The 67,715-nt window shown below is 45.0% G+C and overlaps 1 protein-coding gene across 1 annotated transcript; it reads left to right on the forward strand.

Annotated features, from left to right (window-relative positions):
- Positions 1 to 14,472: 14,472 nt before the first annotated feature.
- Positions 14,473 to 54,023, forward strand: MFSD13A (major facilitator superfamily domain containing 13A). Its single transcript, XM_033943809.1, has 8 exons — positions 14,473 to 14,847; positions 29,100 to 29,179; positions 30,847 to 31,293; positions 42,677 to 42,794; positions 45,997 to 46,093; positions 49,187 to 49,358; positions 50,417 to 50,610; positions 52,564 to 54,023. Exons 1-8 carry the CDS (start codon positions 14,683 to 14,685, stop codon positions 52,818 to 52,820), a joined length of 1,530 nt encoding a protein of 509 aa, XP_033799700.1. The 5' UTR covers positions 14,473 to 14,682; the 3' UTR covers positions 52,821 to 54,023.
- Positions 54,024 to 67,715: the final 13,692 nt, after the last annotated feature.

Genomic DNA, 67,715 nt, shown 5'->3' on the forward strand with positions numbered 1-67,715 from the left:
AGGTTGGCAAAGGGGCAGTAAAGTCTATGATGGCCCCAGATTAACCACTGCAGCATGTTATCATTGCACTAATGGTTACACGGACTGAGCACTTTACTAATTTATAAGTACTATAATAACTGTATTGTTTTTAACAAAGAAAACCCAATAAAGCTGAGATTTTAGATAATATAAGTATATATTATCCAGCAGTATAAGCGATAACTCCAAATTTTGTGATATACAGTATTTGGTATTTTTTCTGTTCACTTGAAGTATTTCTGTGTAGATGGGAAGAAACGGCTCCTGTGATGTAGATGGGTTAAAATAGCAGCAATCTCTCTACATGCTTCAGAGTTCAGACCTTCAGTTTGAATGGGAGCAAGGACGAGTGGCAAGATTTCACAAATGTTTCTCCGGGACTGTTTTCTTTCAAGGATGGAAGACTTTTATTGATATTTTTAATCAGATACAAATTGAAACTTAGGGCTCTTTTTACTAAGCCGCGTTAAGGCTTTAACGCTCGGAACAGCGTGCGTTAAATTGCCGCCCTTGCTAGACCTTAACGCCAGCATTGAGCTGGCGTTAGTTCTAGCCGCGTAGCGCGGGTTTAGTTGCGTGCGCTAAAACCGCTAACGCAGGCTCAGTAAAAGGAGCCCTGAGACTTAACTTAAGCCGGGAATATTCACGCTCATTCCTCAAACATTTTGTACAAGGTCCATTTAACTTTGCTCTTCACCTTCTCAAAATATTAATCGAGTGGCGTGATGACAGAGGCTGGCGGCACCTTGTAGACTAATTTATCGAGGCTCGAGTTTTCGAGGGCCAGAATCCACTTCATCGGATGCATGAAGTGTAATTCAGGAGACGGGTAAATATGCAAGGATATGCACGGAGTGGATATGGGAGGAGGGGAAAGGTAGAGAGAACAGAGAAGGCATTGAGAAGGGCAGAGCAGGGTGTGGAATGGGAGATTATACAAAATACAGCTATAAAATTAATAACTAAGTCTAAAAAATTTGATCATGTAACACCTCTCCTCAAAAAGGCGCATTGGCTCCCTGTTATTTATAGAATCACTTATAAGTTATGCATAATTATTTTTAAAACTCTAAACAATAAGACCCCTGCATTTTTATTTAGGTTACTTATTCCATATTCTACAAAGAGAATTTTAAGATCTAGTGAACAAAATCTGCTATTATTAATACGAGGAGACAATTTATTTTTTCATGTACAGCACCACAGACTTGGAACGCCCTCCCTATTTTTTTACGGGAGGAGAAAGAGTTTGGGAAATTTAAAACCGAAATAAAAACCTTCCTTTTTAAAGATGCATTTTCAACATAATTTTATTATTGGAGTATTATATTTTACTTTTGTTACACCTGTGTTACCTATTTCCCTTTTGTATTTTCCCTCAATGTTTCTTCTTTACTTTATGAATTGTATTTCATCCCTCCTTTCCTTAGGTTTAGTAATGTTAAAATTAAGAGCAACTTACCGCTATTTAAGTATTTGTATGTATTGTATTGTTTTCTAATAATTGTAAATTTTATAGTGTACATCGCTTAGAATGTTTGATTAAGCGATTAATCAAGTCACCTAATAAACTTGAAACTTAAACTTGAAACTTGAGTGATGAACTGCAGCATAATTCAACTCACTGACAGCTGTGGGGAGTGAGAGAAACCGAAGACAAGATGATAGCAATAATTTTTGACTGCCCTATCTATGAAAGGTCGGCGCCCTAGGTAAGGTAATTTTATAACAGGATGCTTTGGTTGCAGCTATCAGTTCTGTTTGCCGAAATGGGATATTTGAAACTTGCCCAGGCAGGTACTATTATCTATGAGGAGCCGCTGAAAAATTCTCAGCCCAACCAAAAAATGTCAAGAAAAGTGTGGAATAACTTGTAAGTTTCATGGCTCCACATCATTCTCTTCTTGACTGGGCTGAGAACATTTCAGTACTTAGTAACTTCATTGTATATATCCTAATTCTTGTAATTTTGGAAAAAGTAAACAAGCGTTTCACATCTGCCCATTCCATTCAGAGGACAGCGGGCCTACCGGACAGACAGAGTGAGGGCCCGTCTGCCCATCCAGCAATTAAGGTTAGAGGGGGGAGGGCACGGTTGTGGGGAGGTTGTTGGCAGGAGGGTTTGGACTCCCTCCTGCCGGTTCAGGGGAGGTTGTCGGTAGGAGGGCTAGGGCTCCTTCCTTCCAGTTTGGGGGGTTCGGTGAGGTTGTCAGCAGGAGGGCATGGGCTCCCTCCTGCCATTGATTGATGCTGGGGATGGCTGCTTCTTTCCAGCAGGAGGGCTTGGGCTCCCTCCTGCTGGTAATCACAGGTTCAGGGTCCAGGGAGGGTTTTCTGTCCGGCAGGATGGCTTGGGCTCCCTCCTGCCAATGAGTGTGCAGGTGTTGGGGGGTGTTCTTCAGCAGGAGAGATTAGGCATGTCTCCTGCCACGAACGTTGCCGGGGGGGGGGGGAGGGGGAGAAGAACCAGTTCCAGGATTCTATAACCGGCGTTGTTTTTGACAGACGCCAGTTACAGAATCCTGATTGTAGGTGGACTGGCCCTTCCTTTGCCTAAGAGGTCTTGTTTTGGGCGTTTGGAACTTGGGCGATTTTTTGGTTGGGAATGTGTTTTAAGGATAGACATAATTGTGGTTTGGGCGATTAAACTGGTGAAAGTAGAGGTCATTTTGGATGGGGTTTTTTTTGAGAATGGACATTTCCCTGCTGCCTGCTTTCTGAGTCTAGGGACTTAGGCCAAAAGGGGACTTAGACATTTTTTTTTAATTATGCAAATCCAGAGAGAGAAAACAGAACAGCAAAAACAAAAGAGAGAGAAAAATAGCAAGTTTATTAAAAATTTGATTAATCGCTTATTCAAAATTCTAAGCGATGTACAAAAAGATCTCTCTAATACTCTTTTATCTATCAAACGTTATCTAAAACCCATAATTTCACCCTATTCTTATCTCCTAAAGACCTCCACTTCCCTTTGGTAATTCTTTATCCAATGTTTATTACCTTAAAAAATTCTATGTCATCGCTTATTCTATTCCTTTTAATTTGAATGTAATTCTTGTTTTTAGTTTGAATGTAATCCGCCTTGAACCGCAAGGTAATGGCGGAATAGAAATCACTAATGTAATGTAATAAAAACTACAGATATGAGATAAGCAATAGGAGGACAGTTAAAAAAAATAAAAATACAAACAAATCCCTCAAAGTCAAATAAAAAAGACAATACCTGCTTGAAAAGCTAAGTATTAAGAGCATTTTTAAATGTGGGATGTGAAGAAATTGCCCACAAGTCTGGAGGAAGATGATTGCAGAGGTGACATGAAAGGTCTGCCATCCTTGTACCTGACAGGGAAGTTGCTAAGCAACCATCATGTTCACCAGCTACCAGTGTTGTTTACACTATTTATTTAATTTTCCATACTGTTCTCCCAGGGGAGCTCAGAATGGTTTACATTAATTTATTCAGGTACTCAAGTACTTTTCCCTATCTGTCCCAGCAGGCTCACAATCTATCTAATGTACCTGGGGCAGTAGGGGGAATAGGTGACTTGCCCAGGGTCACAAGGAGCAGCAGTGTGGGTTTAACCACTGCGCCACACACTCCCCACTAGGTCAAAGCCCTTAAGTACAAGTCCTTTAAAAAATCTTTAAAGACATGGGGCTAGACTCACTAAGCAAACCGATCGTGTACCGATCGGTTTGCGAGCCCTTTGCGACCCGATTTCCCTCCGATCCAATTCACTAACCTCTGTCCCGATCATCCTCCGATCCGCGCATGCAAAGAGGGGGGAACGGCATTCAAATGTGGGCAGGAAGCGATTCACTAAAATAAAAAAGCAACACTGACTGGGCTGGCCGATCCAAAATAAGTGACTGCTGAGGACCAGTCGCTGAGGTCCTTTCCGACTGGCATGCCTTCTGCCGCCCTGCTTCTCTGCCCCGATCTGCTCTCTGCTCTGATCTCCTGCCCTGTCTCAGGCCCAATATCCTGCCTGCCCCGATCTCATGCTTTCGCCCTGAATCTCTCCTGCCGCCCCGACTCTCCTGCCCTTCCTTGCAGTGCAAACCCGTGGTTTTAACCTGCGGGCTTAAAGTGGGTTAAAACCACGGGCTCACAAAAAAGTTAAAACCAGTTAAAAAAAAAAAAGAAAAATTAGCTCTGCCGGGCTCAGAAGGCCATGCTTTGGGATTGCTATAGAGCGATCCAGGCAGGTGGTTGGGGACGTGATTCTGATCGCCATCATTTGCATGAGGGCAATTCATGAATCAGCCCCCTGGACATGGATTGGATCTGATTCATGCCCTTAATGAATCTAGACCAGTGGTCTCAAACTCGTGGTCCAGGGGGGCCACATGCGGCCTGCCAGGTGCTATTTTGCGGCCCACGGTTTGTACTAGTGCTGCCCATTCTTTGTAGCATCCTCCAGCTTCCCCCCTGGCCTCCCGCTCTTACCTTCAGGTAATTACCGCTACCTGCAGAGAAGATTGCCGGGGCTGTAGCGATCCTTTCAGGCAGCCGTTATCCTCAGCAGTACGTTTCCTCTGCTGCGATCCTGCCCCTGATGTCAGAGGAGGGGCGGGACCACGGCAGAAGGAACGTGTTGTGGAGGCCGCCTGCAAGGAACGCTATAGCACTGGTGATCCTCTCTGTAGGCTGTGGTAATTAGCTGAAACTAAGACTGGGAGGTCAGGGGGGAAGCTGGAGGACGCTGCAAAGAAGGGGGAACATGCAGGATTTCGGGGGGAGGGGGGGTAAAGATTTATAAACTATAAAAGAGTTTTACCTTATGCAAAATTGTCATTTCTTTAATAAGACATTAACTATTTTTTTCTGCGGCCCTCCAAGTACCTACAAAGCCAAAATGTGGCCCTGCAAAGGGTTTGAGTTTGAGACCACTGATCTAGACCATGGTTATTTGTAAGAGCATAGGGCAACAAAACAAAGGAGAAAGTCCAACTTTGTCTGCAGAAAAAACCAAGCAGGAGAAACAAACAAGGTTGGCCTCTTTTTACTGCTTCCTTAAGACGCTTTACTTTTTGCAGCGTTCCTCGGTGAACACAATATACATGCACTTTGTTACTTATCTTCAATTTTTTATGGTATGTCCCAACCTTTTTCACCATGGACCCCTGACGAAGGTTTGTCCGAAACACGGACCGTGTCGGGTCCCTTGATTGGTAAAAGGGTTTTATTTTACTTATTTTCATTTTAATTTTGGTACAATAAATTTTTGCCTGCATCTTGTACACAGTCTGCAGTTTTGTTTATTTGTAAGAGCATACCAGAACTGAGTGTTAGAATATATAATTTCTTTTCTATGAAGACAATGTAAGATGATGGTACTTTGATGTAACCTGTTTTTTTTAAATTATTTTATGAACTTGTTGAGTTTGTTATTACTTTTATGTATGTGACAATTGTAACCCGCTTAGGATATAAGTGGGATATAATTTTTTTTAAATAAATAAATAAAATAAATGCATATTTTGATACTTAAGTAAAAGTATGAGTATAATCCATGAGCAGCTGGGTATGCAGAAGCTGTCAGCCAAGTGGGTGTCCAAATGTTTGAATGCTGATGAGAAATGACGTCAAGTGGATACTTTCAAGTTGATTTTGCAGTATTTTCGGTGAGATGGTACCAATTTTTTGGAATGACAAGTTACTGTTGATGAAACATGGTTATACCACTATGATCCTGAGCCAAAACAATAGTCCATGCAATGGAACTCAGTTTCTCCAAGGCTAAGGAAATTCAAGACCCAAAGGTCAGCAGGAACGGCCTTGGCCACAGTGTTTTGGGATCAGGAAGGTGTTATAATGACTATCTTCCAAGGGGATAAACAGTTAATGCAGAATACTACTGTAACTTGCTGTGCCAATTAAAGGAGGCATTGAAAGAAAAAAGAAGAGGGAAGCTGTGAAAAGGAATTCTCTTTTTGCAAGACAATGCACCTGTCCACAAGGCTGGCAAAACGATGGCTGTTTTGATGCAGTTGAGGTTTCACTGCATAGACTATCCCCCCTACTCACCAGATCTTGGCTCCATCTGACTATTTTCTGTTTCCAAACCTTAAAAAGAGTTTGAAAGGGCAACAATTTTCGAATGATTTGGAGATGATTGCAGCACTAGGCCTACCAGCCTGCCACTAGGCATGCCTGCCCTGTATCCTGTTCCGGCCTGCCACTAGACCTGCCCTGTGCCCTGGCCTACCAATAGACCACCAGAGGGGGGATAGGGTAAAAGGGCAGGGCAGTGGGACAGGGTACACCATTTGGTTTAGAATTTTTTTTCTTGGTTTTTCCTCCTCTATATGTAGGTGCGTCTTATGATCAGGTGTATCTTATAGAGCGAAAAATTTGGTACTTGGATTTCAGCAAAGCCTTTGACACGGTTCCTCAAAGGAGGCTCTTGAACAAACTTGATGGGCTGAAGTTAGGACCTAAAGTGGTGAACTGGATTAGAAACTGATTGATGGACAGATGCCAGAGGGTGAAGGTTAATGGAATTCGCTCAGAGGAAGAAAAGGTGAATAGTGGAGTCAAGGATCGGTGCTGTGGCCAATCCTGTTCAATATGCTTGTAAGCAATATTGCTGAAGGATTAGAAGGAAAGGTTTGCCTTTTTACAGATGACACCAAGATTTGTAACAGAGTAGACACCAAGGATGGAGTGGAAAACATGGAAAGGGATCTGCAAAAGTTGTTTTCTAAACCTTTTGAGACGTACATAGATGGATCAGAAACTGGTTGGCGGATAGGAAACAGAGGGTAGGAGTGAAGGGCCACTACTTGGACTGGAGGAGGGTCACGAGTGGGGTCCCGCAGGGCTCGGTGCTCGGGCCGCTGCTATTTAATATATTCATAAATGATCTAGAAACAGGGACAAAGTGTGAGATAATAAAATTTGTGGACGACACCAAACTATTTAGTGGAGCTTGGACTAAAGAGGACTGCGAAGAATTGCAAAGGGACTTGAACAAACTAGGGGAATGGGCGACGAGATGGCAGATGAAGTTCAACGTTGAGAAATGTAAAGTATTACATATGGGAAGAAGAAACCCGAGGCACAACTACATGATGGGAGGGATCTTATTGAATGAGAGTACCCAAGAAAGGGACTTGGGGGGTAATGGTGGACATGACAACGAAACCGACGGCACAGTGCGCAGCGGCCGCTAAGAGATCGAATAAAATGCTAAGTATAATCAAGAAGTGTATTACAACCAGAACGAAAGAAGTTATCCTGCCGTTGTATTGGGCGATGGTGCGCCCGCATCTGGAGTACTGCGTCCAATATTGGTCGCCGTACCTTAAGAAGGATATGGCGCTACTTGAGAGGGTTCAGAGGAGAGCGACATGTCTGATAAAAGGGATGGAAAACCTTTCATATGCTGAGAGATTGGAGAAACTGGGTCTCTTTTCCCTGGAGAAGAGGAGACTTAGAGGGGATATGATAGAGACTTACAAGATCATGAAGGGCATAGAGAGAGTAGAGAGGGATAGATTCTTCAAACTTTCAAAAAATAAAAGAACAAGAGGGCATTCGGAAAAGTTGAAAGGGGACAGTTTTAAAACGAATGCTAGGAAGTTCTTTACCCAACGTGTGGTGGACACCTGGAATGCGCTTCCAGAGGACATAATAGGGCAGAGTACAATACTGGGGTTTAAGAAAGGATTGGACAATTTCCTGCTGGAAAAGGGGATAGAGGGATATAGATAGAAGATTACTGCACAGGTCCTGAACCTGTTGGGCTGCTGCGTGAGCGGACTGCTGGGCACGATGGACCTCAGGTCTGACCCAGTGGAGGCATTGCTTATGTTCTTATGGTTAACCTGAAAAAAAACAACTAAGATGTGATTTGTGAGCTCAGTCAGTCTCAAAGGGCCCTGGGCTACAGGTAACTAAGGCACTGCTTCAAGACTTGTGTACATTTCTCTTCATGGTTGGCAGCTTCTTCAAACTGTTATGAGAGTTGACTAATAAATCAATTTACTTTGCTTTTAACACATCCGGTAACATTTCTGTTTTGGAATGCGTTAATAAGTTTGTAGTGTTTGTTTAGATCATCAAAGCTTTCCTGAGCAGTATAAAACGTAATTCTTGTAAACACACAGGGGTAAATATTTAGTTGGTGGTGGTCAGTGTTTTTTGGCCACTGCTGGCCAAATATTCAATGCCAGATCACGTCTGGGCACTGACACTGAATAGCTAGGCATACATGGATGGCTAATAATCAATTAAGTGCAATATTACAATACAACTTCTTATATCCTACAATTTTCAACAAGGAATCATTGCGGCTTACTGCAAGGTGAGTTACATTTGTGGTATAGTGCTGTTCATAAGTGAGTTTAATTGCTAGATTAGTTTAAGGATGGCAGTCAGTGGGATGAAGAAGGCTGGGAAGAGTTTCACTATTGTATTTTCCCTTTATTGTATATCTGTTCTATATCTAACCTTGCTTCGTTTTCTCTGTTGATCAGCCTGTAATTGCCCCCAATAATTTTGGATTTTTTATATTTTATGTAAGCAGCTTTGACTTTGATAAAGTGGGATATCAAATTTTTAATAAACTTGGAGTCCACTGGGGGAAGAGATATGTCTTTAATTTTTTTCCTGAACAGATAGGCAGGAAGATTATTCCAGACACATGGTCCCAGGAACTCGAAGGTGAAGTTAAACATCCTCGTCTGACGTATTCCTTGAGAAGATGGGAACGGTATCTTAAATCGCTGCATGGTCCTTGAGTTAAGGAAGTTGTGTGAGACTGAAATGCTGGTCACTAGTCCGCTGGAGTTTTCTCTGAAGATGGACTTGTGAATCATACAGGCTTATAGTTAATTATTTTTTTCACAGGTAGCCAGTGTAGTTCGAGTAGCAATGAGCTAACCATCTCAAAGGGATGGGATTGGAAGATTTGTACATTTCAAATTTCTGTTGACCTTCTTCCAATCTGCCCTTTCGCTTGCAAAACAAGACTACTACATTACAGTTGGGCAGACTGGATGGACCATTTGGGTCTTTATCTGCTGTCATTTACTATGTTACTATGGTTATCCATGGAAACTCAGCAGCTCCACTTATCCAACTCTTCTCAACAGCATGGTCAACCTCTCTCAGAACCCTCAACAGGAAACAACTAAATCTCCAGAGTACAAAAAATCTCCAGTACAAGCGAATCTTCCTAGGAATGAAAACTTGGATGACCTCGCAGAAACAACCAGAATGGAGCTAAACCACACCATATTCCGGAAGAAACTGAAAACCCTTCTATCTGATACCTGAACTTTACATGAAGCTCTCACCTCTCCTCTCCGGCTACTTTATCTCCTTCCCTATCCCTTCTGGATCTCCCCTACCTCTTTGAATCCTACTCCTATCCTCCTCTTCTTTCTGTAAGTTGCCTTAAGCATGCATAGGTATGCGCGACGCACAAATAGAAGATTAAATTATCAGATAGAAAACAGAGGATAGGATTAAATAATAATAATAATAATAATAACTTTATTTTTGTATACTGCAAAACCACAAAACAGTTCAGAGCGGTTTACAAGAGAAGAGACTGTACATTTACAGCGAAGATGCAGAGTCTGATTAACCAGGGTAAAGTAACCAGTAACAGTAACAATTAAAATTAAAAAGTAAGATAGGTACTTAGAAATTCCCTTACTGTCCCGAAGGCTCACAATTTAATTAAAGTACCTGGAGAATAACAAAGAAGTGAAAAATAGAGATAGAGGAAAAATAAGAAATAAATAAATGGTCATTTTCCTCAATGGAGGAGAGTAAACAGTGGAGTGCCACAGGGATCTGTACTAGAACTGGTGCTATTTAACTTATTTATAAATGATCTGGAAATTGGAACAATGAGTGAGGTGATTAAATTTGCAGATGACCCTACACTGTTCAAAGTTGTTAAAATGTGTGAAATACTGCAGGCAGACCTTAGGAAACTGGAAGACTGGACATCCAAGTGAAAGATTAAATTTAATGTGGACAAATGCAAAGTGTTGCATATTGGGAAGAATAACCCACATCACAGTTACCAGATGCTAGTTTCCACCTTGGGGGTTAGCGCCCATGAAAAAGATCAATATGATGAAACCTTCTGCCCAATGTGCGGCGGCAGCCATAAAATCAAAGAAGATGCTAGGAATTATTTAAAAAGGGATGGTTAACAAGATTAAGAATGTTACAATGCCTGGATAGGATGGGATATGGGCCTAAATATAAAAAGAAAAAAGAATGTTATAATGCCTCTGTATCGCTCCAAGGTGCAACCTTACCTAGAGTATTGCTTTCAGTTCTGGTCTCCTTATCTCAAGAAAGATATAGATGCACTAGAAAAGGTTCAAAGAAGAGCAACCAAGATGATAAAGGGGATGGAACTCCTCTCATATGAGGAAAGACTAAGAAGGTTAGGGCTCTTCACTTGGAAAAGAGACGGCTGAGGGGAGATATGATTGAAGTCTACAAAATCCTGAATGGAGTAGAATGGGTACAAGTGGATTGATTTTTTACTCTGTCAAAAATGACAAAGACTAGGGGACACTCGATGAAGTTACAGGGAAATATTCACTCAGAGAATAGTTAAGCTCTGGAATGCATTACCAGAGGTTGTGGTAAGAGTGGATAGCAAAGCTGGTTTTAAGAATGGTTTGGACAATTTCCTGGAGGAAAGGCCTATAGTCTGCTATTGAGAAAGACAGGGGGGAAGCCACTACTTGTCCTAGATTAGTAACATGGAATGTTGCTACTCTTTGGGATTTTGCCAGGTACTAGTGATTTGGATTGGCCACGTGAGGACGGGCTATTGGGCTAGATAGACCATTAGTCTGACCCATTAAGTCTATTTTTATGTTCTTATTGCACTGGAAAGACTATTAGATGTTTTAGGTGAACCATCAGCTATACACCACCCAACTCCAAGTCTAGCATTGGCTCCGGCTGAAAATGACACAGGGATGGATACCAGCGGATAACTGCAGGGCGGGCACAGAGCCTGCAGGGACAAGGTGGACACCAGGATAGAGCCCATAGGGACAGGGAAAAACTGTGTCCACGTGTCATTCTCTAGACATGGAATAGCATGTATAAAATGCTAGTATTGATGTGTGAAAAACATAACACATCTTAGACAATGACTTAAAAAACAAACAAACTGCAGAAGCTGCTTTTGGATTTAACTCCCTTTTTACAAACCGCGCTAGCGGCTACTGCTGCGGTAACAGCCTCAAAGCCCATAGAAATGTAAAGGGCTTTGGGGATTTTGCTGCACAACCTTGTAAAGAGGTGTGTGTGTGTGTGTGTGTAAATGAACCACTATTAAATGACATAATTTGTGTGTTGTCTGTTTTTGATGTGGCAACAAGAGTCCTGTCTGCTGATCAGACTCCTACCACCTGCAACATTCTTCCATCATGTGCCCAGTTGCTCAAGCATTTTACTGTTACTGCAAAAGATTCATCCATTGTTTCTGGCATCATTGAGCATTTCATAACATAACATAGTACTTCTTAACCATGTTACCATAAGTTCTACACGGTTTGCAAAAGATTATAAACTAAAAGCAATTTAAGAATGACAGAAAGAAATTATTTGACCAAGTATTTTGAAAAGAGATACGTTTTCAGTTGAGTTCTGAAATGTTTATAATAACAATCGAAATTCTCTGTCATGTGAAGCCGCTTGGAATGCTAAAGTATGGTCCAGAAATTTCTTGCTTTTACAGCCCTGTACTAATGGAAAGGTGAACGGGGCACGAGACTTTCTACTATTTTTATACGATGCTAAAGAGAATCTATTAACCATATAAAACGGAGCGGTACCATACATAACTTTATAGCAAAAGCAACCCAACTTAAACAAAACATGAGCCTCCATTGGCAGCCAATGCAACTCACAATAGAACGGAGTCACATGATCATATTTTTTAAGACCATAGATTATTCTAACCGCTGTATTCTGAATCAGTATGAATCTAACCATGTCTTTCTTGGGAATTGTTAAATACACATTATTACAATAATCCAAAAGACTCAGTAATAAAGATTGTACCAGAAGTTTAAAAGCAGAAAACTCAAAAAAGAGTTTAATGGTAAGCAGTTTCCATAGCGTGTAATAACCCTTATATACCACAGCATCTATTTGATTTTTCAGTCAGATGCTGATCCAAAATAACTCCAAATATTTTAATTGTTGGTTGAATTATATACAAGGTAGAATTTATACTAATTGATGGCTCGTGAATAATCTTATGTGGCGACACAACAAAAAACTTTGTCTTATAAGGGTTAAGCTTGAGTTTGAAATTCTGCATCCAACAATTTCAACACAGGCTCAATTTTATGAGAGATATGAGATAGAACTGTAGCACAAGGTATGACAATTGTGATATCGTCAGCATAGCTAAACAGTTCTATACCTAGGTTACTCAAACTGTAACCCAAAGAGGAGAGATATACATTAAATAATGTGGGTGAAAGTGGGGAACCCTGGGGTATACCACTCAGATTTTTCCAGTAAAAGGAAAACTGATTATTAAACTTAACCTGATATTGTCTTGATTCCAAAAACCCTTTAAACCACAGGAGAACATTACCCTGTAGGCCAAAAGCATCCAAACAAGCCAATAATTTGGTGTGATCTACCAAATCAAAGGCACTACTTAGGTCGAACTGAAGCACCAGTGCACTGTTACCCTTGTTCAGTAGGCTATTTAAATGGTCTAATAATGTAGCCAACACTGTCTCAGTGCTAAAATAGGTTCTGAAACCTGATTGAGAATCATGTAGTAAGGAATGTTGCTCAAGATATTTTGTTAGCTGAATTTGAACAAGACCCTCCATGATTTTTACAAAAAAGGGAATGGATGCAATAGGTCTGTAGTTAGATGGTAATGAAATTGATTCTTTAATGTTTTTAATTATTGGCGTAATAATTATATTATCTTCCTCATGTAGAAATATTCTTGCTTCTAAAGAGTCAGATAGCCATTCAAATAATTTCAATTTAAAGCTTAAAAGGGCAGCTGCCATAAGGTTAGGAGTGCAGGGATTGAACAGACAATATGATTTAGCACAGGGGTAGGGAACTCCGGTCCTCGAGAGCCGTATTCCAGTCAGGTTTTCAGGATTTCCCCAATGAATATGCATTGAAAGCAGTGCATGCAAATAGATATCATGCATATTCATTGGGGAAAACCTGACTGGAATATGGCTCTCAAGGACCGGAGTTCCCTACCCCTGAGTTAGCATATTTACAAAATAATTTGGAAAAATCATCCCATTCTGGGTAGTCAAATGTAGACCAATGTAGATCTGCATGAACTTCTTCTTCTATCATACTAAGATGATAGCCAAAAATTTTTGAGCAAGGCAAACAAGAAGATATTAAACTAGAAACCTTGGAACAAACGAAATTCCAACATTTAATACACTTATTTTTTTTTCTGTTCACTACAGTGTTGGTTCTCTTCTACACCCATGTCTGAAAGAATCCAATTCTTTTCCTAGATGATGTAGAAACATAAGCAACCAAATCTTTGGGAAGGCAGTACCAAAACCATTTTGAAATGGAAGGCTCTATTTGTGATTTACAGACAACAGTTGTACAGAATATTGTTCAAGGTTTATGCAGATAAGGACAGAGTCCACGGGGATGGGTACAAACTTTATCCCTGTGTCATTCTCAATCCAGTCTCCAGCATCTCCCATTCCCTACTTCCCCAACACCCTGTAGTCAATGCGTCCCTTTCCCTCCTCCTCCTCCTCCTGTGTCCAGCATCTCCCCTCTACTTCCCTTCCCCCCAAGATGTCCAACATCTTCCCCCTAACTGCTGCTGCCAACCCCACCACTAAAGAAAACCAAAGAAAATATAGGCTTTGGAAGTGGTTCTTTTAGCATTCCAGCACACAAACTCAAGGTCTGTTCCCTTCAGTGTGCTGTTGGAGTGGGCAGGATAAAGCAAGGCTTTGAGCACACATAGCTGGGATGCTGAAAGGGGCTTCCTTACCGCTTATCTTTGCTGGTTATCCTGGCACTTTACTTCCGTTCCTCAAAGCCTGCTTCCCTAGATCAGTGGTTCCCTGAAGGACCTGAAGGTCCTGAAGGACCACCAGCCAGCGGGAAGGGGTAAAACGCGGACCTCACGGACCTGGCGGAGGTTTTCGGGATAGCCCTTCACTGCATGCCTGAAACCTCCATTAGATGCAAATCTCTCCCATACATATTCATTGGGACTATCCCGAAAACGGCACTGGCTGGTGGTCCTCCAGGACAGAGTTGAAAATCACTGCCCTGTTTAGAATAGATCACATGAATGGAGACTTCTCCACCAAATATGACAGTGGGAGCCCTGATCTTTGTCCATCTCTAGCCAACGTCGGCGCCTGCGCACAGTCCGCTCCGCCTCCCCTGAAATCCCGTGCGGAACTCTCTCCAGCGCCTCCCCCGTCACCGGAAGTGACGCACCAGGAAGCGAGTGTTTCATTTTCTGTTTCTGCCGTGGGAGGAGTGAAGGGCTCGGAGGTGGACTCTTGATGTCTGTCGCCTCCCCCGGAGGAGACCTTCCGAGCCGGGTGCAGAATGGCTTCGGTGCCCGGGCGAGAGCCCCTTCCTGGCCGGAGGTGATAGGGACGAGGCCCGGCTGGTGAAGCGTTATGGGGTGCAGGCCGCTGGGCTGCCTGGTCGCCCTCCCTACGGCGGTGCTGTACGGCTCCCTCTCGCTGTTCGTCTCTATTTTGCACAATGTCTTCCTCCTCTATTACGTGGACACTTTCGTCTCTGTTTACAGGATCGATAAGTTGTCCTTCTGGATCGGGGAGGTAGGTATATGTATTTTGAGTCGCTTGTTAGTCATGTTATAGAAAAGCTAATTCTGTACTGTTTGTTGGTGCAAAATGCTGCAGTTCGCCTGATTTTTAATCTTAAAAAGTATGATAATGTTAGTCCTTTTTATACCAAGTTGCATTGGTTGCCTTTTGGGGCCAGAGTGCTTTTTGGATTATCTCCCTTGTATTTGTCCCCCTATCTGAAACTTTCTTACTCCACAAAAGGAACTAGAAATTCTGGAAAGTTCATCTTCCCCACTCCAAAGGCCGTTTTAAGACCTTTTTAGACAGGACTTTGGAGTATCAAGCTGGGAAGATGAACTCCTGGCTAAATCTGATGATTGTTCAATCTAATTCTTACTTCATATTTAGGAAATCATTAAAGACCTATTTATTTGACAAATAAGAATATTAATTTTTGATATATTTAAATGAGGTCATTTGTTTCTATTCTTATTGTCATAATATGTTTTAATTTTTTAATAATTTTTAATATTGTACTTGAATGTTTTTAACAATTGTATTACTTTTATTATATAATTTTAGATTGTACGTAGATAGTGTGTTCTATGAAACTGTACCATGTGCTGAAATGTCTTGGTATTCTCCTGTTGTGAACCACTCAGAACTACTGGTTGGGTGGTATACAAGAAAATAAATTATTATTATTATCATTATTGTGTATGTTGTGATAGTTGACTAGACACTGACAGATCTAGGAGTGTGGAGTGCTAATTTATGAATCATTTGCGGGAACTCGCCTGATGCATCGTGTTCAGATAGGAAGGCTGCATCGCGAAAATAATGTAGAAAGGAAGAAAAGGTTGTTGGTTTAAAAAAAAACAAACCCCCATAGAATTTGGCTGTCTATTGTCCCACCTTCTGCAAGTTCTTCAGAATTCATTCAGAGACCACAGATGCATAATTTTGGTCTCTTTCATTACAGACAATTTAGATTTTCAGATATGTATTGGTGTAAGAGCTTTCATTTATATATATATATTTTGATGACTTTTTGTGCTTTTCGAGAAGTGTCCAGTGGAATGTTTCCATAATGGTAAAATAATAAAAACAGTAATATAAGAGCCGAATTCTGTATAGGATGTTTAGTCTCAGAAGCCGCCTAAACGACTTTTGAGAATCACACATGGGCATCCTATGAGAATCACGTTTGTCCTCATGGACAGATGCCTAAGACCGCCTAATAACCCAACTCTAACCGACGTCCATGTCACAGGCACCGGTTAGAGAATTGGGGTGCCATTGAGCTTATTGTGGCAAGGGCTCTCCGGCAGGAGTGATGCCCAGTCCCTCCTGCCAGAACCCCCCCACCCCTCCAGACATCACTGGCAACTTGTAGACCGTTCTGAGCTACTGGGAGGACGGGATATAAATCTAAATAAATAAAATAAATAAATACCCCCAACCGGACCTCCCTAACCCACACCAGATCCCTTAGGCTACTTCCTTTCATGTAAATATTTATGCATTTTATAGGTCTGTTTGGTATGTGAAGCAGCATGTTACTGAGTCTCAATATATGTTGTCATATTAGGCAATTAGAGGTTCTCTTCTTGTGTATTATGTTGATATTGTAAAAAGCATTGTATGTTGTAATGTTGTTTGAATATTTTACTATTATATTACTATTTTTCCTATACTATTATTTTATTATTATTCCCAACACACCTTTAGTGTATGTGTTGGTGGGTTCTCTTCTGCTGCTACCCCGCTAGTGGTTGGTGTACCCCAGGGTTCTGTCTTGGTACCTCTTCTCTCTCTATACCTCTTCCCTCGGTGCCCTGATCTCCTTCCATGGCTTCCAGTATCACCTATATCCTGATGACTCCCAGATCTACCTCTCTACACCTGAAATTTCACTTAAAGTTCAAGAAAAAGTTTCTGCTTCTTTGGCTGATATTGCTGCCTGGATGTCCTGCTGTCATCTGAAACTAAATATGTCCAAGACTGAGATGCTCCTCTTTCCTCCTAAACCCTCTGCTCCTCCTTCTTTCTCCATCTCAGTAAATAATACTGTCATTGTTCCAGTCTCCTCTGCTCGCAACCTTGGAGTGGTCTTTGATTCCAATCTCTAATTTTCTACGCATATCCAACAAGCTGCTAAGACCTGTCATTTCTATCTCTTCAATATCACCAAAATTTGGCCCTTCCTTTCTGAGCACACTACCAGGACCCTTGTCCAAGCTTTCGTAACTGATATCCCGCAGTGTCGCCTCACCCCCTTGCAATCTGTGCAAAACTCTGCTGCGCGACTCATCTTCTACCATCATGTCACCCTTCTCCTTAAATTACTTCACTGGCTCCCTATCTGCCATCGCATACAGTTCAAGGGATCTTATTGCTGACCTACAAGTGTGTTCATTTTGCTGCCCCTCAATATCTCTACTCGCTTCTCTCTCCTTATACAGCTCTCGGAGAACTCCGTTCCTCAGATAAGTCATACTGCCAATTCCACTGGATTCCAGAAACTGAATTGTCCTTGCTTTCAACTGTGATTCTATAAATTTACTCACCGAGACCAGACTAAATTGTCCTAAAGTTCCCAGCTTTTTCTTTCCTTCAACTTTCATGGAAAACAAAATCACATCTGCCCATTTCCAGTCTTTAGATGACTCCTAACTTGAAAGAAGCAAGAGCAGAGCCATTAAAAAATTCTTCAAATTTCTTGAATAATTTTACCCTATGCAGCTCTACTGCCTTGTTTAATTTTAGTCTGGGCAGCTCCTTACAGCCTTCTGAAAACTGGTTGAGGATAACTCACTTTCATTCCTATTGTTCATAGTTTTCTGTGGTTCTGATCCCCAAACCCCTTGCTAGATAAAGACCAAACAAAAATCTCTTATGAAATTCTGCTTTTTTTCTTCTCAGCTCCTTTCCCAATGAATGTTCCTTTCATCTAGCTGCCCCCTATGCCTGGAATAAATTACCTGAGTTTGTCCGTCAAGTCCCTTCCCTTATTTAAAAGCAGACTGAAAACCCACCTTTTTGATATAGCCTTCAATCCTTAACCCTACTCCCCTGCCCTCCAACCCAGCCAGCTGATTAACCGTTCCCCTTAACTGTATCCATGGCATCCTGGTTGTCTGTTTAGATTGTAAGCTCTTTTGAGCAGGGACTGTCTTCTTTGTGACTCTGTACAGCGCTGTGTATGTCTGGAAGAGCTATAGAAATAATTCATAGTAGTGTAAAGCATTTCAGTCTTTGGGAAGCAGAGCTGAGATTGTGATGTCATAATGCCTCACTCCACCAATAAGAGCCAACCTCATCACTGATGTCACAATGGCTTGATTGTCCTATACTCCTCTCTGCCCTCCAACCTAGCCAGCTGATTAACCATTCACCTTAACTGTATCCATGATATCCTGTTTGTCTTGGGGAAGCAGAGCCGAGATTGTGATGTCATAATGCCTCATTCCACCAATAAGAGCCAATCTCATCAGTGATGTCACAATGGCTTGATTGTCCTGTACTCCTCTCTGTCCTCCAACCCAGCCAGCTGATTAAGCGTTCCCCTCAACTGCATCCATGACATCCTGTTTATCTGTCTTGGCTGTTTAGATTGTAAGCTCTTTTGAGCAGGGATTGTTGTCTTATACTTATTGTCTTTGTCTGGATTATATTTGTGGTATACTGCCTTGTGTGAATTTCTTCAGAAGGAGGTAAATTAAATTAAATTTGCACCCCTCAACATACTTCATAATGCAGCTTAATGCCTTACAGTGTCCTTGCCAGACTAGCCCAGGCAAATGTGTTATGACCTTTTGGCCAGCAGATGGAGACATGCTAAACTGTTTGGCTTCTGTATATAGCCTGATGCAGAAAGGAAGAAGCTCTCCTGTGGTCTGTCAGGTCTATCTCCATAATAGAGCCTAGAGTCGGGGTGAAGAAAAGTCAAAATTCAGGTGTGGCTGAGCTCCTTCCCCACAACCTTCCAAAACTTGTGCTATCTTCTTTAACACTAAGATCCCCTCTACCTTAGAGAAGAGTTGATACTAGGACCAATGGCAAGAAAAAGTGCAACCAATGGCATAGCGAGGGTAGGGGCCCCCGGGACAGAGGCACACTTCTGCCCCCGCCTTCCAATTCCCCTCCCACAAAATCCTGGTGGTCTAGTGGGCTGGGAGGTGGTTTGGATCAATCCCCAGCTCAAGAATCCTCCAGACCCGACACTGCGCCCACTGTACCTTTCATTGAAAATTGGGCAGAAGGGCTGCCCACTCCTCCTGCCTTGAAGGGCCACCCCTTCATAATGGTTTATGGTTTGTTTATTTATAATCCATCTTTTACAAGGCAAAGTACAACACACACATAATAGTAAACAAACATTATCCCAGGACAAGCAGGCATGATATTCTCACATGTGGGTGACGTCATCTACGGAGCCCCGATGCGGACAGCATTTCAAGCAAACTTGATTAAAGATTCAAGTTTGCAGTGCTGTACCACGCATGTGTGCCTCCTGCTCCACTAGAGGGCGCATCCCCTCCTCGTGGTCTCCAGTTCAATTTTTTCCACCGAGCTAAGAAGACCATTTTTTTTCCTAGCTCTGTCCCAAAGTGCTCCCTGCACCGCGATTTTTTATTTTTTCGTAGTTTATCAAAGTCGCTGTGCTAAATTTCTTAATTCTAGCTTGATTCCTGCTCCTCGCGCTCAACGCGCTTTCGTTGCGGCCCGGCGGCTCCCGGGTCGTCGTGGCCGGGTAGGCCGCGGCTACATGATCTATGTCACGGCCGATTAGCGGCTTTAAAAAGTGCACCCGGTGCGAGCGTCTATTATCCATTACAGACCCGCATCGTTGGTGCATCCTTTGCTTGGGTGCTGATCACCCCACCGAAACTTGCCCCCGGTGTGCAACCTTCCAACACCGGGCGCTCCGCCGACGACGGGCCCGCATGGCGGACCTGTTTGCCGCCGACCAACCCTTGACTTCGGCCTCGAGGTCGGCCCCGGCTTCGGCCCCGGCCTTGACCTCGGTCCTGGGTACCTCGGCCCCGCCTCGGGACTCGAGCTCGAAGACCCAGAGTTCCCAGAAGTCTACGGCTCCGGGTAAGTCCCCTCTTTCCTCGACAGGTTCCATGCCTTCAAAGAAGCCAACCTCGGGGACGATGGCCGGACAAGGGGGAAATACCCTTCCCATGGCCCCGACGAAGCCCTCGAAGACCTCTGGACGTGCCTCCACCACTCGGGAATGCTCTAAATCGAGATCGCCCTCGGTGGAGTGCACCACGGCCTCGGACATGCCATCGATGCTGTCTGTGCCGGTATTCCAAGATCTGTTCCGGGCAATGATCTCGACGGAGCTAACGGCTGCCTTGGCTTACCTCCACCCGGCCCCGACTTCGACCTCGCGTGCGCCGGACCAGCCTGAGCCTCGCGTCGAAGCCCCTCGGGGCAAGATGCGCCGTTTTCGCCGCCTCTCTTCGTCCTCAGATTCTTCCCCGAGGCACTCGAGGCGCTCCACCCCGACGGAGACCAGCGGGGCAAAACGCAGATCGAAAGTCCGAAACTCCTCGGGACACCGACTCTCAAAGAAGGCAAAGAGTTCACCTCCGAACCGAGGCCGCTCACCCTCGACACGATCGGGGGAACCGCTATGGGTGACCGAGCTATCCCTCACTAACCCCAAGCTGATTCTGACTCCCCCTTGGGCCGGGGCTCCGGCCCGAGGCTCCAGGCTTCCGCCGAGGGAATCCGGGGAGAAGTCTCCGACTCGACATCGGTCGGTACCCCTTACCCTGACGTCGTCCCCGAGGGGCTCCTCGAGACGACGCATGTCCTCGACCCTGGAACGCTTCCATAGCGCGTCCCCGGCATCGGATCGAGGCTCTGAACGCGAACCTCGCTATTCCAGGGAGGCTTCCCCATCATTTTCAGCGAAACGGAGGTCACGTTCACCGTCCCCGCATGGGGCCACGGGCTCGCCTCGGCCCTCCTTCACGAGGTTCGTCCAGGACATCGGAAGAGCCCTTGACCTGGACTTACAGTCTGATTCGAGATACTCCAAAGAATACCTGGCGGAGCTGGATATGCCTTCTCCGCCCCGAGAATCTCTCCGGCTGCCGTTGAACCCGGTGCTCCGGCAGACCCTCATCAGGAACCTCGAGACTCCCTACATGGTGACGGCTGTCCCATCTAAGATGGAGTCTAAATACCGTACGGTGCCCTGCCCGGGGTTCGAGCAACCACAGTTGTCCCACCAATCCCTATTGGTGGAGTCTTCCCTAAAAAAGGCTCACCCCTCTAGGGTATCCGCGGCCGTTCCTCCGGGACGCGAAGGCAGGACCTTAGATAAATTTGGCCGTCGCTTATATCAGAACTCAATGATGGCCTCTCGAGTTCTAAACTACACATTTACTTTTTCTTCATATCTGAAGCACCTCATTGGGCTCCTGGGCGCCTTCTCAGTAGACCTACCGACCTCCCGCCAGGCAAGCGTTTGGACTCCTCCTCGAGGATTTCTCAAACCTCCGATTACATTTATTCCACGCCGCTTACGACGGCTTCGAACGTTCATCCCGAGTAGCTGCCTTCGCTGTGGCCATGCGCCGGCTGGCGTGGCTGCGGTTGGTCGACATGGATCCTAACCTCCAGGACCGCTTAGCCAACCTTCCTTGCGTTGGCAAGGAACTGTTTGACGACACCATCGAGGCAGCCACAAAGAAGCTCTCAGAGCACGAACGTTCCTTTGCCTCGCTCGTCCGCCTGAAGCCAAAACCACCGACCTCCAGGCCTTTCAGGGGATTGCCCCAGCGCTACCTCCAAAAGTCCACACCGGCCTTTTCAAGACCACCACCTTGGCGTCCCCAGACTCACTCTAGGGCACTGCCAAAATCACAGCCCTCCGCGCCTACAAAGCCGTCTCCGTCCTTTTGACAGGATGCGCGGACTGGGGCTGGCCCCTTCCGCACCAAAGCCCGGCCTCCTTCCCATCGGGGGATGCCTACGAGCCTATTACCCTCACTGGGAAGCCATAACGTCGGACTCATGGGTCCTTGGCATGATCTCATCAGGATACTCACTCAACTTTCGAGAGGTCCCTCCCGAGAGCCCACCGAGTGCGTGTCCCCCCAATCGAACGCAGTTGTCCCTCCTTCTATCCGAGGCCCGAGATCTCCTTCAACTGCGGGCGGTGGAACTGGTTCCGCAGGAACAGATAGGCCAAGGTTTTTACTCCCGCTACTTCCTGATACCAAAAAAGACGGGAGACCTGCGCCCGATTCTGGACTTAAGACGCCTGAACAAATTTCTGGTGCGGGAAAAGTTCCGAATGCTTTCCCTTCTGACTCTCTACCCCTTAATCGACGAGGGCGATTGGCTCTGCTCCCTCGATCTGAAGGAGGCCTACACCCATGTTCCGGTGCACCCCGCTTGTTGCAGATACCTGCGGTTCCAAGTCGGGGACCTCCATCTACAATATCGGGTCCTCCCCTTCGGCCTGACCTCGTCCCCCCGGGTCTTCACGAAGTGTCTCATAGTGGTCGCGGCCACCCTACGCTCCCGGGGTCTGCAAGTATTCCCATACCTGGACGACTGGCTGATCAAAGCCCCGACCAGGGAGGGGGTTATCTCAGCGACCCGACAGACTATTATTTTCCTTCAGAGTCTGGGGTTCGAGATAAACTTTCCAAAATCCCAGCTGCGCCCCTCTCAGTCCTTACCATTCATCGGGGCCGTGCTGGACACGGTCCGTCTTCGTGCCTTTCTCCCCCCTCAACGTCGGGAGACACTGGTAAATCTGAGCCGCCGGACCTTGAGCCTGACCTCCGTCTCGGCGCAACAAATGATGACGCTCCTGGGCCATATGGCCTCTACCGTCCATGTCACTCCGTTCGCACGTCTTCATCTGCGATTACCACAGTGGACGTTGGCCTCACAATGGCGTCAAGATCGGGACCCGATCACCCACCCTGTGACAGTGACTCCTTCCTTGCGAAGATCGCTCCATTGGTGGGCCGACTCTTCGAATCTTTCCAAAGGTTTACTATTTCTCGCCCCTACGCATCACAAGGTCCTAACCACGGACTCGTCGGAGTACGCTTGGGGGGCTCATCTAGATGGTCTCCGCACTCAAGGTCTGTGGTCAGCAGAGGATCGTTGCTGCCACATCAGCGTGCTGGAACTTCGGGCCATTTACCTCGCCGCGGTGGCCTTTCAACACCTGCTTCACGACCGGGTGGTTCTCGTCCGCACGGACAACCAGGTGGCGATGTACTACGTAAACAAGCAAGGAGGGACAGGGGTCCTGGTCCCTCTGTCAGGAAGCTCTGCGTCTCTGGAAGTGGGCAATCTCCCAAAACATCTTCCTGCGAGCGGTTTACATACAAGGAGAACAAAACTGTCTGGCGGACCGGCTCAGCCGCCTCCTCCAGTCACACGAGTGGTCCCTGCATGCTCAGGTCCTACGCCAGATATTCGACAGGTGGGGGACCCCCCAGATATATCTTTTCGCCTCCCCGACAACCAAAAACTGCCTCTTTTCTGTTCAAGGATTTACTCCCCGGAATGTCTCGAGGCCGATGCCTTCCTCCTCGATTGGGAGGGAAGATTCCTCTATGCGTTCCCACCCTTCCCTCTGATCCTGAGGACACTGGTTCATCTGAAATCGGTGCGGGCCACTCTGATCTTGATCGCTCCTCGGTGGCCCCGCCAGCCTTGGTTTTCCCTACTACTTCAACTCAGTGTCAGGGAACCCCTACTTCTGCCTGTATTTCCCTCTCTGCTATCTCAGAGTCGAGGCTCACTGTTACATCCCAATCTTCAGTCTCTTCATCTGACTGCTTGGTTCCTTTCCCCCTGACCTCTCCCCCACTATCACAGTCGGTCAGGGAGGTATTGGAGGCTTCTAGGAAACTATCGACTAGACTCTGTTATTCCCAGAAATGGACTAGATTCTCGTCCTGGTGCTCCTCCCACCGCCAGGACCCAATGACAGTCCCCGTGCCTTTGGTTCTGGAGTATTTGCTTCAATTGTCCCACTCAGGCCTGAAGACAACTTCCATTCGCGTGCATCTTAGTGCAATCGTGGCCTTTCATCAGCCCCTGGAAAGGAAGGCTCTTTCGCTTCATCCCTTGGTCTCTCGTTTCATGAAAGGTCTTTTGAATGTTCACCCTCCCATCAAACCTCCCCCTGTGGTTTGGGATCTAAACGTCGTCCTGGCTCAACTGATGAAACCCCCCTTTGAGCCTATGGATAAGTGTCATCTGAAGTTTCTCACTTGGAAAGTGATCTTCTTGCTGGCCCTCACATCTGCTCGGAGGGTTAGTGAACTACAGGCTCTGGTGGCGGATCCGCCCTTCACGGTTTTTCACCATGACAAGGTAGTCCTCCGCACTCACCCTAAATTCTTGCCTAAGGTAGTATCTGATTTTCATCTCAACCAGTCCATTGTTCTGCCTGTATTTTTTCCCAAGCCCCACTCTCATCCTGGAGAGGTGGCGCTTCACACCCTTGACTGTAAGAGAGCGCTGGCCTTCTACCTCCAACGCACTCAAGCTCACCGGAAAGTTCCTCAATTGTTTTTATCGTTTGACCCCAATCGATTGGGGCACCCAGTTTCCAAGCGCACCTTGTCAAACTGGTTGGCTGCTTGTATTTCTTTTTGCTACGCTCAGGCTGGCCTCGCGCTACACGGTCGAGTCACAGGGCATAAAGTCCGAGCGATGGCAGCTTCGGTAGCTTTCCTCAGGTCTACGCCTATTGAGGATATCTGCAAGGCTGCCACCTGGTCTTCGGTTCATACCTTCACCTCCCACTACTGCCTGGATACATTGTCCAGGAACGATGGCCGGTTCGGCCAATCGGTATTACGTAATCTGTTTTCTTAAATTGCCAACTTCCCTCCACCCCTTCGTTATTAGCTTGGAGGTCACCCACATGTGAGAATATCATGCCTGCTTGTCCTGGGATAAAGCACAGTTACTTACCGTAACAGGTGTTATCCAGGGACAGCAGGCATATATTCTCACTACCCGCCCACCTCCCCGGGGTTGGCTACTTTGCTGGATATGTGAACTGGAGACCACGAGGAGGGGATGCGCCCTCTAGTGGAGCAGGAGGCACACATGCGTGGTGCAGCACTGCAAACTTGAATCTTCAATCAAGTTTGCTTGAAATGCTGTCCGCATCGGGGCTCCGTAGATGACGTCACCCACATGTGAGAATATATGCCTGCTGTCCCTGGATAACACCTGTTACGGTAAGTAACTGTGCTGTTCAGACATCTTATAAAAAAAATAGAAATAATAATAATAACTTTATTTTTCTATACTGCCATAGTCAGATGACTTCTAGGCGGTTCACATCGAAAGAAGGCTGGGCATTGAGCGAATTACAAATGCATGAGGGGAATGTTACAGAAGAAAAGGGTTGTAGGGGAGGGAATGTAAGAGGGGTTGAAAGGGGGAGGGAAAGTAAGAGGGGTAGGAATTGCCTGAAGATTGCTTCGGGTTTGTAGGGGGAAAAAGCGTAGTGAGCGCGGATTGGTCTGTTTAGGTGATGAATTTGTCAAACATTTGTCAAATATGTATCAAATATATATAATATTCAGCATAATATACATAATTAATTAATTAATATATTCAATTTTCTATACCGTTCTCATATTCAGCATAAAATCATAATGGCAGCCCTTCCCCCTCCTGGTGCATCCTGGACGCACTGGAAGGGACTTAAGGTCCTGATTGGCTCAAGCGCCTAAGATCCCTCCTCTAGGGGAGGGGTTTTAGGTGCCTGAGCCAATCGGGGCCTTAGGCTCCTCCTAGTACATCACCAGCACCTGAGCCAATCAGGACCTAAGATCCCTTCCAGTGCATTCAGGATGCACTGGGAGGGGGAAGGACCGCCATTTTGAAGAGGTGGCCCTTCAAAGCAGGAGGGAGTGGGCATCTCTCCTTCCTGATTTTCAATGAAAGGTATGGGGGGGAGTGTCATGGTGGTGGGTTCTTGAGCTGGGGGGGTCTGATCTGAACCTCCACTAGACCACCAGGATTTTGTGGGAGGGGTTGGGGAGATCAGAAGGTGAGGGGGCATTGGGTGTCTGGGGTATTGGAGGGAAGGAAAGGTATATGGCAAGGGGTAAGAGAGGAAGGGAAGTGCCAGCACCCCCCACCAAGATGGCACCCGGAGTGGAGCGTCTCCACCCCCCCCCCCCCCAAACTACGCCACTGAGTGCAGCAGCAGAATGCTAGAAGTGACCGATCTTGGCCAGGTCCTAGAATCCAGCCAAAGATATGACAGGTGTGGTAGGAGCATGTCATGGGGCCAGCAAGAGGCAGTGCTGCTGCTCCTGCTGAAGGCATGGAGAGGAGGGTTGCTCAATGAGTTGGCGAGGCTGATTTTATTTATTTATTTATTTTAAACGGACTGATTCGAATCGGAAATCAGGCAGCACTAGTTCATATAGGGCACTAATGTGAAACATTGTGCCAGTTGAAACACTGTTATACATGCAGAATACCGGATACTGAAAGAGAAGAAATTCAGCTTCAACTATTTAGATTTTAAGGGCTAGATTCACTAAGCAAACCAATCGTGTACCGATCGGTTTGCGACCCGATTTTCCTCCAACCTGATTCACTAACCTCTGTGCCGATCCGATTCTGATCCATGCATGCAAAGTGGGAAGGACACGATTCACTAACAAAATTCAGGCACACCAACTGGGCTGGCCGATCCAAAAACAAGCTTATGCAAAAACCCTGCTCTCAGCCCCGATTCTCTTGCCTTTTTGCTGCCCTGCTCAACCCCTATACTCTCCTGCTCTGCCTCCTTTCCCTGCAGCGTGAGCCCGTGATTTTAACCTGGGTTAAAACCATGGGCTCATGAGTAAAAGCAAAGTAAAAAAAAAGTAAAAAATCACAGACAGCAAACGCATGCGCAGGCCATCTACAGACAAAGATGGTCTGCGCATGCGTCGGGATCGCTCAGTAGCTATTCGTGCGGTCAGTGGTGGGCATTCCTCCAGTCACAAAACTCCACCTCACAGTATTCAAGAAAGAGATATATGGCTGAATCCATCAACTTAGAACAGCCACCTCCAATATATTGCACATTCAGGGTTCAGATAAACAGTCTTCTTCAAATCATATCAGAAGTAAGACACCAAAAATATGGAATAATCCAATCATTTATTTTCTTCCATACAGCAGAGATACTAGCATGTCCCCGACGGGACCCGTTTCGCCCAAGAGGGCTTTTTCAAGGGTTCACAGTGGGCATTCTGCATAATACAAAAAAGATTTCATGTACAACATATCTTAAATTTTACAAGTTTATGAAAAAACAATATACCTCACTATCATCTTCTTATACCTTTTGAGCATTCCTCCAGTCGCCACAATTTGAATATTGTCCCGTCGTGAATTGGTCAGCCTGCCATGGATTGGACACGGATTGATCACGATTGGGCAGGTTAGTGAATCGGGCCCTAAGTGTCTGGCTTGCAGGCAATTATTGGATAAATTAACTGAACCTTCTATACCTTACCACCCCTACAAAGTTGCGCTAGTGGCTGGTCCTGCAGTAAGTGCCCCAAAGCCCATAAGGATTTAAAGGATTTGGGGGCTTTTGCTGTGTAATTTTTAGGCTCTCGTCTGTAAAATTTTCTTCTCTTGCTCAAGTTTCTTCTGCTTAATTCTGTAAATATATATCTGTATGTATGATCACGGACAACTTTAATGGCTTAGGGGTTCTTTTACTAAGTTACAGTACGCACTAACGCCTCCTTAAAGCAGCAAAATATGCCTTATTGTCAGGCATGCTCAGACGTCCTGCAACAATCTTTGCTTGTGCATGTGCTATGCACGTACTAAAAACTAAAATTTTGTTTTTAGCGCTGGGGGTAGAGAGTGTGCTTGTTCTGCGCGAATCGGTTAGCACAGCTATATTGCTGGATGCTTAGTGTGTGAGCCCTTACCACCTACTTAATGGGTGATGGCAATTAAAGGGGAAAACAGAAAACTCTGCCATTTTACCCCAGTGGAAAAAATGGCCTTTGCGGGTGGGAATAATAATAATAATTTATTTCTTATATACCGCCAAAGCCGTAGTAGTTCGAGGCGGTTTACAATAAAAAAGGACTGGACAATTGGCGAATATAGGTACAGTCAGAGAAAATAGGTACAACAAAGAAGGGCAGGACAATCTGCGTAAAGGTTCAATCCATGAATGTAGGTATAATAAAGGGGTACAATCGGTGAAAATAGGTATAACAGAGAGGGGGTTGGAAAGTCAGCGAAAATAAGTACAATCAGCAAATGAAGATACAGTTTAAATGGGTAAGCAGGATACAGGTGCGATAAAATGGGGCCATAGGTTGGGCACAGAGGTCTTAGGTTATAAATCGGTTAAATAGATTAGCTTTTAGTAGTTTCCTGAAGTTTAGGTAGGATGAAGCGCGTGAGATAATGTCGGCCAGCCAGTTATTAAGGTGACCTGCTTGGAAGGTGGGAGTTCTGTTCAGGTATCTTTTGTAATGGCAGGCCTTTAGAGTTGGATGGCTAAACAGAGGGGTTCTGCGTGTGGGTCTGGATGGGCGGTCTAAGATAAAATGGGGTACCAAGTATAAGGGGGGCCGAACCAAGGATGGATTTGAAACAGAAACAGGCGAACTTGAATTGCACTCTTTCTTCCAAGGGTAGCCAGTGGAGTTTTTGGTGTTAAGTGTTCCCATATTTTTAGTCCAAAGATCAGTCGGATTGCCGAGTTTTGGATGATTCGTAGTCTTTGAATGGTTTTTTTTGAAAGATCCCAAGTAATCTGCGTAAGAACTTGCCAAGGCCACTTTTTTTTTTTTTACTGCAGTTTGGTAAGAGGCCCGTTTATAATTTCATGTGCTGCCAAAGTAAACGATTTTACAGTAGATGGCAGACACCTGAATTATGAAACAACTCAAAACATAAAATTGCAGACCTATAAGTTAATCTATAATTTTTTAATCTAAAATAGGCTTTGGTGCCTGGAAGATTGGCATTGCATTGGCCTCTATCCAGTCTTTAGGATGGTCTGAGAACCTGTTGACGCTGCCACATAAAATAGTTGAAACCGTTCTGAAAACCAAAATAATTGGCCATATGGCTAGACATGGCCTTTTAGTGAAAGGACATCTTGCCTTTCCTGTCTTAGTAATAAAAGCTTGGGCCCCTTTGCACTTGATTGGGTGGGTGGGCAGGTCTGCTAAACGCACAGATATTTTACCTGGTGTATATCTTTTTTTTTCCTCCGTCAGACTGTATTTCTTATTTGGAATAGTCTAAACGACCCTCTCTTTGGTTGGCTGAGTGACCGTGTCTTTCTTAGTCCACAACAGTAAGTCTGGGTTTTTTTTCCTTCTGATTTTGCTCTATAGTTTCTTGATACACTGAGGGCTCCTTTTACGAAGGCGTGTTAGGGCCTTAACGTGTGGAATAGCGCACGCTAAAATGCCGCACGCGCTAGCCGCTACCACCTCCTCTTGAGCAGGCGGTAGTTTTTCGGCTATAGCGCACGTTAATCTGCTGCGTGCGCTAAAAACGCTAGCGTACATTCATAAAAGGAGCCCTGAATGTGAGCATATTCCTGTGAAAGGAGAGATGCAGGCAATGTGTTTGGCCTTGAAAGCTTTTGTAACTGGATAGTTCTGAGTAGTGCTGATTTGTTTGGCCTAATGGATCAATTTTTCGATTTACAATCATGCGTTCTTTCTTTTTTTTTGGGGGGGAGGGGGGGTCCAAACGTCCTGCTGGGTTTATTTTGTAGCCTCTTCACCCACCCCACCCTTTTTGTCCTCTCCAATCCCACGCTTGCGCTGTGGTTTAAACAAAACGAAAAAAAATGTTGCCTCTTTCTGTTAGGTCCTAGTTCATGCTTGCTGTCTAACACCAGCTCTGGCAGGACACACATTTCAAATTTAACATATTGTTATCACAAAATAGAAAATAACTTTTTTTTTTTTTTTTTTTTTAGTACCTTCCACTGCCATATCCAACATTTCTGTTTCTTTCCCACTGTGTACCATCTCTCTCTCCCCGCCTTGCACTCTGGGTCAAGCCTCTTTATTCCCCTCCATTCAGCACCTCTCCCTTCTTCCCCTCCTTTATTATATGCAAAATTTCTTTCTCTCTCCCTGCCCTCCACCCTATGTCCAACATTTCTCCCTCTCTCTTCTCCATGCATGTCTTCCTCCCCTCCACCAGATGCAGGATTTTTCCCTCTTACCCCTTTCTACATGTTTGTTGCATCTCTCCCTTCCTTTCCTCCACCCCATGTCCAACAATTCTTTATCTATCCCCCCCTCCAGTGTAGCAGCTTTCCATCCCTCCCTCCTTCCAATTCCCCTTTTTCAGCAGCTCCCCACTGACCACCCCCCTGTCCATGAGATTTGATATACTTTCGGGCCTCCCAAAGCAGCGAGGTGGTAGTGGTGGCTAGTTGGCAGAGGCAGCACTGTGAACAGACAGCTTGCAGTCTGCCCTGCTAGGATTTCCCTCTGCTGTGTCATCAGTGATGCAGCAGAGGGAAGGCCCCAGTGGGGCAGGCCACAAGCTGCTGCTTTAGGAGGCCTGGAAGTATGTCAGGTTTCGCAGGGGATTGGGGGGGTGTTGATCATTGAATCAGCAAGTCTGATTTTTTTTTCTGTTCGTCAAACGAATCGATTAGAATTAATTCACCAAAATAATGAATCAATTCAAATTGATGAACTGAGCAGCACTAGTTCTGAGTTTGATGGAAATATCATAACCATGGTGGCTAGTGTAAAGTTTTATAAAAGTAAATTTGTAAGAAAATATGAATTGGGTGACTTCAATTTAAACTCAAAGAATTACATACAGCTATATTTGGAAGTCAAAATGTATGGTTGGAGAATATGATGCTGCTGATAGGACAAATACATGCATTTGATCTGGAGCTTACTGGAGTGGAAATTGTGGCTTTTGCTACCAACATTTTATGATTAGATTCTTAAAGATTTGTTCCCTTTATTTTTCCCCCTGCAGGTCGGGCGTAGAGATCTCCTCTCCAGAAGTGGTTTTGAAGAGACTAAAGGCATTAAGTCAAAGTGGACCTTTCTTTGCCATTTCCTTCTTGGCCTTCTGGGTTTCTTGGGCCCACCCTGGTTTGCAGTTCCTCATCTGCCTCTGCCTCTATGACAGCTTTCTCACTCTCGTGGATCTCAACCACAATGCTCTGCTTGCCGACCTTGCTGTGTCTGCAAAAGAGAGGACTAGCCTCAATTTCTACTGCTCACTGTTTAATGCTGTGGGTTCCCTCTCAGTTTTTATGTCCTATGCTTTCTGGAACAAAGATGACTTTTTTTCATTTCGGATATTTTGTGTGCTGCTAGCTAGCTGTGCTGTGATTGGGTTTACTGTAGCAACATGGCTTCTGAGACAGCGATTTGAGATTGAAGCGAGAGTGAAATATGATGATTCTACTTTAAAGGAGTAAGTGGAACCCCAGGGCTTGGTACTGTTTTAGCAATCATATCATTGCCAGTGTGAAATGAAATACAGGGTGCCCTCAAAAACACTCCTTGATTTTAAATGGTTACTGACCAAAATGTATTGGAATATTCTTTCACCTTTGAGGCTACAGTTTCATCGACTCATAAAGTTTCATTTGGTATTACATACACTCGATGTGCGCCCCACTTGTTTCTCGGCAAACATCGATGCAATAATCAAGCTCGGACCAGACTCACCGAAGCATATCCGGCTTGATCGTATTTATAGTTTCAGCGATGCGTTCCTGCAGATCATCCATAGTTGTGGGTAGTGGAGGTATGTACACTCTGTCTTTCACGTAACCCCAAAGGAAAAAGTCACAAACAGTAATGTCCGGTGATCTCGGGGGCCACTTGAGAAACACTTGATCATTTTGTCGCGTTGTATTGTCTGGAGTTTCCCTTCATTCAAAAAAGACTCACCTCCTGTACATTATCGCCATGGAGATATTTAAACGTCTCTATCGTACCCCCTCTCTCCTGTTTTTCCTCCAGAAAAGAAATAAAGACTCTACTTTTCAAGAAATTCCTGCAAATGACTTAATACCGCTAGCTCCTTCCCACTTCCCAATACCTTCCCGATTCCCCAAAGCAACCTCATCTACTCCTCATCTCCTGTAGAAATTACCAGATATCTTCTTCATGTAATACGTTCTTTGTAATTCTTTTGTAATCCGCCTTGAACCGCAAGAAATCTCTAATGTAATGTAAGTACAGTGGTACATCGGTTTACGAGTGCACCGGTTTGCGAGTGTTTTGCAAGATGAGCAAAACATTCGCAAAATCGGCGCCTCGGAAACCGAGCATGGCTTGATTTACAAGCGCCCCCCCCACGATCCAGCACCCTCCCCCCCCCCCCCGCGATTCGGCACCCCCCCTGCCGCGATTGTGCACCCCCCACCGCTGCTTACTGTCATCTGGACAACGGCACCGGCGTGTCCTGTGCATTGGTGCCGGTGCCCGAAGATCGGTCGCCTCTTCTTGCTGGGCCTTGAGCATCTGCGCATGCTCAAGGCCTGCGAGTTCACGGAGAGAACGTGAACTCGCAGGCCTTGAGCATGTGCAGATGCTCAAGGCCCAGGAAAAAGAAGAGGCTGATCTTCCGGCACCAGCACCAACACACAGGACATGCCGGGTGCCGGTGCCCAGATGACAGTAAGCAGTGGTGGGGGGTGCACAATCGCGGCAGGGGGGGGTGCCGAATCGTTTGCAGTTTGGTAAGAGGCCCGTTTATAATTTCATGTGCTGCCAAAGTAAACGATTTTACAGTAGATGGCAGACACCGTGATGTCATCCGACAGCCCCGATGCGGACGTCTCACAAGCATACTTGCTTGAAGAAACTTCAGAAGTTTCGAGATGCCCGCACCGCGCATGCGCGAGTGCCTTCCCGCCCGATGCACCGGGCGTGTCTCCTCAGTTCTTTTCTTTCTGCGGAGCTGAGAAGTTTTGCTTCAACTCTCTGCGCTGAGTGAACCCTTGTTCTTGCCTTCTAGTGCTCGCGGTTTTGAGTTTATTTTCTCTTAATCGTGTGTTTTATTCTGTCGTTTTCTTATTTAAAAAAAAAAAAAATTTTTTTTCCCATGGATTCGACCGGGTCGGCCGCGTGGCTGGGGCCCCGCTGCTTCGATCTAGTGGTGGAGCTTTTTCGGCCTAAGTCCCGGCCTATTACCGGTTTTAAAAAGTGTATCAAGTGCCAGCGCGCGATTTCGTTGACGGACCCGCTTCGACGCTGTTTGCAGTGTCTCGGGCCTGATCATCTTCCGAAATCGTGCCAGCCTTGTTCCACTCTAACAGCACGTGCTTTCAAGCATCGCTGTTTCCTGTGGGAGTTGATGTTCGCTATGGAAGCTTCCAAGGAACCTTCGGCTTCGACCAGCGCTTCGCCTTCACCTGCGAAGTCGTCATCTACTCCTGCTGCATCGGGTCTTCTGAAAGCGGCCTCCTTCGTTCCGGTTTCGACCCCGCCTCCTGCTCCGGTGCCTTCTTCGGTCTCCTCAGATCAGGTACCTCCTCAGACCATTCCCCCGGTGGTTCTTAAGGTGCCTAAGGCTTCTAAGGCTAAGCACTCGACCACACGGGACCTCGAAGACCGTACAGGGGGTCCCACTTCGGGTGCGGCTCCCTCCTTGTCGGCTTCGCTGCGGTCGGCCCTGGAGGCCCGATTCATCGAGATCATGACTACCATGGGGCCCAAGTGGCTTGCCACAATCCAGCATGGGCATACGGAACCTCCTCGTGGGGGCGAGCCGCCCCCTCATCCTCCGCCTCGCCGTTCGCTCTCACTGTTAGGCGAAGAAGCTCGGCGTTTGGCTGAAAGTTCATCGAGGAGTGCTTCGCTTAGTGAAATGCCGCCTCTGGAACCCATCCCCATCTCGGAACGGGGCAATTGGGATCTGCCTCTGAGGAGTCGAAGCCCTGGGCGTCGTCCGGAGGATTTCTTCAGGAGCCCCTTGCCTGCCAAGCCGTCTCTCGACCCATGGCAGGCTGCTCGAGAGGCGTCGGCCCACCCTCCTCTTCGTTCTACGGCCTCCAGCCCTATATACTCGATGGAGGCCTCTGGGGAGCCCTCTGCGCGTCGTCGTTCCAGGTCCCCTTCGAGGAGGAGTGGGGGACACCGCTCTAGGCATTCTTCGAGGCATTCGTCCAGACATTCTACAGTCTCGCCTTAGCAGAAGCTTCCTCGTATGGTGTATTCAGCTTCGGATGTCTCGCCTCCTCCGGGCCCGGAGTTCGAGGATACCTTCAGATCATTCTCTCCTTGTAGATCCCAGGTCTCCTTGGATCAGGAGGCCTCTACTTCTTTGAGTCCTACTGTCTCAGCGTCCTGTGTTGGCGGACCAGCTGTCTTTTTCATCTTTTCTACGGCAGATGGCAAATGATCTCGACATCACCTTGGACTCGGGTTCCCGCTACTCCAAGGAGTACCTGGATACTATGCATCTGCCTCATCCTCCTGCTGAGTCTCTTCGCCTGCCTCTCCACAAGCTACTCGACCAGACCTTCATGCGCTGTTTTGAGACTCCGTACTCCATTCCTGCCGTTCCTGGCAAACTGGATGCCAGGTATCGCACGGTGCACCATAAAGGGTTTGAGGGCTCCCAACTCTCCCATCAATCCCTGCTGGTCGAGTCCTCCCTCAAGCGATCTCATCCGTCCCAGGTGTATGCTTCGGTACCCCCGGGCCGAGAGGGGAGGACCATGGATAAGTTCGGGAAGCGCATCTACCAGAACTCGATGATGGCTTCCCGAGTTCTCAATTACACCTTCCATTTTGCCACCTACTTGGAATTCTTCCTTCTGGTGCTTCGGAAGCTCATGCCTTACATCGACTCTCAAGCTCGTTTTGAGTACAAGGAGGTCGTCGCCTCGCTGTCCCAGCTGCGTCTTCAATTGATGCAATCCTCATATGATGCATTTGAGCTTTCGGCACGGGCTGCTGCCTGTTCCATGGCCATGCGTCGCTTGGCATGGCTTCGGACCATTGGCATGGACCCGAACCTCCAGGACAGGCTTGCCAACGTCCCGTGTGCAGGTGCGGATCTGTTTGATGAGTCCATTGAGACGGTGACGAAGAAGCTGTCGGACCATGAGAAGTCATTCCAGTTCATCCTTCGTCCGAAGCCTAAACCTGCTCAGTCTCGACCTTCTCGACCGCCCTTGATATACTAACGGCGTTACACTCCCAGGCAGGCTCCTGCTGTGAGGCAACCGGCGAAGAGACAGCCTCCGCAGAAGTCTCAACAAAAACCTCAGCCTTCTGCTGTTCCCAAGGCTCCTCAGCCTTTTTGACTCTCTGGTAGGGAGCATAACCAACACCGTTTGGCTATCCCCTGTCTTTCCAATTGGGGGTCGCCTCCATCATTTTTACCATAGATGGATGGCTATAACCACCGACCTTTGGGTCCTTACCATCATCAGGGAAGGATATTCTCTTCAGTTCCATCGGGTCCCCCGGACCATCCTCCAAGAGAGTATCCTTCCAACTTGACCCAGACCGCCCTTCTTCTTCAGGAAGCTCAGCCTTTGCTCCGGCTCCGGACCGTCGAGCCGGTCCCTGTGGACCAACACAACCGGGGGTTTTACTCCCGGTACTTCCTTGTTCCAAAGAAGACGGGCGACCTGCGTCCTATTCTGGACCTCAGGGTGCTCAACAAGTTCCTGGTCAAGGAGAGATTTCGCATGCTGACCCTAGCTTCTCTCTACCTCTCCTCGAGCAGAACGACTGGTTATGCTCTCTGGATCTAAAGGAGGCCTACACTCACATTCCCATTCATCCGGCCTCTCGCAAATTCCTCAAATTTCGGGTGGGACATCTGCATCTGCAGTATCAAGTGCTTCCTTTCGGCCTGTCCTCGTCTCCCAGAGTTTTCACCAAGTGTCTGGTGGTGGTGGCCGCTGCACTCCAGAACCATGGTCTTCAGGTGTTTCCCTACCTCGACGACTGGCTCATCAAAGCTGCCTCGGCTCCAGGGGTCATCTCGGCGACCCAAAAGACTATTTGGTTCCTGCAGAGTCTGGGGTTCGAGATCAACTTCCCAAAATCTCATCTGCAACCGACCCAGTCTCTTCCCTTCATCGGGGCGGTTCTTGATACTATCCAACTCCGAGCATTCCTTCCTCCACAGCGCCTGGATGCTCTGCTTCATCTCTGTCAGTCAGTGTCTTCTCGCCAGTCCATCTCAGCGAGACACATAATGGTTCTCCTGGGCCACATGGCTTCTACGGTTCATGTGACTCCTTTTGCCAGACTTCACCTCAGAATTCCTCAGTGGACCCTGGCTTCTCAATGGACACAGGTGTCAGATCCTTTGACTCGTCACATCCTGGTCACTCTTGCTCTTCAGCAGTCTCTACGTTGGTGGATGATCTCTTCAAATCTATCCAGAGGTTTGCTGTTTCACACTCCTCCCCACCAGAAGGTTCTCACGACCGATTCCTCGACCTATGCATGGGGGGCTCATCTGGACGGTCTTCGCACTCAAGGCTTCTGGACCAGTGTGGACCGGCTGTGCCATATCAATCTTCTGGAAATCAGGGCAATTTTCAATGCTCTTCAAGCTTTTCAACATCTGCTTCACGACCTGGTGGTCCTCATTCGCACGGACAACCAGGTCGCCATGTATGTCAACAAGCAGGGGGTCACGGGATCGGCCTCCCTCTGCCAGGAAGCTCTCAGAGTCTGGGATTGGGCGATTCGCCACAACACCTTCCTCAAAGCTGTCTACATAGTAACATAGTAACATAGTAGATGACGGCAGATAAAGACCCGAATGGTCCATCCAGTCTGCCCAACCTGATTCAATTTAAATTTTTTTTTTTTTTTCTTCTTAGCTATTTCTGGGCAAGAATCCAAAGCTTTACCCGGTACTGTGCTTGGGTTCCAACTGCCGAAATCTCTGTTAAGACTTACTCCAGCCCATCTACACCCTCCTAGCCATTGAAGCCCTCCCCTGCCCATCCTCCTCCAAACGGCCATACACAGACACAGACCGTACAAGCCTGCCCAGTAACTGGCCTAGTTCAATCTTTAATATTATTTTCTGATTCTAAATCTTCTGTGTTCATCCCACGCTTCTTTGAACTCAGTCACAGTTTTACTCTCCACCACCTCTCTCGGGAGCGCATTCCAGGCATCCACCACCCTCTCCGTAAAGTAGAATTTCCTAACATTGCCCCTGAATCTACCACCCCTCAACCTCAAATTATGTCCTCTGGTTTTACCATTTTCCTTTCTCTGGAAAAGATTTTGTTCTACGTTAATACCCTTTAAGTATTTGAACGTCTGAATCATATCTCCCCTGTCTCTCCTTTCCTCTAGGGTATACATATTCAGGGCTTCCAGTCTCTCCTCATACGTCTTCTGGCGCAAGCCTCCTATCATTTTCGTCGCCCTCCTCTGGACCGCCTCAAGTCTTCTTACGTCTTTCGCCAGATACGGTCTCCAAAACTGAACACAATACTCCAAGTGGGGCCTCACCAATGACCTGTACAGGGGCATCAACACCTTCTTCCTTCTACTGACTACGCCTCTCTTTATACAGCCCAGAATCCTTCTGGCAGCAGCCACTGCCTTGTCACACTGTTTTTTCGCCTTTAGATCTTCGGACACTATCACCCCAAGGTCCCTCTCCCCGTCCGTGCATATCAGCTTCTCTCCTCCCAGCATATACGGTTCCTTCCTATTATTAATCCCCAAATGCATTACTCTGCATTTCTTTGCATTGAATTTTAGTTGCCAGGCATTAGACCATTCCTCTAACTTTTGCAGATCCTTTTTCATATTTTCCACTCCCTCTTCGGTGTCTACTCTGTTACAAATCTTGGTATCATCTGCAAAAAGGCACACTTTTCCTTCTAACCCTTCAGCAATGTCACTTACATACATATTGAACAGGATTGGCCCCAGCACCGAACCCTGAGGGACTCCACTAGTCACCTTTCCTTCCTTCGAGCGACTTCCATTAACCACCACCCTCTGGCGTCTGTCCGACAGCCAGTTTCTGACCCAGTTCACCACTTTGGGTCCTAACTTCAGCCCTTCAAGTTTGTTCAACAGCCTCCTGTGAGGAACTGTATCAAAGGCTTTGCTGAAATCCAAGTAAATTACATCTAGCATATGTCCTCGATCCAGCTCTCTGGTCACCCAATCAAAAAATTCAATCAGGTTCGTTTGGCACGATTTACCTTTTGTAAAGCCATGTTGCCTCGGATCCTGTAACCCATTAGATTCAAGGAAATACACTATCCTTTCTTTCAGCAACACTTCCATTATTTTTCCAACAACTGAAGTGAGGCTCACTGGCCTGTAGTTTCCTGCTTCATCCCTGTGACCACTTTTATGAATAGGGACCACATCTGCTCTCCTCCAATCCCCAGGAATCACTCCCGTCTCCAGAGATTTGTTGAACAAGTCTTTAATAGGACTCGCCAGAACCTCTCTGAGCTCCCTTAGTATCCTGGGATGGATCCCGTCTGGTCCCATCGCTTTGTCCACCTTCAGTTTTTCAAGTTGCTCATAAACACCCTCCTCCGTGAACTGCGCAGAATCTACTCCATTTTCTCGTGTAACTTTGCCAGACAATCTCGGTCCTTCTCCAGGATTTTCTTCTGTGAACACAGAACAGAAGTTTTTGTTTAGCACATTTGCTTTCTCGTCATCACTCTCCACATATTTGTTCCCAGCATCTTTTAGCCTAGCAATTCCATTTTTTATCTTCCTCCTTTCACTAATATATCTGAAAAATTTTTTATCTCCCTTTTTTACATTTTTAGCCATTTGTTCTTCCGCCTGTGCCTTCGCCAAACGTATCTCTCTCTTGGCTTCTTTCAGTTTCACCCTGTAGTCCTTTCTGCTCTCCTCTTCTTGGGTTTTTTTATATTTCATGAACGCCAACTCTTTCGCCTTTATTTTCTCAGCCACTAGGTTGGAGAACCATATCGGCTTCCTTTTTCTCTTGTTTTTATTGATTTTCTTCACATAAAGGTCCGTAGCCATTTTTATCGCTCCTTTCAGCTTAGACCACTGTCTTTCCACTTCTCTTATGTCCTCCCATCATAACAGCTCTTTTTTCAGGTACTTTCCCATTGCATTAAAGTCCGTACGTTTGAAATCTAGGACTTTAAGTATCGTGCGGCCGCTCTCCACTTTAGCCGTTATATCAAACCAAACCGTTTGATGATCGCTACTACCCAGGTGAGCACCCACTCGAACATTAGAGATACTCTCTCCATTTGTGAGGACCAGATCCAATATCGCTTTTTCCCTTGTGGGTTCCGTCACCATTTGTCTGAGCGGAGCCTCTTGAAAGGCATCCACAATCTCCCTACTTCTTTCCGATTCCGCAGACGGAACATTCCAGTCCACATCCGGCAGGTTGAAATCTCCCAACAGCAGAACCTCCTCTTTCCTTCCAAACTTTTGGATATCCACAATCAGATCCTTATCAATTTGCTTCGATTGAGTCGGAGGTCTGTAGACTACACCCATGTAGATAGAAGTTCCATCTTCTCTTTTCAGAGCAATCCATATCGCTTCTTCCTCTCCCCAGGTCCCTTGCATTTCGGTCGCTTGGATATTGATCTTTACATAGAGAGCTACTCCTCCACCTTTATGACCATCTCTGTCCTTCCTAAAAAGATTATATCCCGGTATGTTTGCATCCCATCCATGTGATTCACTGAACCATGTCTCTGTGATAGCAACAATATCTAGATCTGCCTCTAATATCAGGGCTTGCAGATCATGAACTTTGTTGCTTAGACTGCGAGCATTTGTGGTCATCGCTTTCCAGCTATTTTTCAGCAATAATCTCCTTTTTCGTATGGATTTTTGTGTCGTTTCACTTTCTGTTGCAATACTAAGAAATGAGTTGCTGATATTGCTTATGTTGCAGCCTTTACTACTATCACATCTTTTCTTTTGCCAGGGGTGGTCTCTATAATTGTCCTTCGTACATACATCACCCCCACCTTCTAGTTTAAATGCCTAGAAAAATATTGTCTACATTCAGGGGGCGGACAATGCCTTGGCGGACAACTTAAGTCGTCTCCTCCAGCTTCACGAATGGACCCTCCATTCCAAGCCCCTTCATCAAATCTTCTCTCAGTGGGGGATGCCTCAGATAGACCTCTTTGCGGCTCCCCACAACTTCAAACTGCCTCAATTTTGCTCCAGGATCTACACTCCTCATCGCCTCGAGGCAGATGCCTTTCTTCTGGACTGGAGGAATCTCTTTCTATATGCGTTTCCTCCATTTCCACTCATTCAAAAAACTCTGGTCAAGCTGAAGTCTGACCATGCCACCATGATTCTGATAGCTCCTCTGTGGCCCAGACAGCCTTGGTACTTCCTTCTATTTCAACTCAGCAGCAGGGAGCCATTCCTTCTTCCAGTGTTTTCTTCACTGCTTACTCAGCATCAAGGATCTCTACTCCATCCCAACCTGCAGTCTCTCCACCTGACAGCTTGGTTCCTCTCAACGTAACTCCTCTCCAGTTTTCCAAGGCGGTGAGGGATGTGTTGGAGGCTTCCCGGAAGCCTGCTACTAGACAATGCTATTCCCAAAAATGGACTAGATTTTCTACCTGGTGTGTTTCTCATCGTAAGGAGCCTCAACGAGCCTCCCTATCTTCTGTGTTGGACTATCTTCTGCATCTATCACATTCTGGCCTCAAGTCTACATCGATACGAGTCCATCTGAGTGCAATTGCGGCTTTCCATCAGCCTCTGCAAGGGAAACCTCTCTCTGCTCATCCTGTGGTTTCCAGATTTATGAAAGGACTCTTCCATGTCAATCCTCCTCTCAAACCTCCTCCAGTGGTTTGGGACCTCAATGTTGTCCTTTCTCAACTTATGAAACCTCCTTTTGAGCCTCTCAACAAGGCTCCGCTGAAGTTTCTCACTTGGAAAGTGGTTTTTCTTGTTGCCCTCACTTCTGCCCGCCGAGTCAGTGAGCTTCAGGCCTTGGTGGCGGATCCACCTTTCACAGTATTCCATCATGACAAGGTGGTCCTCCGCACACATCCAAAATTCCTGCCTAAGGTGGTCTCTGAATTTCATCTCAACCAATCCATAGTTCTTCCTGTGTTTTTTCCAAAGCCTCATTCTCACCCTGGAGAATCAGCTCTTCACACTCTGGACTGTAAACGTGCTTTGGCTTTCTACCTAGATCGCACCAAACCACACAGAACTGCTCCTCAACTTTTCGTCTCCTTTGATCCGAACAAGTTGGGACGCCCTGTCTCGAAGCATACCATCTCCAACTGGATGGCGGCTTGCATCTCTTTCTGCTATGCCCAGGCTGGATTACCCCTTCCCTGTAAAGTCACAGCCCATAAGGTCAGAGCAATGGCGGCCTCTGTAGCCTTCCTCAGATCGACACCGATTGAGGAGATTTGTAAGGCTGCTACTTGGTCCTCGGTTCATACCTTCACCTCACACTATTGTCTGGATACTTTCTCCAGACGGGATGGACAGTTTGGCCAAACAATATTACAAAATTTATTCTCCTTAGTTGCCAACTCTCCCACTATCCCATTGAGGTTAGCTTGGAGGTCACCCACTAGTGAGAATACCTGCCTGCTTGTCCTGGGATAAAGCAATGTTACTTACCGTAACAGTTGTTATCCAGGGACAGCAGGCAGCTATTCTCACGTCCCACCCACCTCCCCTGGGTTGGCTTCTCTGCTAGCTATCTGAACTGAGGAGACACGCCCAATGCATCGGGCGGGAAGGCACTCGCGCATGCGCGGTGCGGGCATCTCGAAACTTCTGAAGTTTCTTCAAGCAAGTATGCTTGTGAGACGTCCGCATCAGGGCTCTGTCGGATGACATCACCCACTAGTGAGAATAGCTGCCTGCTGTCCCTGGATAACAACTGTTACGGTAAGTAACATTGCTATTTCTGTCCACTTCTTTCGTCTGTGAAGGAGGCCTGTATATCACACCAGCGTAAATATATTTACTATTCCCTCTTTCTAAATTGATCCACAGTGCCTCTTCCTTGCCTTGCAGATCCTGCAATTGTGTGGCTTTAATATGATCTTTAACATATAATGTTACTCCTCCTCCTTTTCTTCCTACCTTGTCATTCCTGAACAGATTATAGCCCGGTATAACTACCTCGCAGTCATGGTTCTCCGTGAACCATGTCTCCGTGATCGCCACTATATCCAACCCCTCTTCTTCCATCACAGCTTCTAGATCCGGAATCTTGTTTCCCAGACATTGTCCCCTTTTGCCATCCATGTAGAGGTGCTTATCTGATTTCTGCCTTTAGTTCTCCTCAGTAGTTTAGAAAGCACTAGCCAAATACATACATTAGGCTTCTATCTATCAATTTACACTACATTGTATAAGATCATTTATGTGGTTACAAGACTTGCTCAGGATTATACAAGGAGTGGAGGGTAGGCAATTGCAATATGGGCTCTTGTTTTGCATGCCATATATGGCTTGGAAATTATTATTAAGCAGCTAATATATTTAGCAGATCTATAGTGCAAGAGAAAAGGCTTTATGTTCTCAGCAGTTATGTGCATAGTGCATTCAGGAGATCAATGTGCTTAACCAAAGAAACCGATATCCTCATTTTAAGGTGCAAACATGGCTCTCTATATGTCCATTTCCCACACTGAATGCAGAGCTGAAGAAAATAGATTATAAGATACTCTTGTTTATGTTTAACAGGGAAATTATTATGACGTCTTGGGCCTGTTAATTAATACCAGTGCACCTGTATTGGAAGAAACAAAGATAAGAGAAGCTCATGGTTATAATTGTAAGAGCAATTAAAACTAATGTTCTTGTGCATGTTCTTTCAGGCTGTACATTGATCAGGGATCTAATCCTGAGGATAAAAGGATAACCCTAGCGGAGTACCTCAAGCAGTTGTCCAGACACCGTAACTTCCTCTGGTTTGTCTGCATGAATCTAGTACAGGTACATTACAGGTTAATAAATTAAGTGATTTGAGTAATTTGATAGGGGTGATGGGAGCAGTGCATGAGGTACATTGAGGTAGAAAGTGGGGAGCAGGCTGAAACTACACTTCTCCCTCCGTATTTGCGGTTTCAGCATTCGCGGTTTCGATTATTCACGGTTTTTAGCTTGCTGGCTCCTCCCCCCCAATTACATCAGCTTGCATAGAGAAATTGCTGATTCCAAGCGCCTACAGAGAAAATCGCTGATTGCCAGCACTTTCTTCACCGTGTTTTGCCTCTCCTTCAGGAACAGGCCAGGTCTCCCACCATGTTATTCGCGGTTTCACCATATTCACAATGATTTTTAATAGAAAACAGCGAATAACATATGAAAAAGTTATTCACGGTTTTTCTGTATTTGCAGTTTTGTTAATCCCCCTATCACAGCGAATACGGAGGGAGAAGTGTAGTCAAGAGGGGGATGAGGAAGTTTGTTTCAGCCAAAAATGTACTGCCATTTTCGGCCAAAACCGAAACATGATCAAATCCAGATTTCGGTTTTGGAACCAAAACTGAAATTCAGTCGGCCTCTAGAAGAAAGGGTGGGATAGCTGTGATAAATATATTGCAATACTATTAGGCTTGTTAATTACAATTTATAGTTGAATGGAAGACTAGGGAAAGTACAAGTTATGGGTGCATATAGAGCAAACCCTTAGTTGGTGTTCCATGTGCAAGTGGGCCTTCTAGTTTTAAAGGGTTGGCAGACCATGTTTTGATACATATCCTATGTATTTGATGCTGCATTCCAAAATGCAGAAAGAGATCTGCTAGATCTGTGGTGAGAGGGCTATAATTCTAGGGCCAACCGTTTAGAGCAGTGTGTCGCATACATTTTAAGCTGCAGCACACTAATCTCGTGGCCACAGCTGGAGGGCACCCGGAAATGCCCAGACATTGACACGATGATGTCACACACATGTCGACATCCATGCGTGCGCCAGATCAAATAGAATAGAAATATTTGGTAGAGACCTAGTTATAACTTTTAAAATCTCTTGCTGCTTCTTCAGCTGTTTGGGATATTTGTGACCTTGATAGATATATAAAAGCAAGACAGACTCTGGTTAGAATGGACAAGAACAAAAGAGGTTTATGATCTGCCTAGGCTCCTGCAGTTGTTAAATGCTCCAGGGTAAACGAAATGTGAAAGTTTTTTTAGAAATTTTAAAATATTTCTTTAGTAGTCCGAGTTGATGGAAGTTCAGGGCTACTTCAGTGATGCTGTTGTACATAGTTTGGATCTGTAAAAGGCTTGAGTAATTCTGATAATAAATATGACATTTTGGTAGAAAATCATCATAATATGGGAGCCACTGTTCAGACAATAGAGGCATTGAAAGCAGCATGGTGCCTATTCTCTTCAGTCCGTCTTTTCACCCAGTGCAATGGGATATGTTGTACCAGTGCCTTTAAGAGGTGGGAGAGATTGATTTGGAGTACTCTTTCAAAGTTCAGTGGTGTCGGCATGTGAGCAGCAAGCTACCCATCATACAGGATGTGAATGTAATGAATCTGAAATAAAATTTGATAACCTTCTGGCGCAACCTTCTGGCGACGCAAGCAGCAAAACTTAATCACTCCATCTCCAACCTGTTGACGGCAACGGGCGACTTCAAAACTTTTCGAAAGGAAATCAAAACCCTACTTTTCAAAAAAATTTATCCAGATATCTTAACCCAACCCTTCCCCCTCCTCCTAGATAAATTCTCCCCCAAAACCTCCACTTAAATAATCTCTTCCTCCCCAAAACACCAACCAAGTATTCAGATCCCTGAAATGTAACGTAATCTTATTTGTACTCTAACTGTAATCTATTTGTTATATCACACAGTAACGTACAGTCAATTTAATATCCAATTTGCAAGTTCTTCCGGAATTAATCCAGGTACCTCTCCTCCCTTGTAACCAAAAAAAAAACAAAAAACAAAACTATTGTAACTTCACTGGAAATGTCCAGTTAGCTCTTTTGTAATCCGCCTTGAGCTGCAAGGTATAGGCGGAATAGAAGTCCCTAATGTAATGTAATGTAAATTTGGCTTTGTAGATGTTACTTAAAATTGACACATTTTATTAAAATACTTTTTCCCAGCATCATTGTCACAGGACTCTTCATCAACAGATTCAACGTATCAGAGGGTTTTTTTTTTGCAGGCACAGCTGACTTTTTGATTACTCGGGTTTTAGCTTTCCATAAGGCTTTAGATCAATTTGAACAGCATACAGATCTACAAGTAATGAAATTCAGTTGGGAACTAGAACTTACATTGGCAGTAGGGAGCTGGGGCGTTTTGGGGAATATTAGAGGCATCCCTAGGCTGATTACCGGTGCGGGATTGCGAGAGTGCTATTTTCATGTATAACATAACATAGTATAACATTGTGCTTATTGACCATGTAACCAGAAGTTCAACGCGGTTTACAAAAAGTTATAAAAGTAAACATGTTACATGAAATAAGACGATTCATTAAACAGTCAAATATTTAGAAAAAAGATAGGGCATATTTTTCCCAGGTACAGCTACACAAAGTGAACAGCAATCCAAGACTATGTATCCTAAAGCAATTCTTGCTTTCTGATATGGGGGCCGGGGGGGGGGGGGCAGGTAATTATACTTTCATCAAACATTGAATGACAAGAGTTGTAATGTTACTTCTTTATTATCTTTTTATGTCCTCGTCAATACAACTGTTGAAACACAAAAGGATATGGGGAGAGAGGGTTGTTTGGGTTCAATAACAAAAATACAGACGGATAACATAGTTGGTTTTAAGAAAGGTTTGGACAAGTTCCTGGAGGAAAAGTCCATAATCTGCTATTGAGAAAGACAGGGGAGAAGTCACTGCTTGCCTTGTACCGGTAACATGGAATGTTGCTACTCTTTTGGATTCTGGAATCTTGTTACTCTCTGGGATTCTGGAATTTTGCTATACTTTGAGATTCTGTGTAGAATGTTGCTACTCTTTGGGTTTTGTCCAGGGACCTGGATCGGCCACCGTGAGAACGGGTTACTGGGCTTGATGGACCATTGGTCTGACCCAGTAAAGCTATTCTTATGTTCTTATGTACAGTTGTATTTCTCTGAGAATGTTTTATTGTCAATTGTTGTGTATAGTCATCAATAAAATTGTTAAATGCTAAAATACTTTTTCCCCGCCAGGTTTTTCACTGCCACTTTAACAGCAATTTCTTTCCCCTCTTCCTGGAGCATCTGCTATCAAACAGAATTTCCCTCTCCACGGGTTCCTTCCTTTTAGGTAAGGAGAGGTGGTGGCGTAAACAGTAATTGCTCATCGTGACTTTACTCGTGGTTTGGTAGAGGTGGAAGAGTGGGATGAGAGTTCGACTTCTTTTCGGAAAATGACTCGTACCATAAGACTCTCAACTGAGGCGTTTTCATTTGTTTAAGGGCAACTAATTAAATTCACATTATGGGGGTAATCCTCTATAGACCGTCTCAAGTTAGGCGCCGAGGTGACAGGTACAACTGGTGTAGAATACTAGTGTAAAGTCCACATTAGAGAATGACAGGGTGACAGAATTCATCACCGTTCCCGTCCCCCACGGATAACCGCGGGAAACCATCTTCATGTCATTCTTTAAGGAGAGAGGGAAGAATCAGAGTACGAATGGCCACAACCACTGAACCTCAAGCTCTGCTGTGAAGAATACTGGTGTAGAAGGACTGAGATTGAAATAGACACTAGAAAATGGCATGGGATTATTTCCCGCAGTTATCTGTGGGGACGGGGACGGTGATGAATTTTGCCACCGTGTCATTCTCTAGTCCACATTTACTCTCCTAACTTTAGGTGTGAGCTCAATAGCTTGTACAAATGCTCATGCCTAAATGTAACAACCAAAAAGCAGTAAAGTCAATAGGTTCTGAGGGTGGTATCTTGGACAAAAATGTGTGAGCAGGGTAAAACACCCTCAACTAACATGCACCTAAACCCAAAATAATGACAATGAAACGGGATATCCTCAGTGTGACGGATTAGTGAGGGGAGGAGAACCTCCAGCACTTAACACATTAAGGCAGAGGCGGGAAGCCCCTACCTGCACACCATCACTGGATATCTCACGTGTACTTAACACAATTAGTGGATAATAGTGGAGTAAATAATGAATAATAATACGGTGAATAATAAATGAATCACACAAAAAATGAGGGCCAAGATACCACTCTAAGAACCCCCCAGCCAACTCCAGAAAAAAATTAAACTTAGCTTGAATTGACGAATGGATGATATCCTTCCGATGACAAAACGTCCAAAACGAATTCAAGAGCTTGTTCTTCAGGCTGGGTTCAACCAAGCCCGGTTTCGGTGACAAGGTGTCCCTTCATCAGGAACCCATTAAAGTTGAAATGCTGAAGATATCAAAAGCGTGCACTATTATCCACTAATTGTGTTAAGTACACGTGAGATATCCAGTGATGGTGTGCAGGTAGGGGCTTCCCGCCTCTGCCTTAGTGTGTTAAGCGCTGGAGGTTCTCCTCCCCTCGCTAATCCATCACACTGAGGATATCCCGTTTCATTGTCATTATTTTGGGTTTAGGGGCATGTTAGTTGAGGGTGTTTTACCCTGCTCACACGTTTTTGTCCAAGATACCACCCTCAGAACCTATTGACTTTACTGCTTTTAGGTTGTTTCTTTTGCAAGTTCCTCTGGCAGTGTTCTTTTTGGAGTTTTTTTTTGTTCATACCTAAATGTAAGCAGTTTCATGCGTACATGCTAGTATTCTATGACCTGTGCATGTCACTCTGCATGACATGCCTCCAGACCGTCCCTTCCTTGCCCAGGACCCTCTTGAAGTTGCAAGCGCTGGAATTTGAGCGCACAACTTATAGAATTCTTATGTGTGCAGGTAACTGCTAATTGGTGCCAATTAAGGCCAGTGAGAGCCAATTATTAACCCCAATTATCAGCTCATTATTCAATTGTTACGCATGCAACGGATCTTATTGTGTAACTTGTGCATGCAGTTTTGTGCACTAGTCACAAATTTGGATGTTCAGCTTTCTAGAATTAGGGGGGGTATATGTATATTTAGCACTGCCACTTATTTGCATAGCAACATTTTAAAAGTACGTATGGTTGGCATTTTAAATAAATAAGTGCAGCTGATCCATGTCTGTTTCCCTTTTACTGCTCTGCTGACATCTCAGCCCTTGTGGTCCTCTCTAAAAGCACATGTCCAGGTCAAATCAAAATGATGACCACATGTACACTGCAGCTTATTCATTAGTATTTGTCACAAATGCAGTGATTATTTGCCCCTAGCAAACGACTTTACCATTATAGATGCCGAGTGGAACCGATGACACTTGGAGCTGACTTAATTAGAAAGCAGCTCACACTGTGTCATGTAGCAAACCCATGTTCAAATCCTTCCTTAACCTGGCTTCTACTTGTTGGGGTTGGGGATGCGGGGGGAGAGAGTCTCGAGTAACATGAAATCAAGTGGGTAGACTTGGGCTCTACACATATTGGGTTACAAATGGCTTCATGGTCTGTGACCTCCTAGATGAGTCCTGTTACTGCAGCAACAAGGATAATAAACTAAACCAAACCTTAGGTTTGTATACCGCGCCATCTCCACAAGCGTAGAGCTCGGCACGGTTTACAGGGTTAGGTTGAAAAGGAGCTACAATGAAGGGTTATAGGAAAGGAGCTAGGAAGATAAAGAGGGACAGGGTACCAAAGAGCGGGAGGTGTTAGATTTTTGAAAAGAGCCAAGTTTTCAGGTGTTTGCGGAAGGATTGGAGGGAGCTTGAAATTCTGAGCGGGGATGTGAGGTTGTTCCAGAGTTCTGTGGTTCTAAAGGGGAGGGATGTTCTTAGTTTTCCTACGCGGGATATACTTTTTGCAGAGGGGAATGATAGTTTCAGTTTTTGGGAGGATCTAGTGGAATTAGGGTTAGAGGAGTTCCAGAAGAGTGGGATAACGGGAGGGAGGATGCCATATAGGATCTTGAAAGCTAAACAGGCACATTTAAAGAGGACTCTGGAGTGAACTGGGAGCCAGTGAAGTTTGGAAAGGAGTGGGGAGACGTGGTCGAAGTTGCCTTTAGCGAAAATAAGCTTGGCCGCAGCGTTCTGGATTAGCTGAAGTCTATGGAGTTTTTTTTAAGTTAGGCTTAAATAGATGGAGTTGCAATAATCCAGTCTAGAGAGAATGGTGGATTGAACAAGGACGACGAAGTGAGAATGATGAAAGTGGAGGAAAGCTCTGACGTAAATGCAGATGAATGCTCACAGCTCTTGTTATAGTTTGGGAGCAAAGCTACTTGCATGGACCAAAAAAAACCAAAGACTTGAGAAAATGTTTATTTCTTCTCTTTTCAGGTATTTCCTACATAGCCCCTCATCTGAATAACCTTTATTTCTTATCGCTGTGCCAAAAATATGGTGTTTATTCTGTTGTCCGAGGGTTGTTTTTCCTGAAACTGGCTTTCAGCCTGGTGATGCTTCTTGCTGGCCCTGACCAGACTTACCTGCTATGCATCTTTATAGCCAGGTATATATCTTTAAAAACTTTTTCTGCTATTGGAAGGTTGGTAGAACTGAGATGTAATGATAAAAAAAAAAAAAAAAATTCATCATCCCGTCTGCTGTGCTCATCTAACATCAATCCATGCATTTTAGATTGATTGCAGTGTTTTTTTGTCCAGTTGGTCAGATGGGATCTGGATGTTTTTAGCAGATGGAAGTGCTTTGAAAATGAGCACAATAGGCCGCAGAGGTGAAAGATTCTTAGCTTTGTTTCCAATTCGTGCACTGGATGTAAGTTGAAAAGATTTGGAATGTGCTAAAACTGAACTTCCTGAAAGTGGCACCTCTAAAGCAGGAAGGTAAATTCTATATTAGAAAAGTGTTTTCTTCAGAGCAATTACTGCCAGAAACGATGTCCAAACATCGGGGCATCCTTTTCCAGCAAGGGGAAGGTAGTATTCACAGAGATCGCAAGTACCGAGCATCACTGTATGTTTGATATCTGTTTATTACCAACTCGGGACCCGGAGATTAACTGCACAGTTCCAAAATTTAAGAGCAAACTCAAGGGCTTTCTTTTTAAAGATGCATTCAATGACTAAATGAATTGCTTAAGGAGTTTCATTGTATTTTTATTTTTTTTGAGAGCTTTTCTCCTTCCCCTACCTACTGTTTTTGACCTTAAATGTTTTTCTTTTTATTAATCAGATTGAATTTCTTTCCTGTTCTTTCCTTATGTTTTATTATGTTTGTAAAGCTAGCTTTGATTATGTTTCGTAGATTTAGTCTTTTTGTTAGTTATGTTTGTTTCCCCTAACTTTGTAATTTTATTGATTTGTTCATCACTTAGAATTTGGAATAGGCAATTAATCAAATTTTATAATAAACTTGAAATTTAAACTTGAAACTATACTTTTCAGTTTCTTTTAAGACCTAATGCAAATTACCATTCTCCTTGTGTCAGATTTCTAAACAGGATTACTGTCTGATGTGAAGGCTTGCCTTTATTCATTAGGTGATTGCTCAGGTCAAATGGAGTTCTGCTGCTGTGAGTTTAATTTTAACGGGTTTTCTCTTTCTTAGTAATAGGGTATTCACAGAAGGGACATGTAAACTGCTGAACCTTGTCATCACAGACCTGGTGGATGAAGATTTTGTGTTGAACCATAGGAAGCAGGCAGCATCGGCACTATTATTTGGAATGGTTGCCTTGGTCACCAAACCAGGCCAAACATTTGCTCCCCTGATTGGCACCTGGCTCTTGTGTGTTTATACAGGTAAATAACACAAGAGTCTGTCTTCTGTGGAAAGATTGGTGTCTAGGGATGGAACCTAGGGCTGGCTTAGTGGTTGTGCAGCAGAGCTGATTTCACTCTCCAGGAGCTGATTCCTGCTCCTTAGACTAACTGGGGATGCCACACAGGGAGGACAGGAACCCAATTGGCTCTATCCCATCTGTTCTGCTTCACTGTCCTGGGTTGGAAGGTGTGAAAGGTAAACAGTCTCAGCAGGACTTCTTATGCCTCTGAGTGCCACTGTGCACCCAGAGCTGAAAGGGGCGTAGCCGGAAAAGTGGTCAGGACAGTATTTGTGCGGGCTGTGGGCCAACTTAGACATCCTGCAGCGATTATCAAATGTTTTATTAGACATCCTGGAGGAAACAGGTATCAGTGCCAAAAAGGTATCCAAAGTGACCAGATAACCACTGCAGAGACAAAGTAAAGACCCACACACAATCCCCTCATGTTCACTGACCCCCCCTGACACCCCCACAAAGATCAGAATAAATAAAGTACAGATTTGTCTCCAGAACAGCAGGATCGGGTTTGGGAAAGCCTAGTAGACCTTAGGTAGCCAGGTGAGAAGGCTAGTGAACCATAGAGAGGAGTAGCAAGTCCCAGAAGCCACTCTAACCACTACATTCATGGTGAAATGTTTGAGGCCTCCAGAACCCCCCAGAGCCCTACTTTACTGCAGTGTAGGTGCTACCTGCAGCTATAAGGGCTGTTGGGATGGTAGAGAGGTGAGTATAATGGGTTTTGGGGGGCTTACCACAACCTATAAGGGGATTGTGGTGAGATGTACATATGGCATTCTTTTTGTGAAGTCCACAGCAGTGTCCTTTCATATGCCATGTCTGGGTGGTAAGTACATTACATTACTGGCCCCTCTGACATCCAAGTGGCCTTGTTCTAGGCGCTTTGGACTTGGATGCCATTTTGCTCAAAAATAGGGTATGAAATTAGACGCCAGCGGCCAGAACGTCCAGATAAGATGATTTTTGAAAACAAATGATGGTTGGACGTCTATCGGATCATCTTTTGAAAATGGTTATTTTTCCCTTGCTGACATTGGTCATCAATCGCTCCATGTCCAACGTCAAACTTGGACACATATTGATTATGCCCCTCCATGGTTATTTGTATTTGAATGCTTGATATACTTCATTCAACAAAAATAAGAGAACAAAAGAGGCAGGACACTGTGGGGTTTAATGATCTAGACGTGATGTTTGTTTTTGCTCTTATTGTTTTTAATAATCTCCACAGAGTGACTGACAATGGTAGAGAGTGGACCCAACATGGTTTGGGTTGGTGTGCATGCGATCGATTAAGGAGGTTAAAATAAACCTAAGATTAAAACCTTGCCCATTCCTGGTGTTTTATCCTCCCCCCCTTCCCTTTAATTAATTACTTTCCCCTCCCCCTTTCCCCTCAAACTCATGTTCATATTTGTAATTTGTCTATTTAATGTTCAAATATTCCTCCGCTACAAAATTTATTTTAACCTTTCATTTTTAGCATTGTAAACCGGCCAGGTGCACGCAGATGGTATATTAAAATTAATGAAACTTGAAACTAGAACATGAACATGAAAGAAAACCTGTCTGCATTTTTATCCCTACCATCGTCAGGCACTCAGTGAAGTGGAGATTGTTTTTGCTCTTCCTGTTTTTAATAAACATCACATCAAGATCATTTGTTTTGGACTTCCATTGCCAACTGTGGGACACTTTTGCTTTTTCTTGTTTGTTGTTCAACAAAAATAGGAAATCTTTTAAAGGGGATTCCTGTTGAACTATTAAAATTTTGCTATCCAGCTTATTTTCCCTCGGCTTGTCCTGGATAAAATGGAAAAATACCATATGTAAAAGTTTTAGTTTTCATGATTTCTGTGGTGTTATAGTTGATGTTGGAAAAACTTGCTGATGCTTTGCTTTTTGTCTCCAGGGTATGACATTTTTCAGCGGGACCCAATTAATAATGTTGTCAGCGCACATCCAGAGACAGAGTCCAGCATAGCGTGGGAGGCTATTCTGCGTCAGGGATGCTTCTATCTTCTCGTCTTTATTCCCATCACATGTGCATTAATCCAGCTTCTTGCATGGTCACAGTTCACATTGTGTGGCAAAAGGCTGCAGCTAGTGAAGAATCATCGACAGAGTATGTCTCAGACTAGATCTGCTCAGGAAATCAAAACAATTTGAAGCTCAGACTGTGAAAAGTTAATATTTCTATTGAGCTGTGGACCTTTTCAAAACAGGTCTGCTAATTCTTTGCACAAGCAAGAACGAGGATGGTTTCTGTCTTCCAGAGCTGCAAACAGGTCTGATTTTTTAGAGCATTCATAGTAATTGGGTATCTATATATGATGACTTGTGAGGTGCAGAGTTGTGCCACAGCTTTTGTATACCCCACTGCGGTGAATGCAGGATTGGCAGCCTAGATGGAAGGAGCCTCCTGGTGGCAAGAAGGAATCGAAGCCAGAGACCACCTAGTCAGATCTTTAAGGCTGTATTCATGCTACTATAGGAAACGGTTATGTGCGTGGCATGACCCCATTTGAGATAGAAGAAAAAGGGGATTGGGCAAAGGTGAGAGGGGTACGATATCCTTCTGTGAATGTCACTGATTGTCTTACTAGTGCCATATGTTTCCATGTAATTGAACTGAAAAGGTGAATTTGCCTATCTTGACTACTAGATCTGTTTGTAGCCCTTGAAAAGCAGAATTGACTACCTCTGGGTCAAAGGGAATAGAGACGAGGAAATCATTAGTGGGCTACCTGAATTTGGGATTTCAATTTTTCCCAAACTTGATGGGCAAAATAAAGTGAAGTCAGGTATGCCCAAGCTTTTATCATAACCAGTGTAAAAGCTTTGGGTTGAATTGTGAGCTGTGTGACTCAGGAAATCACGTGTTTTGCAAAGTTTTTACTATGGCGACTGGGCTGTGCAAAATCAGCTTCGTTTGAAGACATTTGTGTTTACAGGTTTTGAGCTGTTAATTTTGAAATTATTTTAGAGGTTCTACTTATTAGGACTGGAATTCAAGCATTCTGGTATTTTAAAAATTAGCAGTGCAATGTAACATAATGAACTTAACTGGATTGGGCAGGTTAAAATATTCAAGACTTTCAGCGTGCTAAGCGCCACAGAAACCGTTTAGAATCTGACGGTGAGCAGTTAGATTGAGCACTTGTTTTGGCAGCTAATCTGGAGAGCAAAAGGGTATACTAATACTACTACTGCTACCATTTAACAATTCAAAACTTCTACTAGGCATAAATAGTAGAGAATGACTTGGGGACAAATTTTTCCCCGTCCCATTCCTGTAAACTCTGCCTTAACCACACAAATCTCAAATACTTATGATTTTCAAGTGTTTGAGGCTTGTGCAGCTGAGGACAGAGCTTGCAGGAATGGGGCAGGGACAGGAAAAGAACTCGCTGGGATGGGTTGGGGAAATTGAGTTCCTGCCGGGACAGAGAAAAATTTGTCCCCGTACCATTCTCAAATAGTGCTGTATTTAAAACTTTTTTTTTTTTTTTTACCAATTTCTTCTCCGCTTAGTACCTAAGTGGATTACAATGTAAACACGCACAATCAGATATACTCGGACATATTATAACAAAATTTATCTTCCAATTTCCCCCAACCCCCAGCACATCTGCTGTATTAGATACAGCTCCTGCTCCATGGAGCTTCTAGTTTCTGAGACAGACATGACAAAATTGTAATCTCTCAAGTTTTAAAGTAGAACTTAAAACCAGACAAAATAACAGCAGAAAAGTCCTTATAGTCCATCTACACCAACCCCTAAGCTCTACCATCCCTTCATCTTCCTCAAAGATCCTCTGTAGTTATTTTACTCCATTTAGCCTTTGTTCTATGACCCCCGACCCCCCTTTCCTTTGGAAGAGGTCTGCCTCCTGTGCATTTATACCATGGAAGTATTTAAATGTCTGTATGTCATATAACCACTGCCTATTTTAGTAGCTGCCCTCTAGATCCATTCCATTCTGTTTAAATTCTTTTGAAGGTGTGGTCTCAAAGTGCACACATTCACCAGAAATTTAGAGGCACTATCCCTGCCTCTTTCCTACTGGTCATTCTGCATCCTGTGCACTCAAGCAGCCTTCTGGCTTTTGCCAATGCCTTGCTTACCTGTTTGGCTATGATTACCCTCTGATTCTATTCTTTCGCACAGAAGTACCTTTACTCTTAAACTGAACATTCTTCCTTGGGTAGATGTAGCCCAAAACACACTTAATGTGAGAGCCAAGAACAGGAAGAGTCAGTGGGCTGGCATTTGAAAGTACAGTGGAACCTTGGTTTACGAGCATAATTCGTTCCAGAAGCATACTCGTATATCAAAGTGAGTTTCCCCATAGGAAATAATGGAAACTCGCTTGATACATTTGGCGAGAGGGAGAATGAGAAGGCCTTGAGCATGTGCAGATGCATGCTCAAGGCCCGGCAGAGGCAGGAAGTTCTTCAAGCGGCACCGGCACGTCCTGTGGGCTGCGTGCCGGTGCCAGACGGGGGCTAAGTTTCAAGTTGTTCGAGCAGAGGGTGCCGGTTTGAGCGTTGGGGGGAGGGAGGGGGTGGAGCGATGCCGGTTCTCGGGGGGAAGGGGGTGCTCGCAAATCGAGTCAACACTCGGTTTGCGAGACAAGTTTTGTGAGAATGTTTTGCTCGTCTTGCAAAACACTCGCAAACCGGGTTACTCGCAAACCGAGGTTTGACTGTAATCTGAAATTTAAAAAAAAAGGGTGAGTGTTTTCAAAACACTACTCAAAGCTGTCCATCTAGAAGTAGGCATGGCATTCAATACAGCATGGAAGGATGGGGATGGGACTTCAGGCATCCCAGGAAGCTTGGCAATCGGCCATCAAAAAGGTGAGCAGGCTGAATAAAGAGCTCTTAGGTTGGGGGGGAGGGGGTGGAGATCTAAAAATAAATTTAAAACAAAGACACCATGTTTTTCATACAATGCATAGTTTAATTTCAAACTCAGTAGTGGATGATGTGGTAAATAGTTTTAATAATATGTTCACCCTGTGATCTGAGAATCTTTAAGCATCACTCCTTCACTAGGGAGGGTTGTGCACTTGGTGACCTAAGCCACGGCCGAGTCCACTTTTGCCTGGTCAAAGAGCTGTTGAAATTCCAGCGCCATAAGACAAAGCTTAGACCTAGCTTTAGTCGGTTTGAAAGACTCTGTGGCGTCTCCCACTGTTCTGTGACTAGAACAGTGAGATCTGGATAGAACAGAAATTAAATGGTGGACCGAGACCAACAAACAGCGGGCAAATAAAGGGGTCATCACTTGGATTAGGGCTCCCTGAGGCATCCGGCTTAACTTTTCCACAAATGGAATCGGTGCCATCAAGGGTGGCAGCAGTGTCTGGTGACAAAAGAGGCAGTCTGGGTTTGCAGGAACCTGGGCACTGGGGGACATGAGCAGTGGCCTCCATCAAAGAAGGCACTGGCCTGGAGGCTTGCGCCATGTCTGCAAGATATGCTCTCCACACGAGCTGGATAAATTTTGGGGGAAAACCACACACGGACTGAAGCTGACCCCTGATGAGGCTTGCAAGGGGTCCTTGGATTTGGTGCATTTACACTTTGTGCCGTTGCCAAACACAGGTACCAGGAGGTATTGTCTGCCCAATTCCTGGACCCATATCGGTTCCCTAGTCCTAGAAGACCTAGAGGGGGTGAAGCCTAAAGCTGCTGCCTCCTCCTGCGGTACATGGATGTTCCTCCACCGGCAATCTGTCACAATAGTTCGAAAGGCAAGCTTGCTCTCAGGGGAATGGACCCCAAGCTCATCAGGCCCACCTGAAGCTTGCCCTGTAAAGTTGCCGTCCAGCTTTGCAGGAACTGCTTTCTTTCCTAGGTAGAGAGCCACTGAATAAGGGGTCTCAAGGCACCAAAGCCACTGAAAAGAGCGAACTAACATCGAAAAGAAGAAAAAATAAGCAGAGCGGATCAAAACCACTTCTGCACAGTTTGCTTGCAGCAAGAAAAAACTGTAGGGGGGGGCTCTCTGTTCCTCTGCTATATGGGAGGAGCCGAAAATAATGTGTATGGCTTTCTGCAAGACCTAGTTTGTGGGTACTACTACTAATTATTTCTATAGTGCTACCAGACATACGCAGTGCTGTACAGAGTAGAGAGTTGCGCGGGGACAGAAATCCCACCCGTCCCCGCCAAAGTCCCACCCGTCCCCGTGAGGAATCCCACCCGTCCCCGTGAGGAATCCCTCCGTCCCCACCCGTCCCCGTGAGGAATCCCCTCCGTCCCCACCCGTCCCTGCGAGGCATCCCCTCCGTCCCCGCCCGTCCCTATAAACTTCAGAAATAGTTATTTCATTTAATTATGCTACTGAATTAAAGGCTCTGGTAGAAACCCATTTACAAATAAGCAAAAAGACTTTATTAATTTGAAAATATTAATTGGGAAAAATACATACTTTGCAAATGGGTTTCTACCAGAGCCTCTAATGTTTATAAATTTTTATCAACACAACTAATATACTACTTTATCCTGAAGCAAAAAAAAAAAAAAAAGAAATATAATTCTTTTCCTACCTTTGTTGCCTGGTTTCTGCTTTCCTCATGTTCTCATTCAATTCCTTCCATCCACTGTCTCTCTTCCTTCTGCATCTTCCATTTGCTCTGTTACTGTGCCTCTCCCTTTCTTCCCCCTTCCAAATTGGTCTGGCACCCATCTTCTTCTCTCCGCTCCCCCCATAGTCTGGCATCTGTCTTCTTCCCTGCCAGCGTCTTCTCCCTACTCTCTCTTCCCCATTTCCTTTCAGCGTCCTTCTCCCCCCATCTTCCCCATGTCCTGTCAGCGTCCTTCTCCCCCCTCTGCTTCCCCATGTCCTTTCAGCGTCCTTCTCCCTCTCTGTCTTCCCCATGGCCTTTCAGCGTCCTTCTCCACCCCTTTGTATTCCCCATGTGCTTTCAGCGTCCTTCTCCCTCCTCTGTCTTCAAGTGCTTTCAGAGTCCTTCCTCCCCCCTCCCGTCTTCCCCATGGCCTTTCAGCGTCCTTCTCCCCACTCCTTCTCTACCGCCCCGGGTGCAGCACAGCCGGCCAGGTCCCCTTACTTTTGTGGCACTTCCCCGACCGACTGACAACAGCCCCGGTCCGACAAACCTCCCTGCCCTTAACTGCGAATCTAAATTACCTTATTACAGCTGCTGTAAGAAGATAATTTAGATTCGCGGCTACAGGGCAGGGAGGATTGTCGGACCGGGGCTGTTGTCGGTCGGTCGGGGAAGTGCCACAAAAGTAAGGGGACCTGGCCGGCTGTGCTGCAACCGGGGTGTGGCGGGGCGGACCGCCCCCTCCCTTGGTAGCCACTCGAACCGCGAGGCTACTCTCCTCCTTACCTGCACTGCCTGCAGCACAGAGCCAAACGGAAGTCTTCCCGACGTCAGCGCTGACGTCGGAAGGAGGGAGGGCTTTGTTTAAGCCCTCCCTCCCCTCCGACGTCAGCGCTGACGTCGGGAAGACTTCCGTTCGGCTCTGTGCTGCAAGCAGAGAAGGTAGGGAGAAGAGCCGCGCGACTGAGTACATCCAGCCCCGCAGGAACCCCGCGACCCTCGGAGGCTTCCCCACGGGATCCCCGCGACCCTAGGGGGCGTCCCCACGGGATCCCCGCGACCCTAGGGGCGTCCCCACGGGATCCCCGTGACCCAAAGGGGGAACCCGCGGGATGCCCGCGGGATTCCCGTCGTCCCCGTTCCCGTGCAGCTCTCTAGTACAGAGTCACAAAGAAAAAGGAAACAGTCCCTGATCGAAAGAGTTTACAATCTAAACAGCCAAGACAGACAAACAGGATGTCATGGATACAGTAAGGGAACGGTTAATCAGCAGGCTGGGTTGGAGGGCTATAACAAAAAAGTGAGTTTTCAGTCTGCTTTTAAACAAGGGGAAGGGGCTTGATGGACAAACTCGGGTAATTTTTTCCAGGCATAGGGGGCAGCTGGATGAAAGGAACGAAGTCTGGAATTGGCAGTGGAGGAGAAGGGTACAGCTAAGAGCGGCTAAGTGGATACAGATTGAACACCTAGCTTACAGACTCCAGAGTGAATGTAACATAATGTAGGTTGTGGAAATTACCAACTGTAATTGAATGTAATCTTTGACTTGCTTCTGAGAAGGCATGACATAAAACCAAAACCTCACATTTGATAGCTTTGACCATTGCTGCTATCTTCTGACTCCAGGTTATAGGCCTGTTCAGATAGCCAATGCTAAGGCCCTAATGCAAAATCAAAATAGGTAAGGTTAACGCTTAAATACATTGATTGTTTCCCATTTCCAAAAATCATTGTAGTCATGTTTAAGGGTATGACAAGCAGGTGAGGACAATAGCAACCCTGAACTGTCTCATATTTCTCTGTTTGCTTTGCTTCCACGCTGGTAGAAATCTGCACCGGGCCTTTCTCCTGTAATAAATGATAGTATGGTCCAAATTAACAGTAATGGTGGCCCTCATGACCACCAGAGGCCCTTCCCTTCTCCCTCTATAACTTAGCTATTACAAAAACAATCTTTGGATAGGGGACTCCAGTAAAGCCATCAATGTAAATTTCTATAAGTATCACTTTGACCCAGTGGCTGGGACGATCCAATTTCTCTTAAAACTGAGACAATTTTAAGAGAAATTGGATTTAACATAAAATAATTTCCTCATTTTACTCTATTTTTAAAATTTTGCTGTGACTAGATGTTGCTGTCTTAACTGCCCTGTTCCCCAGTCATACCCCCTCCGATCAAAGATGTAAAACGATCAAAACTACATGACGGCCTCCTGGCCACTCAAGCAGCAAGACTGGACAACCAGATCTCCAACCTTCTGATGACCACCCCAGACTACAAGACATTCAGAAAAGAAATAAAAACTATACTTTTCAAGAAATTCCTGAAACAGCCCTAACTTCACATATTCTTAATAACGCTAAAATTGACAAACGATCTACTCTTTACTACCCTAGTAAGGACAATTTTGCTTCCATTGTAACCCCCTTCTATAATTCTTTTGTAAGCCGCCTTAATCTTAACAACCGGAGAAATGTCAAAAGATCTACTCTTTACTACTCTAGTAATTCAATTGTTCTCCCATTGTAACCCCATTTTATAAATCTTTTGTAAGTCGCCTTGAACCGCAAGGTAATGGCGGAATAGAAATCCCTAATGTAATGTACATGATAAACCAGCGTTTGAGTAGTTTTTAAAACACCAGTGCTCATTAGTCCTTTCCATAAATAGTAAAATATCAGTGAACAGTAAAACTTTCATTACATTTTGTAAATAAAAGTATTTCCATGTGACTGCAAGGAATGTACTGACACTACTGCCATAGAGAATTGGAAGCCAATGTGATTGAGAAAAAGCTTAACTGTTCTGTTGAGAGAGCATTTCCTATACATACTGAATTTGCTCCCTTTTGGAAACTAGCACATTTAATCAAACATCATTTCATTTTGCCAACTATAAGATCTGTGTTCAATGACTGATTTCAACTCAGGACACACCTGCCTTTTGGTGGACCAAACTTATAACCAAAATTATGCTTACAGCTTAAGTATTTCTTTGTACACTGCAGCTCATATCATTTTTCTCCAACTTTGTAACTTTCATTTGATAAAAAAAAACCTTGATTTAAAGTTTGTCTCTATTGTTGTTGTTCTGCAACATTTTGCTGTTGCGAAGAAAAAGTTCTAGGTTAAAGGTAGGCAACTCTGGTCCTGGAGAAATGCAATTTGCTTGGGTTTTCTGGATATCCAGTTTGAATGCACTGCTTCCATGGTATGCAAATGCATCTCAGATGTGTTTACTGTAGTTATTCTTCAAACTCTAGTATGAAATTGGCCAGCCCTACTCTAGCAGAGCCTATGTTCCAGGATGAGTTGAATGAGTATATTTTGAATGTTAGATATGGTAGTGAAAGGGAAGGTACAGAGAAAGAAGAAAATGTCAAAAGGGCAGGAGAACCTGCGGGTTAACAGAAGACAAGCAAAACTAGAGCCTGGGACCAACACAATTTGAATAATAAAATGACCAGAAAACAAAGGTAACATTTTTTTTTCCTATTTTGTGATTGTAACATGTCAAAAATGTATATCCTGCCACAGCTGGTGTTAGAAAGTAAGCGTGAGCTAGGACCTAACAGAGAGAAGAAAAGTTTTTTGTTTGTTTACACCACAGCACTGGCGTGGGGTTGGAGGGGGCAAAAGGAGGTGGGGTGGGGGGAGGGGGTTAAGAGGCTATACAATAAACCCACCAAGAAGTTTGAAAAAAAAATACCTGATTGGATGGGAAAATCGAATTGAAAATTTTTTCCTGAATCAGGCAGCACTAGTAAGTACCTGTAGTTCTCAAAATGTGGGATGGGAGCCAAACAGAAACAGGCTCCTCCTCCTCCTCATCGTGACCATGCTCATTCCCTTGGTGAGTTTGCTAGACTGAAAACACATGGGATCTAGAAGTGCATGCTAGTGTACAGGATTCTGTGCTGACAACTGCTACTGTTGCCACCACCGCTACCTTCTCCCCATCAATGGGGGGAAGGAAAGGGTCTGTTGATATATTTAATCGGTAGCAGGGGCCATGTGAATTTTTAAGTGTCAAAATGGAATTACATTGGCTAAAAGTCTTAGAAGCTCTGGTCTGAGAATAAAAATCAAGCAGTTACTTGCAATTAGACTGCACTATCCACATTTCAAGATAGGGTACACATTACATACGTAGTAGTAAGTTAACTTTCTCAGGATTTTTATATCTAAACTGTCTTATCTTTTCCATGTACAAAAATTTTCCTCCAGTCTGAATTCCACTCAAATGAGCTAGAGCAGTGGTCTCAAACTCAAACCCTTTGCAGGGCCACATTTTAGATATGTAGGTACTTGGAGGGCCGCAAAAAAATAGTTAATGTCTTATTAGAGAAATTACAATTTTGCATGAGGTAAAATTCTTTATAGTTTATAAATCTTTCTTTTTGGCTAAGTCTTAATAATACTAATATAATTTATAGCTAAAGAGACATATGATCAAGAAACTGTTTTATTTTGTGATTATGATAAACATACCGAGGGCCTCAAAATAGTTCCTGGCTGGCCGCAAGTTTGAGCCCACTGAGCTAGAGTGTGCAAGACCTCTTATCTTATTTCTGTGAGGTTAACTGCAGCTTTCTAGTTTTAAAAATAATGCCTTAGAAGTATTGTCAAGGAAGATGATAAATAAGGAGCTTCACCTGTAACAATCTTATAAATAATATATAATAGCTGTGGGGTAGAAATGGTGTTTGAAATGGGAGTATTGAGAATTTCTTTATGCCAGAGATTTTCCCAAAATACCTGCTGGTCCTGGGACAGGTCTGATAAGACTACTTCCTTCCTCCAGCCTTAGCAGTTAACCTGGCTTGTGGTGAGAACATTAAGAGGGGAAATGCTCCTTCCACTACTACAGGTGGATATTTCTTTGAGCTCAGAGCAACAAAGTCTGCCCTTGATGCTATCAGGGGACTGTGTGTAAGCGGATCTTCCTTCAGCTAATCCAGTGCAGGACATGCATGGTCCAAACTAGTACTGCCTGATTCAGTAAAAAAAAATTTTGAGTCAATTCTTCCATCTCTGTCTTCCCCTTCCCTCCCCCAGAGGTCTGGCATCTTCCCTTTTTTCATCTCCATTTACGCAGCTGCAGTGATGGACCCCACCATCTCTCCCTCCTTCCCCAGTGTAACATTTCTCCTGCCCTCCTTTCTGCCTCCCTATCCATCTCACTCTCCATGAGTCCAATACTTTCAGCTTCCTGCACTTTATCTCTACTCTATCCTTGCCTCTTTCCTTGAATGGCAACCCTCCTTCCCACCCCCAACCCAACATGCTCTCTCCCCATGCACCATCTCACCCTCCCCTCCAGTGTGTAGCACCTTTCCTTTCCCTCCTTTTCTGCCAGGTCCAGCAGCACCTCTTCTTTCTTTTTACCTCCCCCCTGCCAAGCAGTACCCCTTCCCCTGCTCCCTCCCTCCGTGTACTTCTAGACCAGGGCCCCCCCCCTGAAGGCCTGGCTTGCCCCCCTTCTTTGCAAGTCCTCCGTCTTTCCCTGGACCTCCCACTCTTACTGCAGCATGCTCCCTCTGACGCAGTCCCATCCCTCCTCTGACGTCAGGGGCACGATTGCATCAGAGGGAACATGCTTTTGAGAACTGGCAGCCTACAAGGATTGTGTAGAGCAATGGTTCCCAACCCTGTCCTGGAGGACCACAAGGCCAGTCGGGTTTTCAGGATAGCCCTAATGAATATGCACGAGAGAGATCTGCATGTAATGGAGGTGCCAGGAATGCAAATCTACTCCATGCATATTCATTAGGGCAGTGTTCTTCAACCTTTTTACACCTGTGGACCGGCGGAAATAAAATAATTATTTCGTGGACCGGCAAACTACTAAGACTGAATTTTTTTTTAAAAACCATCGCCGCCCCATCCCTGTGAGCTCGGTCCCACAAACCATCTGATCCCATCTGCACAAGCCTCAAATAGTTATGATTTTATATTGAACATATTTTATTAAAGTATAAAAAGAAACAATATTCTATACAATTGTCATTTTATAAATACAAATAATACAGGGCAAAGATCAACAAAAACCCTGTCTCCCCTCTCCTTCACATATATCCCGTCTACTATCAAGAAAACTGAATAAGCTAAATTATTACAGAATGCTACACAAATATCATGTAATAGAATACCACAGTCACACATGACAGGAATGGTGTTAGGGGAGTAGAACTAGGGGGCAACTGCCCCCTGGTCAGAGAGAGCCCTAAGCCAGCTGGAAGCTAAAGAAGTAGTGCCTGGGCTTTGCACTCCCCAGTTATGTCTAGCAAGATACATACTTCAAATCTGATATATTTGAATCACAAGATAGAAATAAAATTATTTTTTCTACCTCTTGTCGTCTCTAGTTTCTGCTTTCATTGCCTTTTCACTCTCTTCCATCCAGCGTCTGCCCTAAGAACATAAGAATTGCCACTGCTGGGTCAGACCAGTGGTCCATCATGCCCAGCAGTCTGCTCACGCGGCGGCCCTCTGGTCTAAGACCAGCACCCTAACTGAGACTAGCCCTACCAGCGCATGTTCTTGTTCAGCAGGAACTTATCTAACTTTGTCTTGAATCCTTGGAAGGTGTTTTCCCCTATAACAGCCTCTGGAAGAGCGTTCCAGCTTTCTACCACTCTCTGGGTGAAGAAGAACTTCCTTACGTTTGTACGGAATCTACCCCCTTTCAATTTTAGAGAGTGCCCTCTCGTTCTCCCTACCTTGGAGAGGGTGAATAGTTTTTTCTCTACTAAGTCTATTCCCTTCAGTATCTTGAATGTTTCGATCATGTCCCCTCTTAATCTCCTCTGTTCGAGGGAGAAGAGGCCCAGTTTCTCTAATCTTTCGCTGTACGGCAGCTCCTCCAACCCCTTAACCATCTTAGTCGCTCTTCTCTGGACCCTTTCGAGTAGTACCGTGTCCTTCTTCATGTACGGTGACCAGTGCTGGACACAGTACCCCAGATGAGGGCGTACCATGGCCCGGTACAGCGGCATGATAACCTTCTCTGTCTCTTCAGTCCAGCATCTGCCCCTTCCATCTCTCCTCCTGCCCCCCCCCCCAATTTGGTCTGGCATCTCTGTCCTTCCCTCCCCCCTGTGGTTTTTAGCATCTCTCTTCTCATTTCCTCCACTCAGATCTGATATCGTTCTCTGCTTTCTCTTCCCTTTTCTTCTCTGGTCTTCCTTCTCTATTTTCTGCCTCCATCTAAATTAAATTATTTCTTACTATTTAGTCCTGTTTCCCTCTTTTCACTGTGTCTACCCACAGCTTGTCACCCCTTTCCCTCACCCCTCCATTATCTTACTATTTTCTTCCCCCTTTATTTATCTCCTTCCATCCAGTATGTGTTCTTTCCCCACTTCCATTCAGCATCTGCTCTCCCCTCTCAACTGACATCCATCTGCCTTCTGCTCTCTCTCCCTTCTTCTCACTTCCATCATCTGTCCCCTTCTCTCTCTCATCTCCTCCATTCCATCATCTGCCCCTTCTTTCTCTCTCCCCCCCCCCCACAACTTCCATCATCTGCCCCCCTTCCCCTCACCTTTGCGGGTCACTTTCTTTCCCATGAGGGTGGCTCATGTCAGAGGGGAAGCTTTGGCCGAGCAGAACCGCTTGCAAGGAACAGTGGAACTTACTTGATTGATGTCGATGCTGGGGCCCGTTGCCGTTTGAAGAAGAAAAAAAAAGGTGGAAAAAAGGGACCTGCAAAGGCGAGAGGAAGGGAAACCTCCAGGACAGCTGCTCTTTGCCCTCGTTCAGTGGCCCAAGAATCCAGACCAGCAGCGGCAGCTCTGTATATTTTTAACTTCGGCACAGAGCTGCCCCTAATCAATAGTTTAGCTCGGTTTCATGAGGCAGCTTCGGGGCCTTTGCTAGGCCGGCCCACATCGCATCATCGAAGCGGACCGGCCTAGCAAAGGCCCCGAAGCTGCCTCATGAAACCGCGCTAAACTATTGATTAGGGGCAGCTCTGTGCCGAAGTTAAAAATATACAGAGCTGCCGCTGCTGGTCTGAAGGTGCGGAGACAAGGCAGGAGGCAAACGCGGTGGAAGGCAGGAGTCCCGGCACCGCGACTGCAACAGGAAGTTGCAAGTCAGCTGACGCCGGCCTTTCGTTGCGGCGGGGACCGAATCCTTGGCGGACCGGCAAGATTTTTTTGCGGACCGACACCGGTCCGCGGACCGGCGGTTGAAGAACTGTGCATTAGGGCTATCCTGAAAACCCGACTGGCCTGGTGGTCCTCCAGGACCGGGTTGGGAACCACTGGTGTAGAGCACCAGCGATCCTCTCTGCAGGCTGTGGTAAGAGTGTGGGGGGGGGGGGGTGGTGGAGAAGCAGGAGGATACAGGAAAGAGCACTAAAGCACAGAACAAGGTAGAACCAGCATTTTTGCAGCTCTGACTTACCCTCCCCCCACAAGCAGGAGTGGCAGTGGCAGGCCAGCAAGAAGCAGTGCTGCTGCTCCTGCTAAAGGCACGGGGAGGAGGGTCAGTTACCGAATTGGCCAGGCCGATTTAAAAAAAAAAAAAAAATCAAATCGATTTACCCAAAGTGAATCGATTCGAATTGAAATCGGGCAGCACTAGTCCAAACTCAGAGCTGTGCTGCAATTTCTTCCACAGCACATGATGCTGGTGCTGTTATTACTAGAGCTGTTTCAAGTGCTGTGGTGAATCTGCAGGAAGTGCAGTCCATTTACATATGGCTTTGAGCAGGTCAGAGTTTCCTTAGAAACCAAAGGAAATTACACTTCACTAAGGGATGCTATGGTAAGTATGGAAACTTCATTTTCTCAAAAGTTATTGCCACCCTCTATGCATTTCTTTGAATCCTCCAGTTAAGTTGATTTTTTTTAGAAAAAAAGATCTCAGACAAAGAATTGATACAATGGCAAGGATGGCTAGACAATGTTATACGAAGGTACAAAAAGGAGCAGAGAAGACCAAGCCTTTTAAGCTGAAAAAAATACCATATGAAACTGGATTCGATACAGACCATGTTAGGGGCACAGAACCTGCATCAGGAGTCCTCAAATGATTCCAAACAGATGTTCAAGGTATAAAACGGAGCTTGTGTGGCATCTTGGCAGCAAAACCAAGCTGCCATAAAAAAACGTTTTGCCGAAACAGTCCATGTCTGGTCCAGTTTCATATGGTTTATATACTTTTTTTCAGCTTGAAGGCTTGGTCTTGTCCTTTTTGTACCCTCTTGGCTTGATGCAGAGTTGTTACTTCTTCTTTTGGTAGACATGATACTACATAGAAAGAGAATTTGGATAATATTCCACAGAAAACACCCTGCCGCTGAGCAGTGCGGGTTGATAAAAAAAGAAAAAAAAAAAAGAAAAGGAAGGGGGGGGGGGGGTTAAATGTTCCAAAAGTTCAGGCAATGACACCACCCCTAATACCTTAAAAAATATCTGCAGAAGACTTTGAAAATTCCTGAAGCATTGTTTCCTTCCGTTTCTAGAATTTATTGTGCAACCTTTTGTTTAAAAAGGGTCAGAACAAGTTCTTCCTGGTTTGACTAACTAATCTTTTGATTTGCTAAATTTGACCCAAACTATAGAGGATGATACAGCAGCAACACTAACTTGAGACTTTTGTAGTAGACTGGATTGCCATCACAATTCCCTTTTCCTAAACTGTAAAGTGAGAGTTTATCCTAATGTAGCAAGAGTTATTAGAAAATAAAAAATTTTAAATAGAGTAAATAAGACCTTACTGCAAGTGTGCAGAAGAAAAAACTGAAGGGGGCAGCACACTCCACTGAGGAAGGAGTTAAAAACTATGAGTGATACCTTCTGCAAAGCATTCGGGTTTAGATTCATTATTCACTTGTCCAGAATGACACACATTGCACTAGTATATCTCTCAAAAATAGGGAGTTATTACTTATATTGCTGGATATAATTCATATGCTCGTTAAAATCACAGCTTTATTAATCTTTCTTTGATAAAAACAATACAAAAATAGGTTTACTAATAAATTAGTAAAGTACTCAGTCCATACAACAGTGGTTAATCTGGGGCCATCATAGAATTTACCGCCCCCTTATCAACCTCCTACCAGATAGTAAAAAAATTTATATAAATAAACAACTTATCTGGGATCTCTTCTTGGGTTGGATTTCGAACATAACCACTGGATAAATTGTGAAAGTGAACTTGTGCAAAAAAGTGCTAAGGTGCTGTAAACATGACTCCTTTGGATTTCATCTACCCCCCGACTCGAGTTTCGTAATTATCTTCATCAGGAGAGGTACTAGGAGCATAAAAGCAGTGCATAAACTTAAATTACATTCAAATGTTATCTATTGAAATAATTTAACACATTACTATTACTTAAAATGTTAAAATCAAAATTCATACATTGAATCAATCTGCACTCATACCTGTTATTCGGCTCACGCTACTAGGGGAGAACGAGCAATGCCGGGACTTCTCTCTACTCAAATCTAGCTTTAAATATTCTGTC

The sequence above is a fragment of the Geotrypetes seraphini genome, chromosome 4 (genome assembly GCF_902459505.1).
Source record: "Geotrypetes seraphini chromosome 4, aGeoSer1.1, whole genome shotgun sequence".
Lineage (NCBI taxonomy): Eukaryota > Metazoa > Chordata > Amphibia > Gymnophiona > Dermophiidae > Geotrypetes > Geotrypetes seraphini.

Coding starts and splice junctions, on each gene's coding strand:
- MFSD13A (XM_033943809.1), top strand. CDS start 14,683: ATGGGGTGCAGGCCGCTGGGCTGCCTGGTCGCCCTCCCTACGGCGGTG. Junction 14,848..29,099: donor TGTCCTTCTGGATCGGGGAG/GTAGGTATATGT, acceptor TTCCTCCGTCAG/ACTGTATTTCTTATTTGGAA. Junction 29,180..30,846: donor GTCTTTCTTAGTCCACAACA/GTAAGTCTGGGT, acceptor TTCCCCCTGCAG/GTCGGGCGTAGAGATCTCCT.